At 40.0% G+C, this 66665-nt stretch overlaps 3 protein-coding genes across 3 annotated transcripts; 2 read left to right on the forward strand and 1 right to left on the reverse strand.

Moving 5' to 3' along the window:
* Positions 1 to 9143: 9143 nt before the first annotated feature.
* Positions 9144 to 18481, reverse strand: LOC103335819 (putative sphingolipid transporter spinster homolog 2). The gene is made up of 16 exons (XM_008238853.3): positions 18222 to 18481; positions 17535 to 17666; positions 16751 to 16852; positions 15564 to 15668; positions 15323 to 15398; positions 14443 to 14517; positions 14158 to 14260; positions 14010 to 14075; positions 12989 to 13070; positions 12310 to 12407; positions 12071 to 12147; positions 11804 to 11917; positions 10371 to 10490; positions 10062 to 10190; positions 9850 to 9928; positions 9144 to 9513 (listed from the first exon to the last, which is right to left on the reverse strand). The coding sequence occupies exons 1-16, from the start codon at positions 18329 to 18331 to the stop codon at positions 9380 to 9382; spliced, it is 1602 nt and encodes a 533-aa protein (XP_008237075.2). The 5' UTR covers positions 18332 to 18481; the 3' UTR covers positions 9144 to 9379.
* A 12381-nt stretch (positions 18482 to 30862) lies between these two features.
* On the forward strand, positions 30863 to 37141 carry LOC103335848 (uncharacterized). The gene is made up of 4 exons (XM_089055145.1): positions 30863 to 31115; positions 31300 to 31634; positions 31818 to 32018; positions 35540 to 37141. The coding sequence occupies exons 1-4, from the start codon at positions 30863 to 30865 to the stop codon at positions 37139 to 37141; spliced, it is 2391 nt and encodes a 796-aa protein (XP_088911271.1).
* A 3450-nt stretch (positions 37142 to 40591) lies between these two features.
* LOC103322578 (uncharacterized) lies at positions 40592 to 44999 on the forward strand. The gene is made up of 2 exons (XM_089055516.1): positions 40592 to 44154; positions 44384 to 44999. Exons 1-2 carry the CDS (start codon positions 40597 to 40599, stop codon positions 44783 to 44785), a joined length of 3960 nt encoding a protein of 1319 aa, XP_088911642.1. The 5' UTR covers positions 40592 to 40596; the 3' UTR covers positions 44786 to 44999.
* The last annotated feature ends 21666 nt before the right edge of the window (positions 45000 to 66665 follow it).

A 66665-nucleotide genomic window follows, 5' to 3' on the forward strand; every position in this document is an offset into this window, starting at 1 on the left:
AAGTGGAAAATGGAGAGTATGCTGATTACACCGCACTCAACAAAGCGCGTTCTAAAGACAACTTCCCACCGCCGAATCGACCACCGTGGATTCAACTTCCAACCAAATGCCACCATGGATGCTTACCCGCTATAATCAAATTATGATGTACGATGATGACAGGAAGACCTCTTTCATCATCGAAAGAGGGACCTACTGCTACAAGGTCATGCCCTTTGGGCTGAAGAACGCCGGAGCAACCTACCAAAGGCTCGTGAATAAAATTTTCAAGGAGCAGATCGGCAGAACCATGGAGGTGTACGTGGACGATATGTCGTTAAAGCCTGCCGGCGGCACCACCCAAAACCTCACCGAGGCGCTCACCGCTTCCGCCAATATCGCATGAAGTCAATCCAAGTAAATGCACGCTCGTGTATCATCCGCCGGTTCTCGGGTACTTAGTGACGCAACGAGGTATCGAGGCACACCCGCGCCAAATCAAAGCCATTCTCGAGATGAAGTCGCCTTCCACAGTGAAGGAAATACAAAGCTCGACGGCAAGAGCAAATGGCTCTAACAGATTCCTCTCAAAGTCTACCGACAGTGACTCATTCTTCAAAGCTTTGAAGAAAGGACAAAAGACAAATGGGACTAAGATGGGAAGCTTGTAATCTAAAGACCTCACCTTACTTCACCTCCCTTGCTCTCAAAGCTAGTTCCTGTGAAGACTTGTTCGTGTACCGGCAAGGTCCAACTCTCACTGCCACCCGCCTCTCATTCGAGAAGAACTGGGCCCAACATCCGATATTCTACACGCCAAAAGCTCTCCTCGATGCAGAGACTACATCTGAAATTGAGAAGCTCATTTGGCCCTTGTGGTTTCTGCGAAAGCTGCGACCTTATTACCAAGCTCACCGAGTCATCGTCATGACCGACTTTCCTTTGAGATCAATCCTCCACACCTGATGCTTCACGACTCATGAAGGGCTATAGAGCTAAGCCAATATGACCTCCTCTACCGGCCGAAGACTGCAATAAAAGCTCAAGCCTTAGCAGACTTTGTTGCAGAATTCACACCATCACCGAAGAGAAGTGGTCGAAAAGAAGGAAAGTTCGAGAGGCATAAGACCTCTACTAAACTCGACCAACCCAGAGACATGTGGCGCCATGCCAGACGGAGCGCCGAACTGTAAAGGAGCCGAGCAGCGCCGCCATCATCCCGCATGGAACCCTCGTTAGAGAGCAATCACGCTTGGCTTCCGCTTCAAACAACGAGGTAGTACGAGGCGTTGCTCACCGGCTTCGCGCTGGCAAAGGAGCTATCAATCAAAGTTGGCCATCTACTCGATTCTCAAATGATCACAAGTCAAGCCTCGTGGAGAATACATGGCGGCACCTAAGGATGATCTTGTACCTTGACAGTTCAAGAGTTGTTGAAGGCGCTTCCCACCTTCACCATCCAAAGAAGTTCCCAGAGCAGAGAACGCGCACGATGCACCCAGTGTTTAGGATCTGCTACCGATAACTGGGGCCAGACGCTCCATCCCGGCGAGCACCTTAACCAATTTAGCATAGAGGGGAGAGGCAGTACTGGACTCGATGCGCGATCGATGAGGATCCGAGTGGCAAGACCCAATTATTGACTACCCGGTGAATGGAAACCTGCCCGAGGACAAGTCGAGGCAGAAAAATCAGCGAAGGCTGCAAGATACTACATGAAAGGCGACATGCTTATCGCGAGATCATACTCACGGGCCTCATCTCACTTGCATCAAGTACCCTGGCGCTCGAGGTTCTCTGCAAGATACGGCGGCGAATGTGAAATCATGGCTGGAGGCAGATAGCATTGCTCGAAGGCTCTCGGCGCAGGCTATTCTGGCCTACCATGCGCCAAGACTCACGGGTATGCTCGAAGATGTGATCGATGCCAACGCTACAAGTCCGGTCCAGCCCAGCACCTGCCGAGGAATACCATCCGCAGCAGTCCATGGCCATTCATGCAGTGGGCCATTGACTTGGTGGGACCTATGCCGACGGCACCTGCCAACAAAGAGATGATGATCGTTGCCACTGATTACTTCACCAAATGGATCGAGGCCGAGGCTTTATCTTCTACCAAGGAGGCCGATGTTGAACGGTTCATCTGGAGGAACATTATTTGCAGATTTGGTTGCCCGCAATCGATAGTCACCGACAATGGTACCGCTCGGTGGCGGGCGAGTCACCGCATTCTTTGCAGTATGGCATCAAACAACATCCTGTACCCGATGCCCGCAAGGCAATGGCCAGCGAGGCATCCAACAAGATAGTGCTAGATCGCCTAAAGAAAAGTGGAAGGCGCAGAAGGAAAATGGGTCGACGAGCTGCCGAGAGTCCTATGGGCTTATCGCACGACCAAAAGGAGATCGACCGGAGAGACACCATTTTCCCGGCCTATGGGACGAAGCAATCATTCCCACACATCAGTCCCTTCCATGAGCATTGAGGTGGGCAGTCTTGACCAAAAGCGCAAGCGGATGAAAGTCAACCTTGATCTGCTCGAAGAAGAACGAGAAAAGGCCATTGTTCGAGTTGCCGCCTACCAGCAGCAGTTGACGTCCTACTACAACAAGAAGGCCAAGATCAGACAGTTTCAGCCTGGAGACCTTGTGCTTAGAAAAACTTTCATCACAGCACCAAGGCAAGGGTCAAAGAAGATGAAGCCAAACTGGGAAGGCCCCTACGTGATCAGCCGATCTGGGGGCAGAGGAAGTTACACCCTTGATACTTTAGAAGGAAGAGAAGTTCCGAGACAATGGAATGCCCACCACCTTCGAAGATACTATCCATGAAACTCTTCGCTGACCCGGCTTGCTAGCAGACGACGAGCCTCCTGTACTTCCATTTAAGACGAACTACTTTTGATGTTACCTTTGTTGTCAATTTCCTTTATTCAATAAAGCGATGTATTCACACCAACATCAATACAAGAGCAAGCTTTTCAATGAAGTACTTTTTTGAGCATTATGTCTTACGAACATACACATGGCGGCAGCGCCTCATCTCTATTGTAGACAGGCTGCTTCACGAAGCACAAACTCAATGGAGTCTTTTTCGAGCGTTATGTCCCGACATACGCCTGCATGACGATAAGCCTCATCTCCATTGCGGCATGCTTACAGCACAAACTCAATGGAGTCTTTTTCGGCGTTATGTCCCGACATACGCCGCGCGACAAGCCTCATCTCCATTGCAGACAAGCTGCTTCACGAAGCACAAACTCAATGGAGTCTTTTTCGAGCATTTTGTCCACGACATACGCTCGCAGGCGACAAGCCTAATCTCCATTGCAGACAAGCCTGCTTCACGAAGCACAAACTCAATGGAGTCTTTTTCGAGCATTGTGTCACGACATACGGCTGCGCGAAGCATGAGCCTAATCTCCATTGGACAAGCGCTCTCACGAAGCACAAACTCAATGGAGTCTTTTTCGAGCATTGTGTCCTCGACATACGCTGCGAACCAGCAAGCCTAATCTCCATTGCGGACAACTTCACGAGCACAAACTCAATGGAGTCTTTTTCGAGCATTGTGTCCCTGACATACGCTCGCAGGCAACGAACCTCATCTTCATTGTAGACAGGCTGCTTCACGAAGTACAAACTCAATGGAGTCTTTTTCGAGCATTTTGTCCCACGACATACGCTCGCAGGCGACAAGCCTAATCTCCATTGCAGACAGGCTGCTTCACAAGCACAAACTCAATGGAGTCTTTTTCGAGCATTGTGTCCCTGACATACGCTCGTGGCGACAAGCCTCATCTCCATTGCAGATAAGCTGTCGCGAAGCACAAACTCAATGGAATCTTTTTATTTCGAGCATTGTGTCCTCTGACATACGCTCGTAGGCGACAAGCTTTACCTCCATTGTGGGCAACCTACTTCACGAGTGCAAACTCAATGGGATCTCTTTCAAGTGCTATGTCTCCGGACGTACACTTACAAGATATAGTGAGAATTGAAGTTTGAAAGATAACTGAAAATTTCATAGCAAAGCGGCCAACCAGCCAAATTCAACAAACAATAGGGCGGTCAACCAAAGACCACTTATTGAAAGAAAATTACAAAGTTCAAAAATAGCAAAAATGAACTACATCTACTAGGGGACTTCAGCAGGTGACTCTTAGCCGATCACATCCTCACCGCTACGGGCAACCTCACTCGCTTAACCATCACCACCTACTCAACCGCCTTGGCGCTTGTTCCTTACCCTCCTCAAGACCGCTGGGGCTTGTCTTCCTCCGTTGCGGCTTCATCCGCTACTCGCTTCTTCAACCGCCTACATCCACAACATTGATCGCTATCGCTGAGCGAGGCGGATCAAGGCGGACTGCTCATCATCGTCATCTTCGAGAGGACAGCAGGAGAAGCGCCGTTGCGATCGGTATCGGCTTATGCGCATTAGCAGCAATCTCATGTTTGGACACCTCCGTGGTTTCCACATGGTTGTCAAACTTGACCAGCGACCTATCACGATCTTGGGCAGGCGAGCATGCTTGCGTTCGAGGCTAAAATAGGCTTCCTGCGTTCGGCAGGGTAGCCATAAGAGACTTGACTTCGTCATCTTTTGGCCCAGAACTCTTAAGTGTGGACATACTCTCCTTCATCTAAAATCCTCGCGTCATGGCGAATCCGCTGCTCGAGAGCTTGTCGGTCAGTCAAGCATTCTTCTTCACCACTCGTCAAGCGAAGCGTAAGAGGGCAACATCATGCAGTTCGTGATAGCCCCAACAGCAAAACCATCCCTTTTGAAGATGATACAGGCGCTTCTTCTTGTTTATCCAAGGAAGGCTCGAGAAGGCACAAAGATCAGCAGCTCGATACACATGGTCGCTAGCTTAGCACAAGCAGATGGACTTGATAGAAAGCCCGTTTTCAGCGAGATCGGACACGAGCTCACCCCAGCGGTATCGCCAATCCCCAAACCGATTCGCCAGACGACGGAGGACTCTTTGCTCGAGCGAGCGACTCTTTAGCTTTCTTGCTCGCAGCTTGCAACATCGAGTCGGCCGCGCGATTGTTCGTGGTCCTGCAGGCGAGTCATGGTGGTCGGGCAGAGGTACGATCCTCTCGGTTGGTCCCATCGACGCAGACGCCGAACCTTGCTTCTCAACGGCCTCCTTACAAGGCGATCACAAGTTTTGGGCAATACGGTTGGCGACTTGAACAACATATCCCGAACTTCACGCATGCCGTTGGCCTTCTTGCTATTCGCGCTAACGAGGCGTTTGATCCCGGCAGACGAGGCCTCCTGTGAGGAAGACTTGTTTGCGGCAAGAGAAGATCTCGGCTGCCCCCGCGCAGGACGTATCCATTGATCGAGCTGCAGCTCCGTCACGCGGGTCCCATCTGCGCCTTTCTATCCTCGGGGACTCGGTCGATGACTCATCTGCTCAATGGCAAGTCACTTAGCTTCGAGCGGTGCAACTTCCATCTTTCAATATCTTCGCGGGGCGGGCCACCGACTTTCTTCGATGTTCGCTCAAACGGCGGCGCCATTCACGAAACTTGGCGAGGATGCTCAAAGCCTGCGAACCTTCATCATGTCCGGGTCGAGGACGAGCTTCTTTCGGATGGCGTCATCACGCAGCGAAGACAAAGTTGGTCGGACACCGACATGAAAAATCCTCAACAAGCAGAGCGGACAAAGGGATGCAACTTACCGTCCACGATGGTGAGAGGAACGAGCGGACCGTCGCCAACCTCCCTTCCCATCGCCACGACCTCCAAAGACATCCTTGCTCCACACATGATCGCCTTGACTTAAACTATCAAACAACTTGGGTTTGCGCGCACGAAGTTGGGCATACTTCTCGAAGCGTCTCACCTCGAAGAAATAGAAGAATTCCTGCACTGTCAAACCTAGCTTGAAGAAGTGACTCAAATTTTCAAAGCAGATGACCGCTCGATAAACGTTTGGAGTACACTGGCTCGGGGCACACTCCATGGCGCAAAGCACATCCCTGAAAAATTTCGACATCGAAACGTGAAGCCTAGCGAGAAATAGAAGGCGGAACGTGATGATCCCGGCACCTGGATTGTTCGAATCCACCCGTGGTACGCTGTCGGATGAGGGCTCTGCTAACTTGACATGTACGTCCTTGGGAATGGCGAAATTGAAAAGGGCACGCCATGTTTTGAATCTGGGCCTCGGTGGTGACACGGTGCAGATTGGCCACAAACTTCTCTTTGGGAACTTGAGAGCCACCCCATAGGTACAAGGGTACTTGCGAGCTTGGTGATCGGCTCCTTCTTTCAGAAGACATGGTCATTGAGTAGCTGCAAAATTTGAAAAGGAAAAACAGCAGCGAGAAAAAAAAAAAAAAAAAAGCGGCCGGCAAAGATGAAGCGCTTGCGCCCAACTCAAGGCGTCTCGGCCTAGCGAGTCTCGGCCAGCGTGAGTCTCCACCACTCGGCGCCAGTAGGCCTGCTCCGCATCGCGAGGCCAGGTGATGCTCCAGATCGCCCAAATTGGAGCCACGTGGCGCCTGCCTAGCGCAAGCCCATATCGCGTAGTGGCCCAATTCTCCTTGCTCCGGCTCTTGGTCCAGCCTCCATCCTCGCCGGGCCCAACACATGCGAGGGTGATCCCGCCACCTTCCGGACCTCCCATCATACCCTAGTCAATCACAAGGCACGGACCACCTCCTTGCAGCCAAAAGTCGAACAAAAGGAAAAATATATATGTTGCCCAAGACAAATTACCTTGGGTGTGTGACGAGGACAAAGCCAGCTGAAGCAATTTTCTAAAGTTTTCTCTCTTACTGACGAAATTGGAGGATCAAATTGTGACGTGAAAATAGTTTGAGGGAGCCCTATGTTTATAAGGATCAAAATTCCTTGACCTACGAGGAATTTCAAACACTTTCGGTCGGTGTTGAAATTAGCAAGTAAAAAGCCTCCTCCACGCAGAGCCCAAATTAAAGAAGGAAGTCCAGTTACCTGGAAAGCCCAACAGACAATTCACATCTCCTACATGCCACCACGCGCCATGCAGCTGGGGGGCATTTGTGGGAACCAATTAAATCAAAACCCTAGGTCAAATAATTCCTTCCATTTGGGGATTATTTGACCTAATTGGGAATTACTCAACCTAATTGGAAGTTACTCAATTTAATTGGGAGTTACCCAATTAAATTGAGAATTACCTAATTAAGTTGGGAATTGATTTGATTCCTACCCCAATTCCCAATTAAATGAGGAGTTACCTAATTAAATTGGGATTTGATTTGATACATACCACGATTAGGGATTTGATTTACCTAAATAAATCAAATCCCTAATTAATCAAATCAATTCCAAATAGGGGAGGAATAATTCCCTTCCATCTATGGAATTATTCCTCTGAAACCCTAATCTCCGAGACCATTATAAATACTTGGCTACGCACAAAGGTGAAGAGTACGTCTAAATTCCTCTTTGAAACTCTGCAGAAATATTTTCTCACAAACCCTAGCCACCACTTTCTTTCTCTCTCTGACACAAGGCTCCAGCCACCACACACGGCTCCGGCCACCCGGTTTTCCTTGAAATACCCTACCTAACTTAGGCATCGGAGGGCCTTTGGCCAACACCCCCCGGGTGTGGTCCTTTTACCCGATCTGTTTTGCAGGGAGAAAGGGAAGTGGAGAAGACGAAGGAATATTAGGCGAATATTCTAGTGGGACGATATTTGTACAAACACAGACCTTGAAGAGTGCGATGGATTCTTCATTCCACACTGCAAGCTGTTTGCGCTGAAAGGGGATCATGTTGTAACCATCCGGAGGCTTCACACAATGAAAGACCTTATCACCCCGAATCAAACCATATAACCATATACCTAAGCAATTCGCCAGCGCATCTATGTCGTTCGTCTGCGAATTATTCCTTGCGTTGCTCAACTCCGTTCCAGTAAAAAATTCCTTTGAAGCATGTTTGGATATGTTCAGGCCAAAATCTAGTAGTTTCCGTTTCCAAAGAGTCATTCTCGAAGAACCGTTACTGTTCAATGTGTACATGCCGATCGACTTTGGCAGGATTAATAACCATACGCTCGCCATATAGTTCTTCACCACAGTATAGAATGCGAACAACTTTGTAGGACATAGTTTTGGGATCATAGCCAAATCCTGTCTTCAGAAAGAATTTCAAATTCTTTTATTGGTGGGTTGTAGAAAAAGTGGGTGTCTTCAGAAATAGACGAAAGATGCCGTCACAACGACCTACAATTCCTACACGGCTATATTGCTCAACCTCAATGATTTGGCCTTGGCCTCTATTGTATAGACCCATAAAAGGCAGAAAATGAAGATCCTCAACAACACAACCAGCTAGGTTATCATTCAACAAGTCGCCATTTGGAAAATTAAGTAGTGAAAATACTATTTTGTCCTTGTAGATGTTGATGTCCGGCGACCAACCTATGGAGGCATAGAGCTTGAAAAGGACATGTGGAGGTGGAGGAGGATAGGTTGTCAAGTGCCGGAGGTACTACCAACGATGGATAGTTTATTATTGAGTGAATCACATAAGAGATTTAGGAGGCAGTCTTGATAGGATTTCCTCCATGAACGTCTCTCCATGCACTACTTTGCAAGGCTTTGCCATTGATATATATTATGCTCTACTATGTCTCTTTAATACCAACTCACAATATAAGTAAAGAAGAATGAATTACCTTCACAGCTTTTTATGCTATATTTAGAAACAATAAAAATCCAGTTCGGTATTGTTGATAAAGAAATAAGGAATTTTCTTTTAATGCGGCAAACAATTCTGCTGTGCACGCTATGGGTGGCTCAGGTTGACAAATAAAATCTTTATTTGTTGTGAACTTGTGATTGCAAACAATCTGCATCGGTCAACACAATAATACCACTAACCCGTGAAAGCTAATCAATGAAATAGATGAAAAATCATTTCTAATCCCCGGAATGAAAAATCATTCATACCTACCTTCATTTTCTCCTTTCTCTTCTATATATCTGTTTTCTTTTTCACAACATAAATCAAGACACTTAAAGCTAGGGATATATCTTCATGCGTGAGAGACTCATATATGAAGAATGAATTTTACTTTCACTACGTTTTGCTATATTTAGGTAAGGCACAAAATGGTATAAATACTTCGTAAAATACACGTCGTTGCACGATAAAATGCTCAAATTATTAATTTGCATTTTGTACAACCCTTGAACAAAAGTTCAAAGAGGAAAACAAATATAAACACTTCCATTGGAAAATAAAAATGTAAACAAATAATTTTTAAAAGGTTGCACTCTAGACCATATTTACAGGAATTAACAGAACCTACCAGGCTACTAGACAAGACCTGAATATGTGACAGGTTGCAATCAAAGCTAAGAGAAAAAGGCCAAGTCTTAGGGTTCAGAGGCAGATTCAGTTGTTTCTGTCTTCTTCCCTTTAAGCAATGGTGTTGTGTTTGACTTTTCAGTTGTCGTGATCTGATTCTCACTTTCTTCGTTAAATCTATCCACGCTGTGCAGAAAGATTCCTGTAGGGGTATACAAACAACGATTACAAAAACTCTAGGACTGATCTCAGTTTTGGTCCCTCTCTATTGTGCCAATTATTGAAGAGCCCGTAATTATGAACTCGATTAAATTTCAGATAAGTTGATCATAGTAATGTATGCAAAGAACCCTCTTTGGGAAAGGAAAGAAAGAAAGCACAAAATTAACTATAGCTGTTTTCCAGAAACCCGAAAATGTTGACTTAGTTATTGAGAATTCGTCGAACATCCTTGCCCTTAATAAAATTCTATTGTCTCACAAATCATCAGTTGGAATGGTTCCATAATAAAGTAACGGAATCACTAACTGCAACTTACCTATAAACCATATTCCTGCTGCTGGAATGAAAATAGATGTTAAAATAAGAGCAGTCACCCTCCAGTTGTTAATGGAATCCTGCGCAGTCAAAACCAGACCAAAGCCAAAAGGAAAAAGAACGTACTTAATTAGAATGTGCAACTCATGATTAATAGGTTCATAGTACAGATGAAAGGAAACAGATCGGTCCATGCTATATAGGAAGGCAAACCTGGAGAACTCCAACAAGAGGTGCGGAAGGTACATCCCCAAAAAGGTGAATTGAAACAGTAGAAATAGCCATAGATAGTGGCCTCATACTAGGTTTAACACAATGGAGACAGATGTAATTTACAGGGCCCTGCATAGGTAAATTGAATATTCCAGTTCAGTGAATATTCCAGTTCTGGCAATAAATGTCTTTGTACAGTGAACATTCTGGTTATAGCAATAGATGTCTTCCGCGCTAACAGTTTAATACGGTAACCATCTAGTTCTTAAGCCAAATAATAGGAAAAAATTTCTTACAACAGGAATGTACCTGAGTTGCAAAGACAAGTAGTTCCCCAACTGCAAAAAGAGCTAGGAAAGCATACATGTTCTTGAAGCAAAATGCACCGAAGCAACATACTCCTCCAAGTAACGTTACTGCTGAAAGAAGCTGCAACAAAGTCCAAGTACAGTATTTAAACATGCAATGAGGAAAAGAAACAAAAAGGAAAAAAAATGACTGGGATAATGAATACATAAGTTCATACACAAGCAATAACAATAAGACTGCAAGAAACCTTTACAAAGTTTTCTCAAATTTGTATCAGAGAAAAACCTTTAGTTCTTTGACTAATTTTAAGGACAAACCCCAAAATCCCTGGGGAAAGCTTGCAGTGCAACTCCATTTTCATCTTCTATTCCTCATAGAAGTATATGAAGAAAGGCATCAGCAGTCAATATACGCCATAAAAATACTTTAGGATGAGGTCATTTTTGTGTATACTACTTTAGCTTGTATATTGGTGAAGTATCTTATTGCTTTGCAATGTTATTCATATTCCATATCCATATACTACTCTTCATTTTTATTAGAAGAAGTAACCATATCTATAACCTTCTGACGTCTCATAAAAACAAAATCACGGAAGGGTTATTTTTTCTGATGGTTAAAACATGGGATGTTGCATTTCAAAGCAACTGGGATTATCTTTCCCAATCGCCAAAGTTTTTAATCCCGCAAATGGGTCAGAGCATTTCATACATCTCTTTGTTTCTGTGCAATATTAAGGAATACCACCGAGGCTGGATACCCAGGAGACATTAAATTTTGGAGGACTATGCCACTACACTGTTTCTATGGAGATCTTTTTCATCCCTCTTTCCTCAGAACTGCCTCAGGTGTCTATTCCTCTAGTTTGCCTTCTACTCAATATGAATCTCTTTATCTTTTGGTGGAATTTGATCATCCGTGTGTATATGCATGCATGATTTGACATTTAAAAACTCATAAACTTTGTTGATTTACCACAATTCTCAGAAATTAAGCCAGTAGAATGTGGATCAACAATTAAGATACTCACATGCACCCTCACATGTGGGCCTAACGTGTGGAATTCAACTTAAATTAAGAAGTTGGACTTAATAAGGATCTGATCTCAGGATCTCCTACTTTTAGGTTGGAATCAGGGTCTCCTACTTCGATTAGTTGATAACTTTTTGCTGGTTTACCACTACTCTCAAAAACTAAAGCAGTCAGGATGTGAACATTTACTATAAGAAAAACAAAATACCAAATGCCATAATGAAAAAGATCTACTAAAAGAACAAACAAAAGCCAAAGACCAAGCGTCAGTTTGAAAAGGCAATGGACTAGCTCAGTTTTTCATGCACAAAGGCCAAGAGAAAGAAAATAATGCATTCGGTAAATGTTAAGCAACAGTATCAAGAAAATATTCTAGATCCCAATAAACACAGAACACCTACCTTGAAAGCATTAGAGATAGTGCTATTGATATAATCCAGAACAAAACCTCCTGCTAGTGTGCCCAATATTCCGCACACAATTGTAATACCTCCAAATATCAAATCTGCATCATTCTGCCAAAATACCATGAATTTAAAGCAGGGTTACCAAGTTTATCTAGGTCCTATACCCAAACCACTATCAAACATGATCATTGAAAGAATAAAAAAGAAAGGAAAACCTTATATTGAATGATACAAATCTATAAAGTCAAGTTAAATGCTTACCATATGATATATATTATAACCAGCCTTAGGCCCCCAATACGAGTATGCACCTATGACAAAGTTGTATGCTATATAACCTAAGAATGAAAATTTCACAGTTTCAGAGAATTAGCACATAGATCATAAACCGAAGAAATTCAGTCTTTATTTTATTTTATCAAGTAACAACCATGACCCAAAGAAATTCACATACAAAATATGGTAGGTAAAGCAAGGTGGAGGAAAAGAAAGATAAGTACCTAGAACATTAACAACATAAACCTTGTCAACCAAAAGCACCTTCATATCTTTCATAAACCTTGAAATTTGATTCATTATTTTTGTCCCAACTTTTAGCCTGCCATAAAATAAGACCTTAGGTATCAGATACACAATTATGTTTATGATAACTGCTATAACTTATGAGCATAAGAGCATGTGACAACAACATGGGAAGTTAAAAGAACCAATAGTTGGCCGGTCAAATGTAACGCTGTCATACAAGTGGAACCCACACAAACTTCATCACAGAAAACCAATAGTCTGTTCAGTTATCCTTACAATGTCTAATGCAACCCCTTACAGTTGAAAACACATGCATCTAAAAATTTACATTTGGTTAATATTCAAGTGAATGCTTTGTGATGACAATTAAGGTAATCAAATCTGAAAACTGTTTATTGATATGCTCCATATAGTTTCTGCTAACAAAACAAACACCTAAACATATATGATGCTAACAATAATTGTACTAATCCACATATCTCTCTCTCCCATCAATCAAATTGGTACTAGTCAAAGATAATTTAATCCACAATAATTATTGCATTGAATCCAGAGAAATGAATCAAAGGTCCCTACGAGGTCCAGTGGCAGTATATACAAGCCCAAATCTAAAAAATATATACATATATATGAGCTTATGGATGAGTGACTCACTCAGAAGATTTCTGTATGGTAGAATTTCTGAGATCTTCCTTACTGGAAAAGGAACCATCTTTACCATTCAAATTATCTGAACCTATGCAGAGTTAAAATTAAAAAAAAAAAAAAAGATAATTAGCAATGTCAATGGGGAAAAATAACTATCAAGACAAATATTAAGAACAGAAAGGAAATTTTCTCTATCCTGATAAAGGAAAAAGAGTGACATCAAATATTATCACAGGTTACCAGTCACAAAAGGGGGACAAAGACTAGGGAAAAGGTGATAATTCACATAATTGAACTTTTAAAACACATATTTTCCAGCATATGAGTTCATGCTTGTATTATGTTATATGCCTAAGAGCATATCCACTAACTTGACCAATAGTAATAATTCCTTTGTAATCCATAGCATGATGGTCAGAGTTTAGTCAGCATCATGAACTTCAAGCTGCTACCAGGAAACTTAATTGCGAAGCAATCTTCTTACAGGATAGGCATTTAGAGATTTTTCATGAAAGTTTCCCTCTTTATTTTAAATAAAAAAAGAAAAGAAACAAATTTACATCCTGAAAACAATAAAATTACATAGGGAGTGGACAAGATGGCCACACCAAGGAAAGCACAAACCCAGTTAAAGCAGAGAAACAATTGTACTCTTAAGGTAAGGCATAAACAAAACAACACAGGACCTCATTAATTGCAGCTTTCCAATGTAACCAAATTGTCATGAAAGTTTATTAGACAGACCTATCCTAATACAAATTTTTATGTGAACTCAATTAGCTTTAACCCCAAAAGTATAATTTGGGAAAATGCCTCATGCAAAATTAATAAAACTCCTACAAAATACAGTTGGGCACTATAAAATGACAGTAAAATAGCAAAGTTACTCATAGATGAATGCTTCATATCGACAGAGCTAATTGGAGATGTTCCAACTTATTAAAATCTATTGTGCAGCTAGTTAGAGACTTAAAAAAGGCCTACTATCTACAGATACAGCTTTCCTCAATATCATATGTATCAGCACCTTGAACTTCTGAGACGGCCGTCTCCACTGCTGTTAGTGCTTTTGTTGATTCAGGATGAAAAAAACCTGAATTCAGAAATCACTTAGTAATGATCGTCAAAACTTGCTGAACGAAAATGAATCAATGCATAAAAGACTAAAAGTACACCTTTCAGCTGCAAAGGCTTCATAACAAATCCTAGAATAGCAAATGGAAGCATCAGGATTGCCTCCCCCCAAAAAGCATAACGCCAATTGGAATGACTTCCAACCTATGTATTAAAAAATGTGAGATAATCATAAACTTATCAACATGGGACCAAGTGAGGAACACCAAACCAAAAGTAAATATGCACTTGTTATGTAGATTTCTATTGTCTAGCAATTATATGTTGACCAAGAGACCATATTTTCCAAATAAAACTGACCCATGTAGCAAATAAGTATAACTTACCAACCCACCATAAACATAGCCAAGTGCATATCCACTTGGTATGCACATATAGAATATAGCAAGCCACGCAGTTTTCTGAGATAAAAGACAGGGCATAAGTCCGTTGACAGCAGATCTAAAAATAATAGATAAAATTAACAAAGAAAAAAAAAAGCAATGAGGTGGATACAAGTTCAGGAAGAATATTTGGTGGGGTTGAGTAAAGAAAACATACTACTGAGAACATATCCAAAAGCTAGTGACAGTTTAGAAAAAGCCTAAACTCCTACCAAATGAAGCCAAGATGGCACCGCAACTCTAATATACTTCTGATAGTAAACCATCAGAGAGCTTTCATTGAGGGATCCCTCAAATTAGCTTATTTGAGGGACCCCTTTGTAGGGCCCACTCCGCATTGTATTTCACTAATCCAAACCGTCTATGTTTTAGATAATCATTCAAAGATCATCTCTATAAAAAATCACTTGAATCCGACATCGTTTGACCACTGAATTGTGTAATTGAAATTTTAGTACTTTCCTGAAGCACCGAGTTCATTGATTTTGTAGGATACAATTGGATGTTGAAACGGTTTCCGATTTGTCTAATTTTTTGCAAGGATGATCTATGAATGTAGACTTAAAAAATAGATGGTTTGGATTGTAGGAAACAAATTCGTAGGGTACCCTAAAGGGTGTCCCTCAAATAATTTTATTTGAGGGATCCCTCAATAGAAGGGGGCTGAGTAAACCATATATGCTCTGTGGCAACGCAAACACATGCCAAAGCAAGACTTACCAAAACCATAGAATGGATATAATGAAACTAAATAATATAATATTAATCTCAAATCAAACAAATTCAAAATGTTAGGTATACTATGAAACAAAAGAAATCATACCTGAGGAGCTGGGGCATTATCATCAATGAATGGAGCTGCAAGACTAATAAATGAAGCCTCACCAACACCAACTAACCTGTAGACAACAGAAAAGGCATTGAAACAAGCAAAACAAACCAACTAGATCAAACAGTAGCCCACGTTACTGAATTACTAAAAAATGTAATATCAAAGAAAGAGAAAGAAATTGTACCAGGGGGTACAGATATAGCAATAAAACAAGAAGGATTAAATTACTTACATGCGGCAGAGAGTAATGGACCAGAAGTTGAATGAAAAACCACAACCAACTGTAGCAAAGGTCCAAACTGATAATCCAACTCCAATGAGCCTAAACGGACTTACACTGCAAAATTTAATAGATAGATGAGAAATCGCAGAGAAAAAGGCTTAAAACAAGCAGTAGTCACCTTAGCTCACATCGAAGGGTTAAAACAATTTAGTAGTAATAGTTAAGGTTATAGCACTAGGGATATTTGCAATATTTCTATCAAGGTTCTCTAGTAATCACCTTAGAGAAACTTTAACATTTCTCTACAACCAAAGTTCCCTGTAAAATTCTTCCAAAAATAACTCTGCAAATAATTTCTTGCACGTTCATGATCATCAAGGAACCATTGGTATTCGGCATTTTATCTGCGCTTGCATTAACTTCAAATTCAACTGTATTCAGTATTAATCTTTCACCAATTTTATTCTAGAGATACAAAATCTTATTTATCAAATTTGAGTTAATATTCTAATATGTATCGCATTCTCTTGTCCATACACCTAGCTGCACTGTGTCTCTATTAGCGAGGAAGTGCCCAACTTTGAAGACATTGTTATGGAGCTCCAGGAAAAAATATTGGGGTAAATAGATATTCATCCTTGGATAAAAAAATATAATTCATTAAGCCTGATTGTTATATTGAATTTTTGTTGTGATCCTTTGATTCGATACATTATTTGGAATATGTGTATGTACATTAATATTCCAAATGTACCTACAAATATTAATATACAAAGAATTTGTACCTAAGTACATTCATAATAATGCACCTAATTAATGGACCAAGATCAGAATCCAACCTAACACCCAGGTTCAGTGAAAACAAGATCTTATCTAAGGATTCTATAAATTATTATCGGCTTTATTTGAGTGGAGTAGGAAGGATTCCTATTCTTATCTTCCTGTAGATTTTATCTTCACTAATACACTCTGGCATTTTATTATATCTTTTGTACATTGGTTGTGCCCCTTAGTCACTTAGCCAGAAAAGAAAAAAATCTATACATACTTTTTTGATAAATATATACTACTAATCACCAAAAAAAAAAAAAAAAATGATTCTGTTCAAATGTATTGAAATCTCAGCTTTAAAGTTATGCACCTGGCTAAAAAATGATATTCCATGGTAGCCTAATGCGATAATAGGTGATTGTTACCTCTTTGCTAATGATGCAAATATAGGAGAAGCCAAAAGAAGTCCAACCATAAAAGCTGATGAGAGAACTCCATCTTCAAAGTTGCTCAAGTTAAAATCCCCCCTGCATACGAAAGGAAATTAAGGATATAAATGCTGTCCAGGATTAATTACATGGCAAGTAAAACATTTATTAGAAAAGAGGGAAAAGAAATACAATTATTATAGGCATGAAGTCCCAGCAGAAGCTTAAAAGAAAAAAACCAAAGGCATGGAGTCTAAAAGCACAATAGAAGGTTGTACAAATCTTCAAATGTATATCCATGTAAAATCTTATGCCCAAAGAAATGGTGAGATGTTTAAGCCAAAGATTAAAGGAATTTAGCCATCTCAAATTCTACATGTTCCAAGCATCATGTAATAAACAGAACAGAAATTTGTTTAAAATGGATAAAACACGGGCAACTGACATGCAACTGCCTCGACCTCAAAGCCTTAACACCGCCTCAGTTGGTGGATATTCTTCACACACCATAGTAAGTACATTAATCAGAGAAAATTTTAAGCAACTTCTCAACTAAGGAGCTCTTAGAAATAGATAAAACCTCTATATCAATAACAACATAACCACATGGAGACAACATTTGTTTCTTTTCAAAACCTCAATAACATTTCTATACCATAGCACCTACAACATTGGACAACATTACAACTCAGCACATTCAAGTAAATGGAATCAAACAATGCATGAAGAAAATCTAATTCGAAAATCAAGAGAATCAAGGAAACCTCCAAATAATTCTTACTGTATCCCGGTACCGGATGTGCATACGCCACTTTCTGTACAAGTTCCCAGGCTCCCATTGACACCATTGCTTGCTATTGCTCCTCGGTCCACATAATTTAACAAGTTAATCACGCAAAAGATAGCAAGTAACCTGCAATCACAGCATAAGAACATTTATTACACACCGAAACAAAAACCAAGATACTAATGGCTCTAAAGTGGTTCACTGGTCTTGCATACCTTCAAATGATACTTGACTCAACCCCAGTTCAATGAACTGGATTATAATTATATTCCTTTACATGATTCTCACCACCCCCTTTCATGTTCAAAACAGTTTGCTAATTTAGCATCCAAACAGTTTTCACTCTTTTCCCTTTTCTTCCATACAACTCACCAATCAAACAATAGTGCCCACAAAGGAAAACAAAAAAAAACCCAATTTCCCGTTCGGTTGCGCAGAAAGTAGAGAGAAAAACTAAGAAATCAAAGTCTAAAACCAAAATTTCTGAGCCCAACTAAGCCAGCAAATTATTTCTACAACACCCTAGTCGTATACGAATTCTCGTTCCTTTTCCAGACCCAAGTAACAAAACCAACCAAAAACAAAAAACAATAGTCAAACTTTATCTTAATTTCCCATATTTTCTCAGCAACCAAGCAGACCCAAGAACCCAAAAACAAACTGGAACAAATAAAAAAGTACCTCTTGGGCGTGAACCACGAAGGAGCCGGAGCTGCGGTTGAAGCAATGACCATGGCTGGCTCTGCCGAAGGCTTACCTTCTTCAGAAGTCTTTGCTTCTTTTTGAGCCATTAGAAGAAGTAATGGTAAATATAATATAACACAATTACTTCAGTGAAAATATCTTTTGGTGAAAAAGTAATGTAAAATATTGATATTTCCGAGTTGGGTTTTGAATGGTGGTTGAGGGCAAGTGTGTTCTTGACCTCTTCTTCCTAACACTGCTAATAAAGTTTGGAGGCTTCCTTTGTTGCCATCAGCCTCTCACTTTTATGTAAAGAGAAACAAGAAATTTGCTTTCCACCATCCTTTTTCACTTTTGGAGTTTGAGTTTGAGAAGGATTCATCATAGTTTCAAAGATCATGGTACCAATTATCATGTTGCCAAAATGTTTAGAAGAATACAAAAAAAAAGGTGTGCTATGTGGTTTGGAACGATGCGGTTTAAGATTCTCTTTTAGTTACAATTACCTCTTTATCCAGCTATTAATATGTTGACGCACTGTTAAATAAATAAATAATTAATTAATTTTAGAAATAAGTTGGTACGGGCTTTTATCAGTTTTAGACTTCGAGATATTCCAATTCCACCCGATCCTTTAACCAAAATTTTCGGTTCAGATTAAATCAAACTTTACAATAAAGAAATTAATTTAGAAACTGTTAAATTTATCGGTCCATGCCGGATGTCAAATACCAACATTAAAATCAAATTTTTCCAACAAAAAACAAAAACGTTAAAATCAAAATTTAATGTACTTTTATGAAAATACAAAACAAACGAACTTTAACATTTCGGTTGAAGTGAATCTCAATTACTTTTCCTACATATTAAAAATGCCAGTTGACACTTTTTTTTAAAAGTAATTAACATACCTTGAAACTTCAATTATAAAAAGTTGTGCTTCAATTCTTGTTCTCTCTCATCTCTTCCCACTCTCTGCCAATTCCCAAAGAATAAAAACTAATATTTATTGCACGTTATTCAATGTCGGTATATCTCTCCACTTTAGATCAGTGGTTTAGGATTTTATGTGTGTGAGGCCTCTTACAAAATATAAAGAATCAAAAATTCGAACTCATAATACATACAAAAAATAGTGTATATATATCACATATGTCAAGAATTATATCGTTTATTGGTTACAATCATAATTGTTCTCGACAAAGGGATAAACAAATACATTCTAAGCAAGAAAAATTGCAAGAGATAGACAAAGAGTAGCGATTTAGCAAATATCTTTAAAGCTTTTTCCCCATTAAATCCAATAGAAAGGAAAAAAAAATCAAAATTTCCCAAATTAAAAACAACCTTAGGCCCCTTTATGCATTCATATCATACATGAAAAAATATTGACTAAGTATGAAAAATGGTTTTTGGAATAATCATTTTCTCAAGATAATTTTTGGCGGCTTTTATTCCTTCCACATGAAATAAGAAAACTTGATTTTATGGAATTTTAGTATGAAGTATATATTAACTTAATGAGCCATCATTTTTAGCCTAAATCGTATTTTACACTAAAACCGATTTTTCATATTTTGACTTGGTGAGAATTTGATTTTCTAGTATTTTTATTTGAATTCAAATAGGGGGTACTTCCTTATTTACATTGTAAACTTAAGTAAATGGAGTAATATAAAAATAAATTAAAGTCAAAGGACAAAGACATTTACTTCAATGTTGAAAATGGAAATAAGCTAATCTGTACACCTGGAGTGCATCACCACTAGCTGAGTAAGGGTGCAATTTGAACTACCTCCTTGTGCCTTAATAAGTCCACCACAATACATGTGGGTACATATTAAAACATAAAGTATTTGAAATAATATACATATACAAATACATAACAGTATATTACTTTTAAAATATAAAAAAACTTGAGTGGGGGCCCGGGACCACACTAGTCCCAGTGTGGCTCCGCCCCTGCTTTAGATGTGATGTATTCTACTTCATACTTGCTAATTATTTTCTCACTGTATTTATAACCCTATATCACAGTGTTTTACAAAATTTAGGGAAAAAAATGAAAAAACACAACTCCAATCACCCTAAAAATAAAAGCATACCTCATTCAAAGTCTTTCTAACTTCAATCTCACCATTCATGAATAAATACAATATATTTTTTCACCAATATAAATGTATAAACCTCGTTAGGGTTGTAGGAACATGATGGTTTGAGAAAAAAATCTAACTAGGATTGTAGGAACATATGTGGGATGTAGTGAGCAATTTTAATTTTAATTTTAAATATTTTTTGTTCTTAAAGGTAATTATGTACAAGGATAAAATAGGTTATTTTATGTTTAAAATTAATATAGGGTGCAAAGAGCAAATAATGGGGTGCCATTAAAATCTCCCATAATTTAATGCTGCTCTATTTTAATATTATCTTCATCATTTATTTAATGCTAACTATTATTTGTTGTTATCTTGTTGCTTTCACTTTATTCAAAATTGAAGTAAAATATTTAAAACTTCCTAAATCAGGGAGTATGATTGGAGTTGAAATTGGAGTTAGTTTTCTAGTTTTTTTAGTTACATTTTAACTAAAAATTAGTGAGTATGAGATATGCTTCAATTCTTTTCCTTTCTAAAACTCACCCAAAAAAAAAAAAAAAAATCCTCTTTTCGCTTCTTAGCCAAAAGGAAAACTCTTCCATCTCAACATTACACCTATACGGCCATGAAAATAATATATTTATTAATTTTTATAAATTATTATTGTACTAACATATTAGTTAAATATGTCACTGGAGTAAAAGGTTAAAATGGTTTTATTAATAAAAATTTGGGCCAAACTTTTTAAAAAACCTACAAGTTAGTGAAACGGTGAGTTTCAACTAAAATGAGGAATATGCTAGGCAACATCACCAACATCATCTTCACGACGACATCATCTTCTTCGCTGCCCTTGCAACCCAAAAATAATCCAAGTCGTGGTGCTCCAAGAGTGCGTTTGGAAGAAGGTTAGAGAGCACTGAGCAGCGCAAGGCAAGCCCATAAGGGATTTTCATCGAGCATCTTACGTGCACACAAGGGGTCGCTGGTGGAGTCCACGACCAGATTATTATATATTGGAGAAATAAGAATATATAAACTTGCTGGGATGGGACGATCGCAACGCTGGTCAATCGGTGCACTTGAAGTGAAGAAACCTAGAACAAGGGGCAGGTGTTGGTAAATGTCAAACTTTAACCACCAGTCCAATGAAAGCATATAGACAGTCCCATAAAATGTGTAAAGAGTTTACCAATATATTATAAGATACATGAACTTCATGATCTTTCACACATGTAATCCATACTATGCAGTATATAAATGTACAAAGTCCTATACCAAATGCTCGAATACCATTCCATTCCATTGAGTTTTCATATTTTTGTTTGCAGGTGCAAATTAAATAATACAACGTAATTATAGAAAACCACATATTGAGATTCACTAAGGGCATCTGGTGAGGTAGAACATATGTATAGGCGATTAAGAAAAGAATCTTATACAGCATGCATGGTGGATTTTTAATATTATTAGAATATAAAAAGGAAAATTGATTAGAAATGTCTTGTGTTTCACCCAACACATAGACACTGTGATCTTTTTTTTTATTTTTTTTATTTTTATATATAATTATTTTTCCTCGATTTTTGTTTATTGATAAGAGTAGTTTAAAGCATTATTAATTACTATTAGGTCATTATCTGAGTCTCTATTGTCCCCTTTTGAGTATTTACTTTTTTAGAATTATTACCCGTATAAAGAATTTAGCATTTTCACGTTTAATACTCGCATTGTACACGTACATACATATTTTTCATGTTTAAGCTAAACCTTTCCACTTGTTGTATACAAGAGTTAGAGAATCTCAAGAATTTAACTACACTGGCGTTGGATGCAAACCAATTGTCTGGTTATTTATTTATTTTTTGGTTGGAAGTGGATTTCATTAAAAACTCAAAAAGGGCATAACAATACACCAAAAAGAGAGATTCAACCAACTGAGCTCAACAACAAAGCAAAAGGCCAAAGGCCCAAATAAAATGCAAAAGAACCAACAACAAGTTAAAAGCCCAGAAGGCATTAAGCCCACACAAACCAATTGTTTGGTTATTTGCCCCCAAATATCTACCATGGTGGAAAACTCACAAACTTGTCAGTACAAACAAACTATTTGACTGGTCCAATTTAAAACCTTGAAAAATTACACGGGCTTAGTGAGAGTCCGTTTTGACCAAAACCAATTGATGGGCAATATATTTTAAGACTTCGTTGTTTATCCGAATCTTGATTTTATGAATATAAGCCACAACAACTTGTATGGAGAAATCTCACACAACTGCGGACAATACCGAAAGCTGAAAACCATACTAATGGTAGGAAACAACCCTTCTGGTAGCATACCACCTCAGATAGGCAACGCAACCCAAATTCATGTGTTGGACTTTTCTTCAAATCATTTAGTGGTTGAGACAGATGTGAAGAATGCCATTAACGACATCGTCTCTGGCAATGAGGTTTTTGGGGTTGCTGGGGGTATTATCAATGACATCCACATGTTATTTAGAAATTTTGATTCTCTCTCTTTTGTCTTTGTTCCCAAATTGTGTAATATTGTGGCTGATAGAGACTTGCTAAGTTTTCTTTAGGTAGTGTATCCATAGACGTTTGGCTCGAAGAGGGTCCTCCATGGCTCAATGTGTTTCTTCAAGCTGATTGATGCAGCAAGACTCGAGCAAGGATGTTGGAAAACATGAACCACAAACCACCAAGCCCCATTTAGTCCAAGAATACCCGAAACTTGGCATAAAAGATAGAATAAAATACTCAAATCCGTTAATTCTAAGAATACCCAGATTATGAGCAAAGATGAGAGAACACTCTCGTTGTTTTCAATTTCAATTATCAACAACCACTTCCTTGAGAAATATGAGCATACAAGTATTTAAAGACTTAATCTCTCATTGCATACATTGAACTAGCACCTAAATTAATTAACCCATTAATCCGGATACATTAAGCCCCATCCAAATAATTACGACTCTAGCTATTCCATTCCAAATACATGGAATTTATTAGAAGCCAAAACAAAACGTTAATGCATTGAACTTATTAATGCTTTTGATTCAAATGCCCCATAAACTTTAATGGCTCTTTATCTGCATCATTCTCCCTAGGTTGACAAAAATTTGTCCTCGGATTTATGCCTTTTTGGATTAAAATCATGATATTGATTGTTAGTCTTCAAACTGAAATCTCCCACTCCATAGAACTAAATATTTTGAATATTCTCCAATTGTGTAAATTCTCGACAGCCAATCTCTTAACCCAGATATTCTGAATTATAGATAATAGACAAAGACTTTGACCGAAAATGTGTATGCTTCTTTCCTATTTTTCAATGTGTCAGGTTTCTAATATTTTCTTGTTAGAGAAATTTTATTGAGACCCAACAATCCAAATAAGAACAAATATAAAATGAACAAAGCTATAAAAATAAAATATAAAAAAACAACACAGATTGAGGAGCAACCTCAACCCCCGGCTTAAACTGTTGAAATCCCTGTGAACTTGTACATAACTTTCATTTTACCTCATTATTTTTTTATTTAGAAAATTAAGGATACAATTTTCTTTTTTTAGCCAATCTCCTCCTTATCGTTAACTGTCCTAAAATGTCATCATTTTAAAATGACTCAGCCCCGCCCTCAGAAAGCTGTGCAAAACTTGAATACGTTCCAAGATATGGTAACCCCATATCTATGCATGATATTACTCGAATATACCAACAACAACAAAAATCATTGTTTTTCTCTCTATTTGATTTGTCAGAGCTGTGTGTGATCTAGGGTTTATAATCCAGCTGGGTAGTTTGGAGAGTGGGAAACAGTATTCTAAAAAACAAAGAATGTATTTTCTCTATTTATGTTATAATTCTTTTTTGTTGTGTATATGTTTGATCTTATTTTATTTTTCAGTTTTTAATTGTTTATAAGGTACAAATTGACCAATTTGCCCTCATGGTGCCCACATGGTATCTTTTAACGATAAAATAGAAATTTAGAAGTTTGGGGGAGATTGACTTCAAAAAAGAAGTTTGTATCTTGAATTTTCTAAAATAAAAAAAAACAATGCTTCAAATAAAAGTTATATTCAATAGTTTAGCCTTTTTTGGTTTTTGGCACCAAATAACCGATTTTTTTATATATTTAAAATCAGAAGATATCTTTCATTCAAAGCAAGAGTTAGTTATTACCGTTCCTATGTAGTTTATGTTTTCAATTTGCTTACGTGTTTGAGTATTGCTAATAAACTGCACTAAAATTGCTTTCATAATGGTAGATTCCTGTGGCAAGTCTGGGATTGAATTAATGTCATAAAAAAAAAATTAAAAAATATTGGGTTTTCAAATAGTATATAAATGTACAAAGTCCTATACCAAATGCTTGAATACCATTTCTTTGAGTTTTCATATTTAAAAGGCTTAGTTGTTACAGTGCACCTTGAAATATTGGTCAATTCTCACTTTATCCCCTGGAAGTTAAAGTGACCCACTTTGCCCCATTGACCAAGGTTTGATGTTCCACAATGCCCCCTACCGTCAATTCCATCCAAAATTTTGTTAAGTTTGATGACGTGGCAGGGGTGTTTTAATAATTTTGTGCACCTAAGTTTTTTATTCACAAATTTGAGTGGGTAATGTGGCAAAGTGGAGCCCACCTCCATCATGGATAAAAAAATTAATTACTTAAAAAAATTAAAATACAAACATAAAATTTAAAACTTTAAAAAATTGATCTCTCTCTCTCTCTCTTTCTCTCTCTCTCTCTCTTAGTTGTTTTGTTGTTTTGTTTTTAGGGATGGGAGGCATGAAACTTGAAAGTTGATTAATGGGTATGCAGGTTGAGATTCTGTGGGAGTGGGGTAGAAAACACAGAGGGAGGGTTGTTGTTTTGATTTTTGCCGAGGGTGGGTTTTTTTTTTTTTGGGTTGTTTTGATTTACATTGAGGGTGGGTTTTGGGTTCTGCCAAGGAGAATGGGTTACTAGGGGAGGGGGCAATGAGTTTTGAGTTATGCGCAGGTTGCGGGTGGGGTGATGGCTTTCCAAGTTACGCACAGGAGAAGGGTGGGTCACGGGTTGGGGGAGCTTTGGGTTTTGGTGAGTGGGGGTTACAAGGCGAGAGAAGGAAGAGGCGTCCCAATCTTCCCCACCCCCAGCAACATTAATGTTCCCCTCTCCCTTAACTCCTCTTCTCTACCCCTCTCTGCAAATCCAAAAGAAAAAAAAAAAGCCGGCATGCTTGGAACAAAATCTGATATATTTTCACTTGGGGTGCTGCTCCTGCAACTAATAACAGCCAGGCCACCAATGGGTTTGGCTCACCTTGTTGAGGAGACCATTGAGAATGCGATTCGAGGAGGAGGGATGGGTTGGGTTTTTTTCTTTTTTCTTTTTTTTCTAAAATCTATTTCATTTTCAATTTTATGTTTATATTTTAATTTGTTTAAGTAATTAAAAAACCTAGGTGCACAAAATTACTAAAATACCCCTACCACGTCATCAAACTTAAATGACTTTTGGATGGAGTTAACGGTAGGGGCAATGTGAAACATCAAACCTTGGTCAAGGGGGCAAAGTGGGTCACTTTAACTTTCAGGGGATAAAGTGAGAATTGACCAATGTTTCAAGGGGCACTGTAGCACTTAATCCTATTTAAAATAAGTTTACCCGCGCAGCTTTATGGGTTTTTATTTATTTATAATCTTTTTAAATAAATAGTATAGCCGTTCGGATATACTCCTTTTAAAGATAATATACTTAACGAGTATAGCCTAGTGCCGAATCGCTATGCGGGTCCTCTTGTATTTTTTATTTTTATATAAATAGTATAGCCATGCGGCCATACTCCTTTTACACATAATATGCTGATAGAGTATGGCCGCGCGGCTAAACTACCTTTTTTTAATTATAAAAATTACTATAGCTGCGTGACTATACAGTTTTTACATGTGGGCCCCGAACCGCTATGCGGGGCCTTTTTTATAGTATAGCCAACATGCTATACTTGAGATTTTTCTTTAAAAAAAAGTATAGCCGCACGGCGTTACTGGGGTCCTTTTTTTATTTTTTTAAAAAAATAAATAGTATAGCCGTACGGCTATACTCCTGCCGAATCACTAGGCGGGTTCTTTTTTATATATATATATATTTTATTTATATAAATAGTTCTACTCATGTTTGGTGAGAGATTAAAGAGGGAAAAAAGAAGAAGTTGAAAATGGACCATTAATGCTACTAAGAGGTAAAGCCACGTGAAGCCATGTGAGTTTGATTTCTGAGTCGCCTAAGGCAACTAAGAATAGCCATGCACCAAGAAAAAATAAATAATAATAATAATAATAATAATGTGCCAAGCATTATTCAAGCATATAGGTAGTGATGAGCTCTCACTTCCATCCATTTCATTTCATTACTTCAGTCTAGAAAATGCAAAATTGACATTTAACTACAATTATAAAGGACGAGAGACAAAGACTTTGACTCCAGCCATTGTAAGAACAACCACTGAGGTGAAAGATAACTTATTCAAGAGCACAAGGAACAGGCTTTTTGCATGCAATTTGTATATAAATTTCATTCAATTCGTTATCTTCTTTATTACAATTCTAACAATGGCAGCAAGCTCACTCAATAGTAAAAAAGACTTGGCCTGATTTTGAGGATAGGGAGATTTGAAGTAGCATTCAGGTGGAAATTTAGCTCTAAGGGGGAGATTGACTAAAAAAAAGTTTGTATCCTGAATTTTATCAAATAAAAAAACAATGGGCAAAATGAAAGTTATGTACAAGTTCAAAGGGAATTTCAACAATTTAGCCTCTTTTTTTTGGGGCCAAATAATTGATTTTTTTTTTTAATAAAAAAAAATGAAGAAATAGCTTTCATTCAACTACAAAGCAAGCAAGCTAATAAATAACTGATGAGGACTTTTGAAAGTTTGAGAATTCAAATGAGGCTTAAGGATCATATTGATTGATTGGAAAGTTTGAGAATTCAAATGAGGACTTTTGAAAAATTCAAGGATCATTCATGACAAAAACCCTTCTCAGTATCTTTTTATTCGGAGAGGCTGCATTTGTTGAAGCTTGTTACCTACGATCAAGGACGGATTCAGGAATTTTCCTTGCTGGGGTCAACGTTTAACATGGTAAAAAAAAATTGGGAGTTTCACTAAAACACCCAAAATGGGAGTTGAAATTATAAAAAAACCCAACACCCAAAACACTTTATAAACACACCCAAAACCCATCATTACACACACTCAAAATCCATTTATAAACACACCCAAAAAATATACAATTGTTGATTTTGGGGTTGATTTTGGGTGTGTTTCTATGTTTAAATAGTGCTTGGGTTTTTTTATAAATATATGTCTAGGATTGGGTTTATTTATAAATTTGTAAAAAAAATTTATACAAAAATAAACCCATAAAAATGAAACGATAATTTATAATTTATAATTAATAGAAAAAACCACACGACAATTGTCCACGATGAGTTTTCATATTCTGAAAACGTTCTATTATAGTTTCATTATCAATAAAAGCGAACACATCTTTCTCAATATGAACAAGTAAGGTATCAATCTATTAATCGAGAAAAGCTAATGAAAATTCATATAAAAAAACTAATTGAGCTTCTATGTTGTATCGTTTTCTTAAGAAATCTATTTCAGCCAAGACAAACCAAATAGCTGGGAATGCCTTAATTTCCCCGAGCCCAATACTACAAGATCTTAAATTTATATTTCCATCAATATTTAATCAATCAAATACAAAAATGAAGCATCAAATATCAGTTCCACCGAGTAGTAATCTTCACTTTTGTCAAATATCCGTACTTTTTCAAAGTTAAAATAAAAAGAAGCCGATTTTTTTCCCCTACAGACCAACCAATGGGTACTCAAAGTGAAGAATATTGAAGATAGAAGTGAAAATATCACCAAGCAGTTATCTTCGCTTCTGTCAAATACTTCAAGCTAAACTGAAATATCAGATCAGTGAGCAAATCACAAATAGTCGATGAGCATCAGATTGCGAGGTCGGCGCTGCACGCTAGGGAGAAGAGCGCTGCTCTTTGGGGACTTTCATCGAGCACTTTGCAGGGGTCAATTTTCTCCCCTCCAATGGCAGATCCCAGAGTTGCAGAGGTCATTTGACCACCTCCTTTGTGGATCCGTCCCTGCCTACGATATACCATGTGACATAGTGTCAAGCATTCAGGTGGGACACTTCTGAACCCTTATGTCAGGCAAATAGTAACCTCTCACTTTCCATAAATTTCATTTTAGTAATTCCAATATATTTTCCTCCCAAAAACATCAAAGTCGAGGAACCCTTGATCAAAGAAAAGTATATGAGCAAGTTGTGCATACTAAAAAACAAACAAAATCGAATTAGTTTTCTAGTCATGTGCATTGACTTGAATGGCTCCTTTAATAAGAAATCTTGTTCTTGACTCATGGGGTGTAATAATAGGAAGGAGAAAACGGCATTCAAGTATCAACCTCATTTCACTAAAGTTTAGCAAGAACATGCAAACTTTCCAATTTTAACATTACAGATAACAGACAGGCTGAAAATATATAGAGATAATTGTGTGCTTATTTCCTATATTTCAATGTGTCAGGGTTCTAATATTTTTTTTGTTAGAGAAATTTACAATCCAAATAAGAAAAAAATAAAAATATACAAAGCTTTAAAAAAAAAAAAAACACCACAGATAGAGGAACAACCTCAACCCCGGCTATTGAAATCCCACCTGAATTTGTACATAATTTTCATTTTGCTATATAATTATGTTATTTTAAAAATTAAGGATACAAACTTTCGTCATTTAGAGAAGCGGTTTGGTAGCCATCTACGATTGTCAGCACGTGAACGAGGGGGGATTCGGATTGAGGCAGGGGATGGAATCAATCTTATGCGGGGGTCGCGGTTCTCCTTGGTGGCAAGGGTTCTGACTTCTAAGGCTGTATTCTCGGATGGGTTTGTGGGGGTTTGTGAAAAATTATGGTATGGGGGCGATGGAGTTTCAATAAAAGAGATTGATGAACGGAAGTTTCTGATAAGATTTGCTAGTAGACGGGACATGCTTCGTGTTTTGGATATGGAGCCCTGGTCTTACAAGGAACATCTCGTACTCCTATCTGAAATCCAGCATGGGAAGGAGGTGCGGGAGGTGGAGGCATCCATGGCTTCCTTCTAGGTGCAGATGCATGGAGTTCCGCTGCTAAATATGACCACGGTGGTGGCCAGAAAAATAGGTTCGGTGTTGGGGCAAGTGCTGGAAGTTGACCATACAGAGGGGGAAGAATGTATAGGGCGGTTCTTACGCGTTCGTATTCGTTTGGATGTGCGGCAATCGCTTATGTGTGGTTCTTTTGTTGAGTTTCCTGAAGAGGGTGCCACTTGGGTGGATTTTCGTTATGAGTTTTTGCCAGAATATTGTTTTCTTTGGGGGTGTGCAGGGCATCCCGATCGGATTTGTGTTGAAAAGCAGCCTGCAGATAGTTCCCAAAATTTGCGGGATCGGATGATGGCTTTTGCGAGATTGGAGGCAAGTGAGGACTTGCGCGGACGAAGACCGGCAACATGGACGAAAGGAGTCGTCGATTCGATCCATGGGTCTCGAGGATAGTCTTGATGGGAATATGCGTCGCAAGTCTTATTTTACAGGGAATATGAGGGAAGGTTCGGGAAGCAAAGCCGATGTAGTGATTAGCGGATAAGACAAGGGCATACAGGAGGGGGAGGGGTTATCACGGAGGACTCTAATCTAGTGGGAGAATTCGTGCAACAAGGGAGGCAGAAGAACGGAATAGGCAGATACGGGAGGCGGCATGGGAGGCTGGAATTTTGGGGCCACATGGCAACATTGAGGTCTCGCCGCGAACTCAGTTGAGCCTCATCTTCCTCATGGAGGTGTTCAAACTTCTATCGATAGTGGGATCGCTATTGATTTGAATGCGGTGGCCGGGGTAGAGGAAAGGACCACAGTGCAAGGAACAATACGAGGCCTTAAGTAACCGGGCTGATGTCGGAGGGAATTTGGGGGTCAATCTGAGGCGCGACGTCTGGGTCGATCATTTTAATCTGGGGCCACTTATATTTGGGCAACTGTTAATTCTAACACAGGTGGTGTAGGCTCTAGGAGCAAAAGGGAGAGAGGAAAATGAGAATGACAGTATGGATAAAAGGAGGTGTCTTGGTATTCGGTTGGTGTCGCTTGTGGAGGATAGGCGTATGGGATCTCGAAGGGAGATAACTTTTGACGATACTCTAATTCAAGAAGCGGAGACCGGACTCGAGTCTCCGCGAGCATTATGAGGATCATAGTCCTGGGCTGTCGGGTATCGGGAGTGTTATGACAGTTTGAGTTTGAAGGAGCAAGTTAGGCTCCAAAGTCCGACATAGTGATCCTCCTAGAAACAAAAAATCTGAGTCAACGCTATGGGTATTTAAAACGTCAGTTAGGTATGCAATTTATGCATGCGGTTGAGCCTCGGGGCTTGAGTGGAGGATTGTGTTTATTCTGGAAGGAGATGTCACAGGTTGTATTACTCAAGTATGCTGATTTTTTTATTGAGGTTGTGATCAAGGATGAGGAGAATGGTGCCAAGTGGCGCTTCTTTGCAGTGTATGCAAGTACTGATGAGCGAGTACGGAGATCACAATGGCAAATGTTACAGGATAGGATGGCCCAGTGTCAGGAGGCTTGCCTACTTATGGGAGATTTCAATGATATTATGGACGTATCTGAGAAGCGTGGGGGTTTGCCACGAAGGAACGAAGCTTGTATGATTTTTCCATGTTTGCAGTGAATAGTCACCTGTTGGATTTGGGATATGTGGGCCATCCGTTTACTTGGAGGAACAGGCGGCAGGAGGGAGGCATAATGGAACGCTTGGATAGGGGTTTTGGGAATGATCAATGGGTTACACTGTATCCGGCTGCTCTGATACATCATGTGGTGGTGCAGCTCGACCATGTCTTGCTCTTACTACAAACCCAAGGTCCGGTAGGAAATGGCGTAAAAGATTTATTTTGATCCTCATTGGGGATTGGAGGGGTGCGAAAAGTGGTAGAAGAGAGATGATGCGAGCAGTTTCGGGGTCAAGGGGCTATAGATTTGGAAATTATCTTTGGGTTAGGAAGGGGATTTTGGATTGGAGAAGAAGTGAATGGAGAAGTTCCAAGGCTACTATTGCTCTCTTACAGCAACAACTCAAAGCTACTTATCTGGCTCCTGACTTTGATCGTGATGAGGTCTTGCAGTTGGAGAGTAGCCTTAAAGAGGCGTTCCGGGAGGAAGAGGTATATTGGAAGCTGAAATCTCGAGTCCAATGGCTTAATGAAGGAGAAAAGAACACAAATTTTTTTCATTCTAAGACGCTTGCTCGTCGTCGTGCAAATAGGATGGTGGGTTTAGAAGATTCTGCAGGACGGTGGTGTACGGATGATAGTGAAGTTAAACCACTAATCCTTTCCTATTTTCAGGAGATTTTTACCACGTGTTCCCCTTCGAATATAGAGTACATTACTGATTGTGTTCAGCCACGGGTGACCATGCGTGAGAATGCGTGCTTGACACGGCAAATCTCATCTGAAGAGATTTGGCTAGTGATGAAATCCTTGAACCCTACAAAATCTGGGTCGGATGGATTTACGGGGAAATTCTTCCAACAGTATTGGGATGTGGTTTGTAACACCCCGACCCCAAATTTATCCCATGTTTAATTAATTTAAGTGGAATTGAGAAATTACCCGTGGGATAGGGGTATTTTAGTCATTTTCTTACCCGGAAGGAATTTGGGAATTCCGGTTGTACCGTTGCGTAGAGCACGGTGAGATGAGTCCGTAGACACGTAGTGGGCTCGAATCGGAGTCGTAACGAGAGAGATATGGTCAAATGAAGCTCAGTGGCATAATCGTAAATATTTTGAAGTGGGTTTTTGGTTAAAAGACGGAATTGCCCCCGTCACTCTCTCTCTCTCTCTCTCTCTCTCGCGTGCTCCTTCTCTCTCCTCCCGCGCAGCTCCCGAGCACCGCTCACCGACGCCATTTTTGGGTCCGCCACCACGGTGCATCACCGGCCACTGGCCGGTCGGGTTCGAACGCCGTCACCCGGCAACCTTTCCGACCATCCCGGCGGCAATGGCGGAATCCGCCGGAAAAAGCTCGGAATCGCGCGGTTTTGTGAAACTTCACGGCTCGATCTCCCTCCTCCGGCCACCGTTTCTGGTGATTGAGGTATGGATTCCTACCTATTTTTCATGATCTAGCTGATGGTTGGGTAGGATTGCATCAATTTTGAGTGCAGATCATCCGATTTTCGAGTTAGGTTTCAGCCGATTTTGCGATCGCGATTCCGGCCACCTCCGGTCAATTTTGGGGTATGTCCAAGAACAAAAGTGACTCCAAATTAGGTGTATTACCTAGGGTAGGAGTCTTGGCTCACGATTTGGAAGTTTTCCGGCGATGCGATATCGCTTTAGACACACACGCTGCCGGCGCGTGTGGCGGCGCGCGTAGCTGAGGGCATTTTTGTCCCACTGTGATCCTCTCGATGTCACGAGCACGTAGGTATGCTCGGATCTCATTTTGGATACCGTTAGAGTTCCGAACGGATATCGCATATCGCGTATTTTCCGGGTTCGCTAGGTTTGGACCGTTGGATGGTCCTGAAGTTATAATATGTTGATCTAGGTCTTACCAGGATCGTGTAGGATTCGACGGATCGAAAAATGGAGTCCCGGATACTCCGGAAATGCCAACCCTAGGGTTAGGGTTTTAGTAACCGTCCGATCGTGCGATCGTGAGCGATCCGACCGTCCGATCTGGACCAAACTTGCAGGACGTGTGTCCTAGACCTTGTAGAACCTATAGGAACTGTCAGATCGGAATTTGGAGGTTGTGGGCCCCGCAGGCCCGTTTGACCTTAGGTTGACCGTGAGACTTCCGAGAGAGTCTTACCTTTCTTTGAGGGTTAGAATGACCTTAGTGATAGGTCTTGAGCGTTGTCGAAGTAAATGGACATTGTGGATTTAGGATATAATTGAATAATTTAAATGGGGGAGTTTATGGAATGCTTTATTTGTTGAGGTTTATATAAGATTAGAAATTATATTTTATAAAATTAATTGTGTGGATGTATAAAGGTAAATAAAGCGATTGAATGTTAGCTTACAGTGCTATACGCACTACCCCACGTACCCCCATAATGTGATTGTGTGAGGGTGGTGAGAATGTAGCGAGCCGGTGTGAGGTCGCACGCGTCTTTGGATTAGCCGGCGTGTTGCGGACCCCATACGTGGCGGGTGCGTCCGGCGTATGAGGAGATATGATTGTGTGAGGGTGGTGAGAATGTAGCGAGCCCGGTGGTGAGTCGCATGCGTCTTTGGATTAGCGGCGTGTTGCAGACCCCATACGTGGCGGGTGCGTCCCGGCGTATGAGGAGATGTGATTGTGTGAGGGCTGGTGAGAATGTAGCGTGCCTGGTGAGGTCTGCAGCGTCTTTGGATTAGCGGCGTGTTGCGGACCCCATCACGTGGCGGGTGCGTCCGGCGTATGGACGGGAGATGTGATTGTGTGAGGGTGGTGAGAATGTAGCGAGCCCGGTGGTGAGTCGCACGTGTCTTTGGATTAGCCGGCGTGTTGGCGGACCCACGTGGCGGGTGCGTCGGCGTATGAGGAGATGTGATTGTGTGAGGGTGGTGAGAATGTAGCGAGCCCGGTGGTGAGTCGCACGCGTCTTTGGATTAGCGGCGTGTTGAGACCCATACGTGGCGGGTGCGTCCCGGCGTATGAGGAGATGTGATTGTGTGAGGGTGGTGAGAATGTAGCGAGCCCGGTGGTGAGTCGCCGCGCGTCTTTGGATTAGCCGGCGTGTTGATGACCCCATCGTGGGGTGCGTCCCGGCGTATGAGGAGATGTGATTGTGTGAGGGTGGTGAGAATGTAGTCGGCCCGGTGGTGAGGTCGCACGTGTCTTTGGATTAGCCGGCGTGTTGGCGGACCCACGTGGCGGGTGCGTCCGGCGTATGAGGAGATGTGATTGTGTGAGGTGGTGAGAATGTAGCGAGCCCGGTGGTGGTCGCACGCGTCTTTGGATTAGCCGGCGTGTTGGCAGACCCCATACGTGGCGGGTGCGTCCGACGTATGAGGAGATGTGATTGTGTGAGGGCTGGTGAGAATGTAGCAGCCCGGTGGTGAGGTCGCACGCGTCTTTGGATTAGCCGCGTGTTGAGGCCTCATACGAGGCCGGGTGCGTCCCGTCGTATGAAGGGTGATATTGTGATTGTGTTTGGTGTGTTGTGATGGATAAATATTAGAATGTATGTATTTGTATGGCTGTAATGGTTTATTTGATATTAGGAGCCAGGATAGATAGATACGAAAGAGCTACGTGTGGCTTGATCCTCGATGAGAAGGGCGAGGCAGCTGAAGTTACTAGGTGCAGCCACAGATTAGACCCCACTTAGGTGGTCTTATTGAGATTGGTTCGGACCTGGTTGTTGGTCCTGAAACTTGGTTGAATTGAGATTGATCCTGGAGACTGAGTGAGTGAAGGTGTGCATAAATAGATTTTGAATTTGTTATATGCATGTTTGATGTATTAAGTTATTTTAAAAACTCTGTGGGCAGTTTTGCTAGAATCATTTGAAGGCCGGAGGCCATTTGTGTAAATTGCATGAGATTATATTGTGCATGCTACCAGTTGGGTGATAAATGTGTTTTATGCAGGTGGGAATTTTGGGAAATGTTCAATTCTGGGGAGACTCGCGAAATTTGTGAAAGTCTCGTGCCCTTAATCCTCTTTGGTAAAGCGAGGCGTAGATTTAGGGAGTGAACCCGCGTGGGTATGATGCCGGGTCTCCGAGGTTAAATCTCGGGTTACGGGAAATTCGGGGACGGGTCTGTCATGGTTGGTGAGGATATCAGTGGAATGGTCAAGAGTTTTTTTCACTCCGGGAAGCTTCATAGAACTCTTAATCATACTCATCTCGTCTTGATGCCGAAGATTGCTACTCCAAGGAAGATGACACAGTGGAGACCAATTGCTTTATGCAATTTGGTGTATAAAATTATATCCAAGATTTTAACTGCTAGGCTCAAAGTTTTGCTACCTGAGATCATCAGTCTCAATCAATCTGCCTTTATTGAAGACCGCTTAATTACAGATAATATTTTAATTGTTCACGAGATACTTCATTCGCTTAGGAAGGAGGTGAACTGGGGAGATCCAGTTTGGCTCTGAAACTAGATATGGCAAAAGCTTATGACCGGGTTGAATGGCCATTTGTGGAGCATATGATGAGAAGGTTGGGAATTGATTCTGTCTTTCGGAGTTGGGTCATGGAGTGCGTGTCTACTATAACATATAGTGTGATTGTTAATGGTGAGGCTACAGGACATATTTTACCTTCCCGGGGTCTCCGTCAGGGTGATCCCTTGTCTTCTTTCTTATTCTTATTATGTGCCGAGGGCTTGTCAGCTATGATTAAGAAGCAGGAAGAGCGGGGTGCCTTGCAGGGCTTCCGATTTCATCCTCAAGGAGGTAGTATTTCACACTTGTTCTTCGCCGATGATTCGGTTATATTTTGCAAAGCTAATGAACGTGAGGCTAGGTGCTTGAAAAATATTCTAGTTGACTATGAGAAGGGGTCAGGTCAGTGTATCAATTTTGATAAAAGTTCCCTCTTGTTTGGGAAAAAATGCCCAGCTCGTGTCCGGAAGCAAGTGGGAGAAATATTACAGGTACAACAAAAGGATGGGTTCAGACGATATTTGGGCCTCTCTGCAGATTTTGGTGCGTCAAAACAGCAGGTCTTTGAGGAGGTACGCAACAAAATTAATGCCAAGCTTATGGGGTGGTCTGAACAATATTTATCGCAAGCTGGGAAGGAAGTGCTAATCAAAGCCGTGGCCATGGCTATGCCGAATTATGCTATGTCATGTTTTCAGTTACCCATTAATTTATGCAAGGAGATAGAGAGGGAGATCATTCGGTATTGGTGGAAGAGGCACAAGGAGCATAAGGGTATCCACTGGGTTGGTTGGCAATGTCTCAGTATGTTGAAAGAAGCTGGGGGTATGGGCTTTCAGGACCTTAGATGCTTCAACCTAGCCATGCTTGCAAAAATTGGTTGGCGAATTATCAAACACCCTGACTCACTGCTGGCCACTACTTATCGGGACAAGTATTTTAGATCCTCAGATTTCATGAGCGCTGGTGGTGGTCGTGGGACGTCGTTGGGGTGGAAGGGTATTTTGCAAGGACGGAAAATATTGGAGGCACGCATGAGATGGCGTATAGGCAATGGACATCAAGTTCGTACCTGTATAGATAAATGGGTACCCTCCCCTTCTTCCTTTAAGATTTATTCTAGACACCCAGAAATACCTGTTTTGGTGCAGGGACTTATTGACGATCAAACGAAGATGTGGAATCGAGATCTTATTTTGCCGTGTTTCAATAGTGTGGAAGCCCAGACCATATTATCATTACCTCTTAGCAGATGGGGCTGTGATGACAGACTAGTGTGGCATTTTACTACGCATGGTGGATACTCAGTTCGTACCGGCTATGAACTTGCTCTAACCTTACGGAAAAGTGGTGAGTTGGGGGGGAAAGCGGAAGAGGAGTGCAGCTATGGAAATGATCGGAAGAAATTTTGGAAGAGCATTTGGAGATTGCAAGTACCGCCTAAACTTCGAGCATTTGTTTGGAGGAGCTGTCGAAATGCTTTAGCAGTAAAAGGAAACTTGCGGCGTCGATCGGTTGATGTTGATAATACCTGCGTCCTTTGTGGCTGTGAATGAGCTTTTTAATACCTGCGCAAACAGGGTTAAAACTCCTACAAAACTTACAAGAATGACAAGGTTATTGTAGTATAAATGATTCTCGCAAGGTTGTTCTCCGCAGGGATTATTAAATAACTCGTAGCAACCAAATTCTAATTAATTATTGCAAAAGAGAAAGTTGAGATGTTTGATTTGAAGACCTTAAATTAAAAGGAATTTAACTAATAAAAATAAGGCAATATGCAAAATTAAAGCTAAGAGCAAGAGAAACAGTTGTGTTTTTAGAAATCAAATTAAGAAAGCACTAGGGATCCGCCGTCACCTTAACAATTCTATATAGTTCCCCCAATTACTTATGACCTATACATGCATATTTCGAAGGTTAGGTATTCCTAATATATGCCTACTTGGACCCCCAACATAGAGCGTATATCACACATGCAATCCGTCTGTGGTATTCGGATCAAATCTAAACATACATGACTCATTAAGTTCTATGAAACCTTTTGAAAAACCATGCAACCCTTAAGACGTGGTATTCATCCTAAGTGAACTTGCACATATTAATCACAAGAAGCCTTCGTCAATTTCAGGGACCGACCTCCGACCAAAACTGCATCAAATTACTTTTCTAAACATCCTAATGGTGATCAAGCATCAAGACACTTAGATAGTTTAACCCAGTGATGAATAATTCGAAAACCTGCATGCATATAATCATAAGCAAATTGGACAGAAACTACATATTCTTGCTAAGGCTCGTGGCCTCACCCTAGCAAAAGAGAGTTAGTTACGCATGTTGACAATAAAAATAATCAAGTTCTTCATTAAAATAATAAAGATCGAAAACACCTTGAAGTATAAGTTCTTCCAAAATCCTAGCAAAAGTCGCGTTCAAAAGCCAAAAGAGAAGTCAAAAGGGCGTCCACTAAATTGCTGTGAAAAGGAGCTTAAATACCTCCTAAAACCTAGCTGCCCAATCCCCACAAGGAAACTAGGTTAAAATAAGATAATACTAGGATATAAAATCCAAATTGGATTAGGAGAATCTGCCCAAATCTGCCCAGCCACGTTTTGGTCTCAAATCTCCTCCAAATTTGGCCCAAGATAGCTCGTTTTAAAGATAAAAATGTTCTGAACACTTCTTCAGAAGGCCACGAACCCATCTGAGGTCATCTTGGGCTCCAAAACACAATAAAAGCCCAAATCGTCACTATTCCAGCAGCACTGCTCCTTTATTTTATCGCCAGAAAATAACCGCTTGGTAGAAAAGTCTTAAATTTTGATACGATCAAGCCAAGTGACTCACGAACGTCCTCCAACTGGAAATACTCCAAAATTCATCCATTTGATTATGTTTTGCTCCAGAGGGAGTCGAGAGTCCTATATTAGAAATATAATTCAAAGTATCAAAATTCTTCCAAAATATTAACCAAAATATATTAAGAATGAGGTTAAATATATAATATAAAATATGCGCATCAGTGAGCATGCTAGAGTTTTTTGGTTTGGAAGTTCCATACAGCTGGATGCTTCACAGTTGATTGGGGAGGTGAGTGCTGGGACAACTTATTACAGAAGTATGAGAAGCATCAGAACTCTCAAGAAATTTTACAGGTGGTGGTTTTTGGGTTATGGAGGCTGTGGAAAACAAGAAATAGTGTAGTGTTTGAAGGTTCTGTCATGGACCCTACAACGATGGTGGGATGTCTCCATGCGCACAAGAGTATCGGGCTGCCCGGATGGCTGCCAAGCCATTGATTAACGAGTTACCTCATCTGCCAGATCATGTTCAACAGGTGCCTACTGCGTGGACTAAGCCGCCACATGGTTGGGTTAAGGCTAATTGTGACGGAGCTTGGCTACAGCAGACGCAAAAGGGAGGGGCTGGTTGGGTTATTAGAGATTCTGATGGGTGGCTGGTGCAGACAGGGGGTGTAGGGGGATTATGGGGTAGTATGGCCTTGATGATGGAGGCGGAGGAGATAAGAGAAGCCTTGCTGGCTTGCATTAGGGGTCGACTGGTGTATGTGGAGATTGAATCTGACTCGATGCAATTGATCCAGATGCTTAGAGGGAGCGTCAAGTCGATGTTGCGGTGGAGGCTATGGTGTTTGATATTAAGGTGCTTGCTGGCAGGCTCCAACAGGTTGTTTTTTTAGCTACTCCCCGTCAGTGTAATAAGGCAGCGCACGAGGTTGCGGCCTTTGTGTCTAGAGTAGGTGGTAACCACATTTGGGACCGAGTGTGGCCCGAGTGGATCTTTGATATTTTAGCTAGTGATGTAAACTTAGCTATTCGTCTCTAATAAAACTTTCTTCGTTGGCAAAAAAATAAAAATAAAAAAAAAAATTGAAAAATAGTTGGAATGTAAGGAAATTTAGCACTAGAGGGTAGATTAACTTTAAAAAAATGTTAGTATCCTGAATTTTCTCAACTGAAAAAATATTGGGCAAAATAAAAGTTATGTACAAGTTCAAGGGGAATAATTGATTTTTTTTTTAAAAAAAAAAAAAAACAAATATGAAGAAATAGCTTTCATTCAACTACAAAGCAAGCAAACAAATAAATTACCAATGTATTTTGTGTTGATAAATTAAAAAAATTAAGTTGACTATTAATTTGAGGTGTAAAAATCAGTTCTTACACAACTTAATCAAGAGCACAAGCAACAGGCTCTCATACCTGTTGATTTTGGCACAAGGAATAATCAAGGACTTCACATAGCCTTTTATTGAACATCAATGGCGGGAATCAATGGGAATTGGGGATGAAATGGGGATAAATTAAAAAATTCAGTTGACAATTAATTATCAGTAGTGGCATCGAAGGAGCACAATTATCAAATGAATTTATCCAATATACGACAAAACAAACCATCAATGACGCTCTCACTTCCATCCATTTTATTTCATTAATTCAGTCCAGCAAATGCAAAATTGACATTTAACAATAACTATAAAGAATGAGAGATAAAGACTTTGACTCCAGCCATTCTAAGAACAACTGCTGAGGTGAAAGATAACTTATTCAAGAGCACAAGGAACAGGCTTTTTGCACGCAATTTTTATCTAAATTTCATTTAATTTGTTAGCTTCTTTATTAACAATAGCAGCAAGCTCACTGAATAGTAAAAAATACTTGGCCTGATTTTGAGGATAGGGAGATTTGAAGTAAACAAATAAATCTTTGTCGAGCATTTAGGTGGGTGGGACACATCTAAACCCCTATGTCATGCATATGGTTATCTCTCACCTCCATCAATTTCATTTCATTATTTCATCCAGAAAATACAAAATTGGCATTTAAATTTAAAGAATGAAAGACAGAGACTTTTTCTCAAAAGAAAATTGATTATAGATGAGATCCGAAAGACTTTTCAATGCTCAATTGAACCCCAAAGACTAACCCATACTATATATAAGTAGTAAGGCACGGCCATACAATATACATATACCGCATGAACAATGACCATGACATCTTTAACTTCCGCTAAACTATGCTTCCTGCCTTATTGCCTTGTCATCTTGTTGTATGTTTCATCACCAAATTGGGTTGCTTTTCCTTCTGCTACTTCTACTTCTCATACTGAAGCAAAGGCTCTTCTCAAATGGAAAGCCAGCTTATTTCCAAATAAAGCCCTCAATGATCTCACCTGGTACCCTCCCACTCATAATATTAATGCCACAAATTCTTCCAGTAGCAATCCAAAACCAAGAACAAGCCCATGCACTTGGACTGGTGTTTCATGCAACTCAGCAGGAAGTGTCAGAACGATAAACCTTTCCACTTGTGGTATTCAAGGTACGCTACATGAGTTTTCATTCTTGTCCTTCCCTAGTCTTGAATATCTTGACCTCAGCTTGAACAAACTCTTTGATGCCATCCCACCTCAAATCAGCTACCTCTCCAAACTCCACCATCTCGATCTCTCCCAGAATCAGTTCTCTAGGAGAATTCCACCAGAAATCGGTCTCCTAAGAAATCTTAGGTTTCTTAGTCTCTATGAAAATAAATTTTTTGGGAATATTCCCAATGAGATAGGCAACCTGAAATCTCTTGAATATCTAGCGATGTCCTACAACAATTTAAGTGGTCTCATCCCTCCAGATATTGGTAACTTAACAAAGCTAAACACTTTGTACTTGTATTCCAATCAACTTTCTGGTTTGATTCCCAAGGAGATAGGGAACTTGAAATCTCTTCTAGATCTAGAGTTGTCCTCCAACAATTTAAGTGGTCTCATCCCTCTAGATATTGGTAACTTAATAAAGCTAAACACTTTGTACTTGCATTCCAATCAACTTTCTGGTTTGATTCCTAAGGAGATAGGGAACTTGAAATCTCTTCTAGATCTAGAGTTGTCCTCCAACAATTTAAGTGGTCTCATCCCTCAAGATATTGGTAATTTAACAAAGCTAAACACTTTGTACTTGTATTCCAATCAACTTTCTGGTTTGATTCCCAAGGAGATAGGGAACTTGAAATCTCTTCTAGATCTAGAGTTGTCCTCCAACAATTTAAGTGGTCTCATCCCTCCAGATATTGGTAACTTAATAAAGCTAAACACTTTGTACTTGCATTCCAATCAACTTTCTGGTTTGATTCCTAAGGAGATAGGGAACTTGAAATCTCTTCTAGATCTAGAGTTGTCCTCCAACAATTTAAGTGGTCTCATCCCTCCAGATATTGGTAATTTAACAAAGCTAAACACTTTGTACTTGTATTCCAATCAACTTTCTGGTTTGATTCCAAAGGAGATAGGGAACTTGAAATCTCTTCTAGATCTAGAGTTGTCCTCCAACAATTTAAGTGGTCTCATCCCTCCAGATATTGGTAACTTAATAAAGCTAAACACTTTGTACTTGCATTCCAATCAACTTTCTGGTTTGATTCCTAAGGAGATAGGGAACTTGAAATCTCTTCTAGATCTAGAGTTGTCCTCCAACAATTTAAGTGGTCTCATCCCTCCAGATATTGGTAATTTAACAAAGCTAAACACTTTGTACTTGTATTCCAATCAACTTTCTGGTTTGATTCCTAAGGAGATAGGGAACTTGAAATCTCTTCTAGATCTAGAGTTGTCCTCCAACAATTTAAGTGGTCTCATCCCTCAAGATATTGGTAATTTAACAAAGCTAAACACTTTGTACTTGTATTCCAATCAACTTTCTGGTTTGATTCCCAAGGAGATAGGGAACTTGAAATCTCTTCTAGATCTAGAGTTGTCCTCTAACAATTTAAGTGGTCTCATCCCTCCAGATATTGGTAATTTAACAAAGCTAAACACTTTGTACTTGTATTCCAATCAACTTTCTGGTTTGATTCCCAAGGAGATAGGGAACTTGAAATCTCTTCTAGATCTAGAGTTGTCCTCCAACAATTTAAGTGGTCTCATCCCTCCAGATATTGGTAACTTAATAAAGCTAAACACTTTGTACTTGCATTCCAATCAACTTTCTGGTTTGATTCCTAAGGAGATAGGGAACTTGAAATCTCTTCTAGATCTAGAGTTGTCCTCCAACAATTTAAGTGGTCTCATCCCTCCAGATATTGGTAACTTAATAAACCTAAATACGTTGTACTTTCGTTCCAATCAACTTTCTGGTTTGATTCCCAAGGAGATAGGGAACTTGAAATCTCTTTTAGATCTAGAGTTGTCTTACAACAATTTAAGTGGTCTCATCCCACCTGAGATTGGCAACGCAACCCAAATTCATGTGCTGGACCTTTCTTCAAATCATTTAGTTGGGTTGATCTCAAAAGAATTTGGGAAGTTGTCTTCGTTGGTGAAGTTGATGTTGAATGGAAATCAACTTTCGGGTTGTATACCATCGGAATTCAGATCATTCAATGATCTTGAATATCTTGACTTGTCAACAAACAAATTGAATGAGTCAATTCCAAGCATTCTAGGTGACTTGCTCAGATTGCACTACTTGAATTTGAGCAACAACAAGTTGGCTCAAACAATTCCATTTAAGTTGGGGAAGTTATTTCAATTGAATGACCTGGATTTAAGTCATAACTCACTTGAAGGTAAGATACCATCAGAAATGGGCAGTATGCAGAGTTTGGTGACACTTGATCTTTCCCACAACAATCTTTCGGGTTCCATACGATCAAGTTTTGAAGAGATGCGCGGCTTGTCGTACGTTGACATATCCTACAATCACTTGGAAGGTCCCCTTCCCAACATTAGTGCATTTCGAGAAGCTGCAGCAGAAGTATTGAAAGGGAACAAAGGATTGTGTGGCAACGTTGGAGCTCTGTTGCCACCCTGCAATGCACATGGCTCAAAAAAGGACCACAAGGTCATATTCTCTGTTCTAACAGTATTTGTACTTATATATGCTCTCTTTATAATTGTCTTTGTAATAGTTCAAAGAAAGAAGAAGCATCAAGATACTAAACAAAACCACATGAATGGAGAAATTTCCTTTTCGGTTTTAAATTTTGATGGAAAATCAATGTATGATGAAATCATAAGGGCAACAGAAGATTTTGATTCCACATATTGCATTGGGAAAGGAGGACATGGAAGCGTCTACAGAGTGAATTTGTCATCTGGAGATGTAATGGCCGTGAAGAAACTCCATCTACCATGGAATGGCGAGACAGAATTTCAGGAGGAGTTCTTGAATGAAGTAAGGGCACTCAGTGAGATAAGACATCGGAATATTGTGAAGCTCTATGGTTTCTGCGCACATAAACGACACTCGTTTTTGGTGTATGAGTATCTTGAAAGAGGTTGCTTGGCCACAATGTTGAGCAAAGATGAAGAAGCTAAAGAGTTGGGGTGGAGTAAAAGGGTGAATATTGTTAAAGGCTTAGCTCATGCCTTGTCTTACATGCACCACGATTGCTTAGCACCGATTGTACATCGTGACATCTCAAGCAAGAACATTTTGTTGGATTCTGAATATGAGGCCTACGTTTCAGACTTTGGCATTGCGAAGTTTTTAAATCCAGACTCAACTAATTGGACTGCCGCTGCAGGCACATATGGCTACATAGCCCTAGGTAATATTGCAATTCCATGTTCTCTATATATATATATATATATTTTGGTTTTAGACCAATGCTTCATTTTCATCATTAAGAGTGGTTAACATAAACACATTTTCACTTCTTTGATTTAGAAAATATGACTATAAACTAATAATTCGATTTATGCATGATACAATTTCATTGAAATTCCATTGAATAGTTACGTCTATAAACTAATAATGCCACTTCTCTGCGGTTTTCTCTGAGCAGAGCTATGCGTACACAATGGAAGTGAATGAGAACTGCGATGTTTATAGCTTTGGTGTGGTCACATTGGAAATAATTATAGGAAAGCATCCTGGAGATCTTTTCTCATCTTTCTCATCAGCTTCTTCATCCTCCTCCTCCTCATCATCATCTACATTACCAGCCCACCAAATACCAATTGTGGATGTTTTGGACCAACGCATTTCCCCTCCTACGCATCAAGTTGCAAGCGAAGTGGTCTCTCTTGTGAAGATAGCATTTTCATGCTTGAATTCCAGCCCGAAATCTCGTCCAACAATGAAACAAGTTTCGCATTTCCTCTCAACTCAAATGCTGCATTTGTCGAAGCCGGTACATATGATGACATGTGGTGAATTGCTTGCTCTTGATCCTTTGGCTACCTGATCAGAATGTGTTTTTTCAGAAGAAAGATTCTCCATAGATGTTTCCTTCTTGTAATTTATTTCATGCACATGTGCGCTATGGTATGACTTTATCTAGGATGCTTTACAGTTTGTTTATCCTTAACATTAAATACGTATTGGAGAATTTTCCTTACAGCTTGTTTATCCTTGCGAGGTAAAACAAAATGAAATAAAACAAGGGTTTTGTCGAGTAATTTTATATACTCTGTGTAAACCGTTCCAAAATCAACAATAAACAATTAAACTATGAAAATTAAAGAGAGCTTCACTATTATACCCAAAATAGGGGCTGAAATTATAAATAAATAAAAAACCCACATGGAATGCACTTAAGAAACACACCCAAAACCAATTTACTACATAGGAAATTGGTGTTGATGTTCCCACAAATGACATGATTGTCACTGATTAGCTTAAACAAAGTCAACACACAAAACTCAAAACAAAACCAAAACAAGCCTAGCTAAGATTTTTTTTTTTAAAAAAAAAAAAAACCCAAACAATTTATTTCAAAAAAATTTGAGAGAACCAAGGAGGGGCTCTTCATAAAAGTACATTGTTAATATTATGTCATAGAACTATTACTTCATTGAACTATCTTGTTAATATTACTATGTCATAGAAGTAAATTGTTAATACTTTGTCAGTTAACTATCTTATTAACACTCTGTCATAGAAGTACATTGTTAAACAAAACTGAGATCCATAACTGAAATAGTAACAAAAGATAAATCGATCATCAAACCGTAAAATACATTCCCTAAATCAACTAAAATCCAAAGAGAAACATATAATTGAAGCAAAAGATCAAAAATCCCAAGTCCAAACCAAATGACGACGACGATGCATCGAAATCCACGTCTTCCTCCACAACTGAAGACGACGAGTCATTGTCATTGTGCAATACCATGGAACAATCGACGAAGTCCTCGACTGTCGTTTCCGAGCGGCTATACTTTAAATTTTTTTTAATGAGTATACTGGGGTCGTTTTTTTATTATATTTTTTAGTAAATAGTATAACCATGCGGCTATACACCTTTTATACTTAAAGAGTACAACTTGCGCAGCTATACTACAATTTTTTATTATAAAAAAATAGTATAGCTCGTCCTTTTAAAATATATATATATATATAAATAGTATAGCCAAGCTGCTATACTTGAGATTTTTTTTTTTTTTTTTAAGCGAGTATAGCCATTCGGCTTTACCGAGGTTGTTTTTTTTATAAATAGTATAGCCGTCGGCTATACTCGTTAGATTACACATATGACTAATTTCATGTTGAACTAAATATGACCAAATAGACATAGGCGAGTAATTTCATAAACGATAACAACATCTAAGTCATACATATAATAGTTTTTTGTTTGATTTTTTCAATTTTGAGCCAATTTTAGCCTTTCAAATCGTTAGACATGCTTAATATTTTCAAGAATTTTATGAAATTTTCCAAAATATGTTAAATTCTGAAATTTTTTGGAAAATAATTTTCATTCCAATTTTTTTGGGCTTGGAATGGGAATCCCCTGATTCCGTTTTGATCCGTTTGAAAATCAACCCTACCTTCCACTTTGACTTGATATTTGACCCCAAAAAAAAAAAAAAAAATACAATAGTCAAAACAATTGTAGGAGAACAAGGTTGGGCTTCAGCTAACTCGTCGGTATTAAATAAATAAATAAGATTTTACTAATAAACTCAGTTTAGCAGGACATAATATATAAAAGCTTTTATAGAGCATATTTGGAGTGAAAAATTCAAAACTAGCCACTTTTTATTTTCTAATTGGTTCTTATATATATAAATTTTTAACTCATTAAGAAGAAATTAGAAAATGACAAGTGGCTAGTCTTGGGTTTTTCTTTACAAATAGGATCTATATAAATTTTTATATAATATGTAATGTTAAAATGACCTTTTGAATAAATATCTCATAAATAAATTTTGTTGTCAAGACCCCAACTTTTACAGCCTGGCCCATGCAAACTGTGTTGGATGGTTGGACTTAACAAGCCTAGCAAGATAGAAAAGCCCCACAAAAACAACAGTAAACCATAAACCCTCAGCAAAGGTAGACAAGGAAGACAGTTGGAGACAAGAACACCAATCAAAGGGGCGAGACTGAGAGGGATGTTGTACATAGTAGGACTGGGAATGGCAGATGAGAAAGACATCACCTTCAGAAGCTTAGAAATAGTGAAGCAATGTGACCAGGTTTTCATAGAGGCCTACACTTCTCTACTCTCTTTTGGTCTCTCTTCCGACGGCCTTTCCACGTTGGTATGGCTTTTCTTCTATCTCCCTCTCTTGCTTTATTTGTTTTCAAAACGTACTCAGTTTTTCAGAAGGAATTTCAATGCACAGGAAAACTTGTAAGTACATTTGGCATTGGGAATCAAGACACGAACAGCACAGGCCTACCGATGATAAAATCAAACAACACCATGATGCCCCTCTGACGCGGCAACTGCTGCCAAAGGTAGTTGCCAAAACTCTCAACTACAGAACCTAGGACTGTGGACACGCGTCACCTCCACAACAATTTGCATGAAGTCTCACATCGAAACTTTTGCAAAACTCTCGTTTTCACTTCCCTATAAATAGGGAACAGTGCCCAAGTAAAAAGGGTAACTATTTTCTCACATTTACTGTTACTCTACCAAAATTACCATATATAGCTAACTTAAGCATCGGAGAGCATTCGGCAGGCACCACACCGGTGTTCGAAGCTTGACTACGCTTCTTCCTTATTGTCCTGAGGACCCTCCGCGTTGAAGGTCCATAACCCTCTCGCTCCGCAGCTCCACGACACAAATGGCAAACCTTTGCCTCACCTATGGAACGTTGATCACCTCAAATACTATCACAAGTGAACACACCCATGCCTTAGGGTTTTATGTTTTTTAAGCCTTCAGCACCTATGCCTCAAGCCTTAAGCTCAGACGTGATATGTAGTCACTGCCTTTCGGCATCCAGTTAATGAAACGCCTGACTTTGGCTAAATCCTATTACTTACTTTTGGTCATTTTATATATACCTTTTCAACCACATAGAACTCAACCATTCATATGATTCTTCGACAAAAAGAAATCTACAGAAAACAAAATGACCCTGCCTTATCGCAGGGCAAACATCCATACAAAAAGAGCGCTAAACAACACTCAAACTATTTCGAACAACTAATAAAAGTTACAACACGTAACCTGGACATCCTCGTCTCGCCGGCTTCCTTCGCCACATGCCCCCATCAAGACACTCAAGACTCGCCTCACTTTGGCCTCGGGTGAAGTGATGTCCTGGAGAAAAGAAGCAAGCATAAACTCCCTGCCCGGAGGAATAGGAGGAGGCACACTAGTGGTATCAAAGTTTATATCCAAATTTGGATTAAACCTCGCCACCAGCTTCTCCCAACTAAACTGCTCCTCCACCATCGCTTCAAGTACAAGTTTCTTGAACTCGTCCGAACCTTTATACTCGGCCACAGCTTCGGCACGAGTGGCAGCCACCTCTTCCACCTTCCATTGCCTATTCCGCCACTGCTTCCTCTTGGCATCTTTCGGCTCCCTCTCCGACCACTCGACACCTAGTTGAAGGGTATTCTTCTCCCTAATCGCTACGGTGCCTTAGCAAAGATGCGGCCACCGCTTCAAAATGACGCCTCACAACGCCACTTCCTTATCTGTCCTAGCTGGGTCGATACATCTCACCAAAAGCCTGCAATACCCAAAACGTTGGTCAAAAATACAAAAATAAATTGAACCACATATTGAATGACAAATTGGTTCAAAGCTTACGCTGGCTAACGCCAAGATCGCTTTGTGCTCGATCGTAAAAGGTAGTCGCCTTGGTCCAAGAAAGCTCCCAAAGATCCACCTTCACCCCAAGAAGGAAGGTGTTCACCATAGGCACTTCGATGGTGAATGGCAAGGGTCGCTTTTTCTTCTCGCCACCGATTCGCAAAGAAAATCTACCTTTTCGGCACCATCAGAAACAGCTCCTCTAGGCCTAGAGGAAGCTTTAACAAATTGCTCCAAGTCGAAGGGGCATCTCGAGCTCACCACCCATAACGCGTCCTTGTATGCCACCTTCAATCCTCTCATTCTCTTCTCAAGCATCGGCAACAAGCCAATCATCTCATCTTGCCACCGCTTCCCTGTGGCATGAACTGGATCTTCCGAAGGCCTCTGCAGCCTTCGGCAAGAATCTTGTGCTTGCCTCTTCTCGGCCTTTCTGGCGACTCAACCACCTTCATCACCCTCTTCACAATTCTAGCCACTGCCAAAAACACAATCTCGGGTTATTCACACTAAAAATAAAGGGGACACGGGGAATTTACTTACTTCCTTGCAATAACCCTGATTCCAGCAAATTTTTTGGTGTCACCAAGTTCCTGAACTCCCGATCCTCCACTAACAACAACCTCCTCACGACGGCTACCTCGTCTTCTTTCTCCTTGGATTGGGGACTACACTTTACAGAACCTGCACGAAAACACTTTGGTTAGCACACTTATACATTATTCAGGAAGCATGACAAATAATGCAAGCATAAGACAAACAAAACACAAAATCAAGAAAGCACGACCAAAGACCTATTGATTGAAAATGAGCATACACATGTCTGTCGACGACCTTCCCCGGTGCACACTCCCAATTACCAAAGGCTAAGAACCACCGGTTCCTCCATGTCTTATGCGATGATGGCCTATGACCTATGAAATAACCTCTCTCACCACTGGCTCGAACCCACCAAAATTGCCCTTTGCCTGGAGACAGAGTACAAATACATAAACTGCTCAAAAGTTGACTCTCCTAACTTCGCCAACCACCACGCTATATACACCCCATGAATAACAATCCAAAAGTTGGGGTTATATTGCCTTAGCGTATAACCCAACTTCGCCAAAGCATCATTTGTACCTGTGGATGAAACAATGCCTTAAGCCATACTTATACATTGCAAAAATATCATCACTAAACCATCAGGCAGAAACCTTACCACATTGGTAGCAGTTGGCAACCTCATACCCACGTATTCATGAATTCCATAATCCCTCTTGAGCTCCTCCAACTCATACATATTTAAGAGATTTCTCTTCGGTAATGGAACACCCACAAGAATATCCCCTACCGAAGTAGAAGCTACAACCACTACTCCAAACCCAGATGGTCCCGCCTGATTGCTAGATTCACTTTCAGGCGTGTGAGGGAGGGCCAATCCAAGACCACATGTTGCCTCTAGTACTGCATACTCAGCCTGCATCGCTTCATACCGAACCTTCCCATAATCTATCGAAGTTTGGGTACCCTCCCCAACACAAGGCACAATAACATCCCCCCTAAGTGGGCTCTCTCAAGATACTCAGAACTGGAATCTTCATCATCAGTACCCACACACTCCTCATGCCTATCACTCTCAAGTTCCTCCCCACTAAAAGTGTGGGGACTTTGTCCATCTCTTTCGGAACTCTCAGACATCTACAAACACAAAGCAAAAAACTAAGGGGCATGCCAAAATCAAACAAGGTATCGGGATGGAAACCGCTATGACATCATGCCAAAAAACTAAGGTGCCGATCGAAGGTATGACATCATGCGCAAGAACGGCGTGCGCCAAGCACATGATGTCATACCTTCCGATCGAGCAAGGAGTTGCCTGCCCAAGCGCATGACGCCATACCTTCTCGATCGGCATGCTCCATGCCGATCGCGCAAGGACTTGCGCACGACAAGCGCATGACGTCACACATTCCGATCGGCATGCTCCGTGCCGATCGCACAAGGACTTGCATGTAGCAAGTGCATGACGTCACACCTTCTTATCGACATGCTCCGTGCCAATTGCGTAAGGACTTGCGCGCGATAAGTGCATGACGTCACACCTTCCGATCGGCATGCACCGTGCCGATTGCACAAGGACTGGCGTGCGCCCAAGCGCATGATGTCATACCTTCCAATCGGCAAGCTCCGTGTCGATCGCGCAAGGACTTGCGCTCGCCAAACGCATGATGTCATACCTTCAGATTAGCATGCTCCGTGCCAATCGCGCAAAGACTTGTGCACGACAAGGGCATGACGTCACACCTTCCAATTGGCATGCTCCGGCCGATCGCGCAATAATCGGCGCGGCGCCGTGGCGCATGATGTCATACCTTCCGATCGAGCAAGGAGTTGTGTGCTAGCGCATGACGCCATACTTTTGATCGGCATGCCCGTGCCGATCGCGAAGAACTTGCACGCGACACGCGCGCATGATGTCACACATTACGATCGGCATGCCTCGCGCCGATCGCGACAAGGACTTGCATGCAGCAAGTGCATGATGTCACACCTTCCGATCGACATGCTCCGTGCCAATCGCGTAAGGACTTGAGCGCGATAAGCACATGACGCGTCACACCTTCCGATGGGCACGCTCCGTGCGATCACGCATCGGGACTTGAGCGCAGCAAGCGCATGATGTCACACCTTCCGCTCAAAGATGCTCGCGTGCCAATCGTGCAAGGACAAGCACCCAAACGCATGGCCTCCACACCTTATGATCAGCACACCCCGTGCCAATCGCGCAAGGACTAGCACACTAAAGCACATGACGTCACACTTTCCAATTGGCATGCTCTGTGTCGATCGCTCAAGGACTTTTTCGCGCCAAACGCTTGACGTCACACCTTCCGATCGGCATGCTCGGTGCCAATCATGAAAGTTCTTCCGTTCCCAAGCGCATGACGACTTACCCTCCGATCGCCACTCCCCATGCCGACTGTGAACAGGCTTACCCCAATCCATCCCACCCGTAGCTGGTTACTCCTATGCCAAAGCAACTTCTAGCTTGCGAACTTGGGGGACTGCCTACGACACCCACCATGCCGAACTACTCGGCTTAATTATTCGACCTTTTACAAAGTTCCCATCCTATAAGCCACTTGTTGATCGGCAACTAGGGGATTACTGTTTATACCATATTTAACCAAATACATTTGGCATTGGGAATCAAGACACGAACAGCACAGGCCTACCGATGATAACATCAAACAACACCATGATGCCCCTCTAATGCGACAATTGCTCGCCAAAGGTAGTTGCCGAAGCTCTCAACTACAGTAACCTAGGACTGTCATGCGTCACCTCCACAACAGTTTGCACAAAGTCCCATATTGAAACGTTGTGCAAAACTCTCATTTTTACTTCCTTAAAAATAGGAACAAAGATTGCCCAAGTAAAAAGGTAACTATTTTCTCACATTTATCTGTTACTCGCCAAAATTACCGTATATAGTCGACTTAAGCATCGGAGAGCCTTCGGCAAGCACCACACCGGTGTCCTAAGCTTGACGATCTGCTTCTTCCTTATGGTCTCCTGCAAGACCCCTCTGCTGAAGATCCATAACCCTCTCGCTCTGCTGAAGATCCACCACTCCTTCACCTAAGTTGACCTTCCCAAAAAGAGCATCAATAGTTTCCAAAGAACTATTTTTTACTAAGTAATTAAAATTTGGTTCCAAACAACTTTATGTTTTAATTGGATTATTTAATCAATTGAAATAGAGTATAGGAATTATGATTAAATGGGAGACTTATTTGATCAATTGGATTTTTCTGAATTCGTTTTGTTGCATAATTTGATCTAGAACACAAAGCTACAACTCACACTGATCTTCTTGTTCAAGCCACGAAGTTGGGGATTGATGTGGAAAGTGGTGCCTAATGCGTCGGTGACAAATGCAGATATGTGGATTACAATTAAACCACTATGGAGAGAGTTTCATTTCCATTCCTCACTAAAACTTGGAGGCCTGATAGCTTTTATGACAAGATTCGAAAAATCGCTTGCTTCGACTGCATACTCTCTGCTTATTAGGTTGGGGCGAAAAAGGATTTTCATGGAGGTCTACACTTCCCTTCTCTCTTGTGGTCTCTCTTCTGACGGCCTTTCCACGCTGGTATGGCTTCCTTCCCCACCCCCTCTTGCTCTATTTGTTTTCGAACCTACGTGTTCGGGCTTTAGAAGAAATTTCAATGCACAGGAAAAATTGTATGGAAAACCAGTCACACTGCTGCTTCTAACGTGGCTTTCTTTGTAGCTGGAGATCCTTTTGGGTATGCCTTTCTTTGGAATCTCAGTTTATTATGTTATATATTTGTTTCCAAAGAATTATTTTTGACAAGTAATTGAAATTGGGTTCCCAACAATTTTATATTTTAATTGAGTTATTTGATCAATCGAAGTAGAGTATAGGAACACAGAGCTACAACTCACTCTGATCTTGTTGTTCGAGCCAATAAGTTGGGGATATATGTCAAAGTGGTGCATAATGCATCGGTGATGAATGCAGTTGGAATCTGTGGCTTACAACTCTACCACTATGGAGAGACAGTTTCAATTCCATTCTTCACTGAAAGTCTGTTCCTTTCATGTTTTGGCTGATAAGAAAGACCTTATTACTTCTTGGAGTGCTTCGTTCATGGCAGAGTTGTAAGAATAAGACCAGCCAATATGGATAAAATGCACAAAAATATTATCACCTCCAAATTAAGGGTTCTCAAGTATTAATATATAATCTTCAACGGCAAGTTCAGTGTTTTAATATAAGATAAATATTTTTTTTAAAATAAAAATCGGGAATTGGAGAATCGGGGGCGGATTTGGAAGACAAGCCCCCAATGGAGATGGGGATGGGAATTCTCCGAAAATTCTTATCATGGATGGGGACCAAAGACGGGGATGGTTATTGTCATAACCCAACCCGAATCGCCTAGTTGCCATGGCTGACTATAATGAGGGGTGTTATAAGGGGTAAGTTATAAGGGGTTCACTTTATAGTCATTGGATCAATCCAAGGGCTGGGGAGAATTGAGATAAAGTTGTGCAATCGGGTAGGTGAGGAACCCAAACCCGAATTTAATATCCAGCAATGAAGTTGGTCCCAACAAAAACAAAAAAGAGAGGCAAGTTCGAAGTTTGAACAGAAAAAACCCATTGATCTCAAACTCATAGCTGAGAGAAACCGCTAAGCTCTGAGAAACGGTTGAAGGCAACGGGCAACGACGGTTGAAGGCAACGGGCAACGACGGTTGAACGCAACTCCACTATCTAAACCGTGAAAAAGTATTTATTTTGAGTGGAAGGAGCAAAGGCGTGGATTCTGAAACAGTAAAAAGACGAAGCAGTGGAAGGGAAGGAGAGAAGCCGTATTCGTTGGAAGTGATAGGTTCCATTTGTGGAGCAAAGCCGCACAAAGACCCAACACAGACACCTTGCGATTGTTCAATAACCAGCATTTGGTGAGTAATTTATGGAATTTGAGTTTAGGGTTAGAGTAACCGTTTTCCCCAATTTGTACCATGAATGTTGTTAGATTTGGCATCTCTTCTTTGTGCTTCACTTGCATGTTAATTTTTGCTTGGGTATATGTTAAAAAACGAATGAATATAAAGTCAATAACATGTCAATAACATGTCAATAATGATATGAATAAGGTAATGGTGTTGAATTGGAGGAGGCCCTCAAAACCTTCCACATTTGAAGCAGTGCAGAGTGCAGATTATCTCTCTGGAGCTAGAATATATATAATTTTGAAATAAATATTATTTCCGTTGTTACTAAATTTGCCTGTTAAAAATGAGAACAGATAATAATAAACTCATGAATAAAAGTGCAAAGCATTTGAAAAAGGTTGATCTATGACGATTATGGCTGACTGAAGAAAAAGCTAGAAAGAAAGAAGGATGTGGCAATGGCTTAGCGAGCAGATAGCAGAGCAGATGCTTTGCTTTGCTTCCTTCCACCATCTTTCTCATTTATTTATTTATTTATTTTGTGTTGTGTATGAAATGACAATAATTGTCATGTGTGTGAAGTGCAGAACTTGCCTAGATTGCACTCACACTCACTCATGCATCAACCATTGATTGGAGTTTGGATCCATAAATAAAACACATGCTAGTGCTTGTAATTCACAGAATCATTGCATTAACAGGTATTTGCACAAAATATGTCATATTGCTTTGATGATGTTAAAGCCTGTGATCAGTAATCCCTATGCGCATGTACTTTGTAAAATTTGTAATGTGCTGGTTGACTAGTTGTGTAAATACCAATGTGATTGTGCAAATACGTGGTAGTATATGTGTTCACGTTATTTCATCTTGTATTTGAGAAATGGGATCAACGTTGAGTGGTATGGCGAGTCGAGGCATATTCCTCACGGGTGAACAAGCGCTCACATGCAAATTCAGCGCTAGCTGTAATTGAGCGAAGTTGAGTGCCGAACAATTAGAACAATTCAAGACATCATGCTTTGGCCATCTTCACAATATAGATAAGATTCAGTTTAGCGGGCAGATTGTGCATGGGGTTGTGTGCGAGAGTAGTAGGCAGGGTGTGAAAGACTTGGATGGACTGAGTTTCTTAATAGGGTGCGACGTTGCTCAGTTCACTCGTCAGATTTCTGTTTGATCTCGAGGCTTCGTTTTGGGGAAGTTCTGAAGTTTCCGTGGAGAAAGTGATGAAATTAGACTTTGAGAAAAGATATTTTATAGGACGAAGGAATTACATGTAATGCTTTAGAAGAAGCATTTGTGAGGTGCACAGAGGAAGATGACGTCTACAAGCTAGCTCTTGTTTACTTTCTTTGAGTTAGTGGTTTTGGGAAGGGACAAACATTTGAACATCAATCTAAATTACGACCTTGTAGAGGACTTGGATGCGTTCAACAGGTTTCCATGGGGTTCGGTGTCGTTTGACAAAACCCAAGACAGTCTGTTTTCTGCACCAACAAAGTATGTGAAAAGCTTTGAAAATGAAGAGGGAAGAGGAAGGGAAATGTAAGGTAATGGAACAAGCGGAGAAATGAGAAGGGCAAGAAGGATAACCATGGTGAAGTGCAAAGGGGTGGTTGGAGTTTTAAAGGTTTCACGTATGCTTTCAATTACATGGTAATAATGTTCATGTCGTTATGTTTTCGTTGACTTTAAAACTTAAATAATAACTTGTGTCCTGTGAATTGTGTAGATTTGGGTATATGAATTAATTCCTAGAATGGTGGACTGAATTATCGCAAGGTTGTTGATCCGATGACTCTCCCAGCGTATTTTTCGATGGAGAACTACTACGTCTGTTCAGAGATGAGAAAGTTGAACAATTATTTTTTCCAGAGCAAGAGGTTTGGTTTGCAGCCCTTGGAACTATTTATAAGATTCAATGAAATTATGAAGTAGAATGATTGCATATGACTCTTATGCATTTTTACAAGCGATCGATTGATTCTGGCGCTATGTCCAAGTGAAGAGGAAATGAGACAACCATATTGGAGTTGGCCACAGGGTCGCCCTGCTATTGTCTCGGCATAGTCAATTCCTTCTTCATGTGCTGACCTTGATGAGTTGAACAAGGCGGTAAGCTTGTTGAGGTCCGAGTTGTTTCAAGTAAAGCGGGAAAAGGACGTCCTTGAGTTAAAGGTCATACGGATGGAAAAATTTTTGGGCCACTTTGTTTAGGTCCTCATTTTGAGGAGGAAGTGAGAAGGGACATAGCTTTACTGAAAGAGAGGACGAATCGTTGTGTCGTGTCACATCTATTTAAGGGATATGAGGTGGATGGCATGCAATGGGATGAAGGGCCAAGTAATAGAAATGAAGGAGAGGAAAATGAAGAGGAGGACATTGAAGGGGGTGAAGGGCCAAATAACAGAAATGAGGAGAGGACAAGGAAGAGGAGGGGATTGAAAGGGGTGAAGGGGCAAGTAAGACAAATGAGGGAGAGGAAAAGGAAGAGGAGGGGATTGAAGGGGGTGAAGTGCCAAGTAAGAGAAATGAGGGAGAGGAAAAGGAAGAGAAGGGGATTGAAGGAGGTGAAGTGCAAAGAAAACCAAGGGAGGTAGAGGAAGCTCAAAGGAAAAGAAGTGAGGAGAGCAAGTGAAAATAAAAAGCAGCAAAGGAGAGGAAGCGCAAAGAAAGAGCATTGAGGGAGAGGAAGAACTGCAAAGAAAAAGCGGTGAGGGAGAGGATCCAAAAAAAAAGGAAGGGCAAGGAAGTGAAAAGACAGAGAAGTGAGGAAAGGAAGTGCAAAGAAACCAATGTGAGGAAGAGGATGATGAAGTTATGTTGGTTGGCGATGACATTGGCGAGAGCACGGAGGGCTCAAAGGTTGAGGTTACTGTCGGGGAAATGGATTTGGATCAACCTACAGCTGTGTTATCTCAGTTGAACGTTTGGTTGAATGATGAAGGTGAAGGTATGGAACGAGGGGTCCAATTACGGAAGAGGAAGAGGATTATTCCTATGTGGAAGATCGTTGAAGCTAGTGAAGTGGTAAAAAAATTTGCCAAAGACAACCGGACTTCGGACGTTAGACCCAATGAAGGCGATTCGCATGATGATATGGTGAAATTGCTGAAACTTTGTTCGGAATGGCGCCATAACCCAAAGTAAGTCCTTTGTTTTTTGAGATAGAAGGCATGAGTGTATATATTTTTTAATTGTTGTGTTCTAAAACTTTTTTATATTCATAGTTTGGTGATGCAATTTGGCAACGTGGAAGCTGAGATTGAATTCTTCGCTTCCCTCGTCAAAGCCGAACGGTTGGCTGAAAGGAGATGTAAGTTTAATTGATTATGCATTTGTTTGAATGTGCATAGATTATGAGATTGACAAGGAAAACATGTGCAGCACATTGATTTGGGCTTGTATCTCATCCGGAAGCGACAACAACAGTTGGAGGAAGTAGAAATATCGGATTGGACAACGACCGATGTATTTTTTATGGTATGTGATGCAGGATGCATAGGACCTAAATTGTTTAGTTTCCTAATTGATTTGTTAGTTTCCTATATTCTTTAGTTTTCCAAATCCTAGTAGGATTTCTAAGTTAGTTTTCCAAATCCTATTAGGATTTCTAAGTTTCCTATTTTATTAGGAATAGGATTTCTGTTTTACCTGGGATTTTAATTCTATTCTCTCTAGGTTTTAGTTTGCTATAAATACCCCTATGTAGTTCTTTACAATTCAGATTTGAATATTGATTAAACATTCCTTTAAACTCTCTGATTTTGCTGCCTTCTACCTTTTCTTCCCTTCAGCTTTTCTTATACATTATGTCTTATTGCTCTAAGTGTTTAAACTAACACACCCGGTGTGCTACATCAGTATGGCATAGGCCTTGACCAAGTGCAGTTAATAATTACAAATTATCCATACTTGCTTTGTGGAGTTGTTTAACCATTGATTGTTTTCTATTTCGAGAATCACATCCATACTTGCTGCGGATAATAAAAGGAAAAAGAGCAAGTTGGGTGGAAAATTAGAACGATTTAGTGAGCGTTGTAAATGGCAAGGTTAAACTTGGATTGGAATGGCGGAACACGTATAAGGTGTATGTACCTTGTATGTTGCAAAAATATAAGCATTGGGTGGCTCTAGAGATTGATCTGATTCATGTGAAATCAAAGTCTACGATTCAATGGTTTCACTCATTCCAGATTAGAGCTTAAAGGAAGAACTCGGCCCCCTGTCAATTACGATTCCAAATCTTCTGCAAGTCGACTTTTATGAAGAAGGTGTTTATCTGAACGAGTGCACCCGAGATTGGTGGTGTCCATGGCCAATACATCGTGTGGATGTTCCTGTGAGCTAATCATGAGCACAACTTTTATTTAATTTTATTACTTTAATTTGTCAATTATGTTAGAATGTCATTAGTTGAATTGATCGAGTTCTTGTTTTGCTTCAGAGGCGATTGTGGTATGTTCGTGTTGAAGTACATTGAGTGTTGAGTCTTGACATTTCCTTAGCTACTTGCACCTCGCAGAACATGCCATTTTTGGTTGAAGTTGGCTGCAGAAATTGCAGGAGATGCTTACATGCCATGATATCAGGTTGAACTTGGTTTAGGCACATGATGATGAAATAGGTTTTAGAATGTCAAATTTCAAAGTCATGTAAATACACAATAGAGACCCATGGGTCCTTTCGAATTCCACCTCTGCTCCTGAATTCTTCTTCGTCTTTCTCAATCTTAGTGTATTTGTGTACAGAAATTTAGATTTAAGCATGGACAATAACAATTAGAACCAAAATAATGGCAAATATTATAAGCGGATGCATGCTTTCATTTTGATTAGTGTGATATTACGCTATGTTTATTCTCATATTGTGCGAAATGTATATGGAGCTGGTTGCAGAGCATAGAAAAATGAAGACTCTGAAATGGAGATCTTTGAGGTTGGAGAGGAGAAACGTGCTTGGATCTGTAAATCTATTGCACGTGGGCAATCTAAATGGATGGCGATCGTTTTGAAGTTAGACACATGCCATTCCCATACATAGAATGTGCATATGGAGTGTAAAGTTTTTTTTGATGTAATGAAACAAACATCGGTGTAATATTGGCCTAACTCCTTGACGACATTTACCTAACCTCAACCAAACTGCATTGAATTGGGATTTGAAGACTGCATATGTGAATTTGGATTTGAAGAATGCATATTCACATAGGGACTGATGGCTTTTTAAGTGTATTACATCATTGCAAAGTGATATGTCATCATTTATCCAAGCCACCATTCCAAATATCAGATCCCAATCTTTAAGCCGTTCAACATGCCTTGACTTAATCGCAATGGGTTGCATCTTAATAAGGTAATGCAGCAAGGGAATAGGCTGTTATGGCCTCGCCTCCAATATTTTATTCGACCATGCCCTCCTTATAGAAACACATGAAAAAATGTCCCCAGTGCAATGCTCTAAAAACTCCTATTGGTTCCCAGACGCCTCGAGGTTTGAATCCCTCTCTCCTTTATAATCGTTAATAAATTGGTTGATTTTCTTTATTTTATTGGTTTTGGGCAATGAGTAATATAACAAGTAATGTATATTGGTGCGTCTATATTGCATGTCTGTTGGGTCTATATTGCTTGTCTATTGCGTGCATATCTTTACATTTATTGCGTCTGTATTGATTTGTATTGCTTACGACGTGAAATAAATAATAATACACAGGCAATGCAATATACACGCAATAGATATGAAATATACACGCAATAGACATGTTGCTCGCTGATTTCTCCGGGCCTCCGATTTGTTCGATACTGATTTCTCAGTTCGCTCGATTTGTTACTGCTTTGATTTCTTAGAGCGAAGTAATTTTCTATTTTCTGTTCTGTCTAGTTTAAATGATGTAATGAGAACCATTAGATCATAGTCTAGGTGGATTCTCTAGCTTCGATTTGGTCTGACACGTGTAAGCACCTAATAGGGTGGACAGTTGTAATACATTAGAAGAGAATCACATTTCTCTCTCGGACACACTATGTAAGCGGCATTGTAAGAATTCAATAGAACAAGTGCCTTCCTCATTTTCTCTTCAAGCTCTCTAGCTAAATTCTCCAGAAAATACTTCTCTTCCTAATCTGAAAATACATATACTAACGGCGAATTCTAACAAAGTAAGTCTAGGAAAGTTTTTACTGGGTTTCTGACAAGTAAATGCTTTTGTTTCAAACAATAATTTAAAGTCAATGCTAATCCACCTATTTCAATAACAAAAATTACAAATTGGGTTTGAAAAGTCATTGGTGGTGCGTGCAACATGTGTTTTTGAGGAGAACTTTTACAATCCTTGAAACCGTGCACTTAATTGGTCATTAAAAGAACAAATAATATGACAATTGATACAACTAATAAAACTAATACCAAGTCCTTAATGGACTTCAGCATATTAAGCACTGTAGCATCATACGTGTCACCTTGTCGATCTTTCAATGAGGGGTTACATCAACCCATTCAATCCATTGCAAGTGGTGGCTCCTAATTGTGCATCATATATGCAAAATAATTCTATGAGTTAGACCTAGGATTTTTTTCACCCACATACATATTCGAAATGAGAACTTACATAGGAGGTTAGACACTTCCAAAATGGCTTCCCTCGATTTTTATCTCGATTTTGAAACCCAAGCACCATTGCGGCTCCACAACATCGACACCTCTTTGTTTGAGCGAGATGAAAGACGAAGACATGTTGAATCTTATCACTTGTACCTCTTCTCACTCAGATCTTCTCACTAAAACCTCTTCGGACTCATACCTTCTCAGTTATACCCCTTCACTCATAAGTCATAACCCTAAACTTCTCACTCAATCTCTCTCATCTCCCCAAATCGAATTATATCCTTCTTTCTGTGTGTGGGTGGGTTGGTCACGATCTGACACTGTACTGCCGTAATTGTGACACATTTTACTCGATAAGCGTTTATATACTATTTCACTACCAATTAATCTTACAATTGAGGGACACTGCTTAAATATATTATTTTCTTTATATTTCATTAAGGCAACTAGTTGGATAAGAACGTGGCCATTTAATAGGGGTAGTGTGGTGTGGGAAAATGAAAAAGTATCTGATGGGACCTTCTGTCACTAGTCAGTAATCCATCACATTTGTATCAATGAATTTAATGGCGGAAAAGCCTAACAATGGCTATGGAAATAGGTTAGTAATTGACTTTTGACGGTCGACTCCTTTGCATTTTGATGACGTTTTCCCTTCGCCTGTCTTATGTTTTGGGTGTTGAGTTCAGTTTCTTTAAAAAGGGTCAACTTGGTAAAACCCCAAGGAAACACCTTTTCAGAACAGTGCAACCAGAGGCTAAAACAAACCCAAAACCCCGTATATTCTCATTTCTCCCCTCTTGCAGTCCTCAAATCGTTCCATTCCAAAAATATTTCAATGAATTCCAAACATTACACTACAGTCGGAGGAAAGAGAAGGAAGCATCTCCATCTGGATGTGCCTCAAGCCTTCATCCCGGAATTAGCTTGGTTTAAAGTGATGTTATACGTGGCAACCAACTCCTCGGAAGATCTCTTTCGTATGGCATGTGTGTGCCCATTGTTCAATACGTTGGCAAACACTCCACAAGTGTGGAACACAATTTCAATGGAAAAGTACCAAGACCATCCTAACTGGTACTATGCCGCAAGCGCAAGTCCGGCATTTCGTGGACCAATGCAGGCTTGCCGAGCCACGAGGCGATATTTAGAGAAGCGTTCGACATGTTTTTCAGGCAGGGTAATGTGGAAGCATATGCGGGATGCGCTGCAGCCACGGCAGGCCATATGGAAGCGTCATATATAGTTGGACTACTTGGCATGTCCGGAATTGGTCAGTCAAAAGAGGATGCATTAGAATTCTTGTGTTCTTTGAATCAACGTAACAACATTGATATGAAAGGAACCAGGGATGCTTTGAGACGACGATTAAGCGGAATTTTCTCTGTTGGAAGACATATCGTAGATATGTTTCACTATCGGAAGATTAAGTTCAATCAGTGCAGCGCTTGTAACAACAACGACTGGTGTTTTGTTATTCCAGGCTGGCCTAGTGAAGAAAAGATCAATCCTGCCTTCTGGACTTGTTGCAATCGATGCAAATGGCAACCGTGAGTGTTTTTGGTTCAAGGTGATGCGTGTCTATGTTGTGCCAGGGAATCCATACCCTTATAATTAGTTGGAGTATGTTTCTACGGTTTTTATGCGTGTCTATGTTCTACAAATGTTGTTTTCTATTTCATGTTTTAATCTATTTTGTCTGGTGTTTGTGCTGTCCTAGCCCGTTTTATATATAAATGTATAATATTTGCTATATAGTGGAATTATTACTGACATAATTGACGGCTAAGAATGACGTTTTACTAACACAGATATTTTGCACAACTGCAATCTTAATATTTGGTAAACGAAAACGCATGCATGAAGTGAGTATGTGTCTTTTCACCGGTTATTGGGAATGACATTTTCCCACTTAGCATATCCCAAATGATTGGGTTACACGTTTCTTAAGCAAAACTTCAACAGTGAAAGACTTTGAATAATTATTTCCTGATGTTGTAGAATGGATGGCTTGTATATTTCCATTTTATGTTTGAAAACATCCCTTAAACCTAATAAAGGAAAAACATTAACAAATTGAAGAAGAGAGAAACTGATTAGCACCAGAAATGGTCTATTCACACGGAAAATAAAAATAAAAATAAAAATTTGGAGTAAATATAATTAACAAATGTACAAGCTAACAAGTAATATAACAATAATAATAAAATAATTTTGGATAAATAATAATAAAATACTAATGTAGCTGTGAACTATGAAACAGGAATTGTCGTAGAGGAAGATGAAGTGTCAATGAGGTCAATGTAAAGTAATTTCGAACATTATTGTGATTTTGTGTATTTAGTTATGAATTTCTAAGAAAAGTCATAAAATAATAATTTAGGTAAAGGTAAGGATGTGCATATGTTGACTAATTTACGACACTTGTCGGGGGTGAAAGTGAGGTCAGATCGGGCCAGTGTCCATTTGGCAATTATTTTGGCTTTTTAGTGCAAAATCTTTGAAAATGCAACAAATAGTAGAAAAATCCTAAAAATGCCCCGGAAAATACTCCGGCCTCCGTGTCGCGTTATACGCAACTGAAACGAGGGGAACTACATAGATCATCCATTTCGCAATTAAAAATTCAAAAATGATTGACATAACTCACTTTCCTCTTAACCCTAACTATATATGTTGTTCACTTTAACTTCAATAACCTACTTCAACAAGCATCTCCCGTTAATGTTCGGAATTGTTTTTTAAAATGCGTAACCACTAATCGGGGAATTCAGCAAGGGAGATGGAGTGTCAATGAGGTCGTAGCAATTTTCGGATCATTATTGTGATTTTTGTGTATTTAGTTATGAATTTTCTAAGAAAAAGTCATAAAATAATAATTTAGGGTAAAAGGTAAGGATGTGGCTACGTGATCACGCACTAATTTGCCGGGGTGAAAGGTGAGGGCAGATCGCGCTGTATCCATTTGGCAATTATTTTGGCTTTTTAAAAATCTTTGAAAAAATGCAATAGTAGAAAATCCTAAAATGCCCAAAATACTCCGCCTCGTGTCACGCTATAAAACGAGGGGAACCTATAGATCATCCATTCGCAATTAAAAATTCAAAAATGATTTACATAACTCACTTTCTCCTCTTAACCCTAACTATATATGTTGTTCACTTTAACAAGTATATTTCAATATTCGTTATATAATTTGTACTAATACAAGAATTAGTTTCTTTCATATATAAGGATGTAAAATTATCTGCTTTGGTTATAATAATGTACATATATAATAAATGTAACTACTACTAATATAATTGAATCATGCATGCGCCTAGAGCTTTGAGGACGCAGAGATAGTCAATTGTTGTCCATATGCACCACATCTAGAGTTTTCAACACGCTGGTATTCAATAAGTTGTCCTTCCGACGCCATTGGGAATCAGAATATATTTCTATCATGTCTAATCGCATAAACATATAATATAAAGAAATAAAGCAATAGTAGGAGATGAACCAGTACAAAAAACAATATATAACTGGTACAAAATAATGCCATAACTTGTCACAAAACCAGTCACACATGCTTTTCCATAAACCTTACCCTAACATATAATACATAAGCAGTAACATTATATGATGCAACCATGTCCAAATCTGATACGTGATCACAAAAAAATGGACATGGCAGCAACATATGACTGAAGTAGATGCGCACTTTGCATCGTGTTATCGTAATTAAAGACATGAAAATATGAAGGTTGAAATATTCTATAGTAGTAAGCATCAAAATAGGTTTGAAGCAGAGCTTAACGAAAATTCCAGTTCCTCTGATTTGCCTCTACTCAAACACGATAACCAAAATGGTTACTTCCCTTGCTGAGTATATTTGTTAACGTCTGAAACGATAATAGATGACCAATCAAACCCGGGTACGACGAGTTTTGCATAGGATCGGAAGTAGTCGAATCCAGCTTGCATCACACGCTTCTTTGACTCCTTTGCATTAGATGAGTTCTGTTTTTGAACAAAGCTACTTAAGTCGCTTGTGTCTACTGGCGCGCGAACTTCGCCCCTATCCAGATTGGCCTGCCTTTGTCATCTTCATTTGGCCTTCAACAAATTCCAACGTATCTTTGCCCTTTGGATTTCATCAAAGTTGAAGATGCCTCTCCTTCCGTAGCAAGAACTCTTTCGACTCAAAACTTCCAACAAAATGGTCATTCCTCGTTTAGGAAAGTGACATTGCTTGTCCGGTGACTCACTGGCGCTTCAAGGCGGTCTTGTTTGATGGGTGTTTATTACGCCACATCAAACTTGGCTAGTAAATCCATTCAATGGGGGGAGAGCTTGTGGAGGAGAGAGTGTCGAGATGGAGACAGATTCGTGGAGGGGAGTGAGTTTTTGTGGAGGGAGAATTTTATGAAGGGGGTGATAGTAATACTAATAAAAAGGGGTTCTCACTAAAAAACATTTGCTGACAATGTATAAATGAAAAAGGTCTCATACAATCTAAGTTTAATCCTAACTAGTTTGTTTAGTTTGGTTGCTCATAACTAGATGTCACTTCCATTGAGTTTCTTCAACCACTAATAAAGGGTGTAAGGAGAGTGTGAGGTTGACATGCTTTAAAAGCAAAACCTGACACCTCTTTTTTTAAAATTGAAATAAAGTAGATATGTTGACTACACGCAAGCTTTGGTATGTTGGTCTATAAAGCTATGTTCCATTTCTCAAACGAAATTGCATCTGCAATCCTCATCCTCCAAAACAAATAGGATTATTCAAGTATGTCAACCTCTTCAGGCGCCAACAACACAATCGAAGATGAAAATTGAGTCGCAGTTCCGCTTCACGCTGTACCGCCACCCTTCCATTTTCAACATCATTTGGGAGGGACTGGCGATCCATTAGAGGCAATAGATGCACCAAGCACAAGCTGGATTATAATTTCGCATCGATCAATTCATGGTACGAGAAATGTGGAAGACGAGGCCATTTTGGCTGATCTTAACATTAGAGTGAACGGCGTTTCTCCCAAAAGAACAAGTACTTGAAGTCGAAATATAAAAGGAAGTCAAAGTGAGGAGTTGATGCGAATGAATGATGAAATTAAAGGTTGTTTGATGAACCATATGATGTAAGAGCACCATAAAGGAACTGGAGTTGGCATTCAAACGGCGATTCAAAATTCCAGCATTCGCGCAACTACTTTACATAGTTATAACTGGGACTATGTGTCCTCGATACGCCTGAGAGAGAGATACGACGATGGTGGTGACCGAATGAGCATAAGCACGGCCAAAGCCGCCTAAGAAGCCAACCGATACGACTAAGTGATTGCGCTACACTGCTTCTCGCTGGTTGGTGATCGCGGTATTGCACAAATTAGAACTATATCCTTAATGTCATTATCTAATATAAAATAATAAAGCCTGCTTCATTGTTGATTATAATTAATATTGACTATGTCTGCAAGTCATCATGTGTTCCTTCCGCCTACCATTATATTTTGCAACTATGGAAATATTATTCAATAAGCAGTCAATATCACAAAGACGCTGGTAATCAAGAAAGCCCCATTATCATGACACGTGAGTCATAAGTAAAATGCCATGCTATACATTGTGTAGTGAATGGTTTATGGTTTATGTATATATAATAAAATTCCAAATATTGCTGAATATGTATTTTGTCTAAATCACCGACATGAGGACCAGCATGCGAGACTGCTAAGAAGAAGTCAATTAATACGACTTAGTGATTGTGGCTACTGTTGTTCAAATTTATTGGGGAGATCGTATTGCTAAGAGGGAGCACATAAAATGCTTTGCAATCAAATTTTCTTTTGTGTGTGGGAATTATGAGTAGTCTAAATGTTAGTGTACCCTTCATATTACCCAACTATTCTGAAATGTGATTAGCTGCAATGTACTTTTTACACGCTGTTTCTAATCTTTCTGCTCCAACAAAGTGTTTCAAGTATCCTT

Source organism: Prunus mume, linkage group LG6 (assembly GCF_029339155.1).
Source record: "Prunus mume cultivar Tortuosa linkage group LG6, ASM2933915v1, whole genome shotgun sequence".
Classification (NCBI taxonomy): Eukaryota; Viridiplantae; Streptophyta; class Magnoliopsida; order Rosales; family Rosaceae; genus Prunus; species Prunus mume.

Coding starts and splice junctions, on each gene's coding strand:
- LOC103335819 (XM_008238853.3), bottom strand. CDS start 18,331: ATGGCTCAAAAAGAAGCAAAGACTTCTGAAGAAGGTAAGCCTTCGGCA. Junction 16,853..17,534: donor ACATCCGGTACCGGGATACA/GTAAGAATTATT, acceptor TTTCGTATGCAG/GGGGGATTTTAACTTGAGCA. Junction 14,518..15,322: donor ATAATGCCCCAGCTCCTCAG/GTATGATTTCTT, acceptor CTTTTATCTCAG/AAAACTGCGTGGCTTGCTAT.
- LOC103335848 (XM_089055145.1), top strand. CDS start 30,863: ATGTCACAGGTTGTATTACTCAAGTATGCTGATTTTTTTATTGAGGTT. Junction 31,116..31,299: donor GCCACGAAGGAACGAAGCTT/GTATGATTTTTC, acceptor GTGGTGGTGCAG/CTCGACCATGTCTTGCTCTT. Junction 31,635..31,817: donor AGGCGTTCCGGGAGGAAGAG/GTATATTGGAAG, acceptor TCCTATTTTCAG/GAGATTTTTACCACGTGTTC.
- LOC103322578 (XM_089055516.1), top strand. CDS start 40,597: ATGACATCTTTAACTTCCGCTAAACTATGCTTCCTGCCTTATTGCCTT. Junction 44,155..44,383: donor ACATAGCCCTAGGTAATATT/GCAATTCCATGT, acceptor TTCTCTGAGCAG/AGCTATGCGTACACAATGGA.